The sequence below is a fragment of the Phascolarctos cinereus genome, unplaced genomic scaffold (assembly GCF_003287225.1).
Source record: "Phascolarctos cinereus isolate Bilbo 61053 unplaced genomic scaffold, phaCin_HiC Scaffold_7;HRSCAF=346, whole genome shotgun sequence".
NCBI classification, from domain to species: Eukaryota; Metazoa; Chordata; class Mammalia; order Diprotodontia; family Phascolarctidae; genus Phascolarctos; species Phascolarctos cinereus.
Window position 1 is genome coordinate 152,331,562 of NW_027556180.1, and position 72,089 is coordinate 152,403,650.

The 72,089-nt window shown below is 41.0% G+C and overlaps 2 protein-coding genes and 1 long non-coding RNA gene across 3 annotated transcripts; 1 reads left to right on the forward strand and 2 right to left on the reverse strand.

Annotated features, from left to right (window-relative positions):
- Positions 1–2,757: 2,757 nt before the first annotated feature.
- On the reverse strand, positions 2,758–12,150 carry ZIC5 (Zic family zinc finger 5). Its single transcript, XM_020964061.2, is given in 6 exon segments — positions 2,758–4,959; positions 10,405–10,714; positions 10,717–11,055; positions 11,058–11,477; positions 11,479–11,835; positions 11,837–12,150. Coding segments are annotated over 6 exon segments (2,100 nt in total). The 5' UTR covers positions 12,068–12,150; the 3' UTR covers positions 2,758–4,516.
- A 5,405-nt stretch (positions 12,151–17,555) lies between these two features.
- On the reverse strand, positions 17,556–22,166 carry LOC144454771 (uncharacterized). Its single transcript, XR_013483296.1, has 2 exons — positions 20,077–22,166; positions 17,556–19,968 (listed from the first exon to the last, which is right to left on the reverse strand). It is a non-coding gene; the product is annotated as an uncharacterized LOC144454771 (long non-coding RNA).
- An 803-nt stretch (positions 22,167–22,969) lies between these two features.
- ZIC2 (Zic family zinc finger 2) lies at positions 22,970–28,324 on the forward strand. Its single transcript, XM_020963961.2, has 3 exons — positions 22,970–24,461; positions 26,343–26,506; positions 26,814–28,324. The coding sequence occupies exons 1-3, from the start codon at positions 23,393–23,395 to the stop codon at positions 27,180–27,182; spliced, it is 1,602 nt and encodes a 533-aa protein (XP_020819620.1). The 5' UTR covers positions 22,970–23,392; the 3' UTR covers positions 27,183–28,324.
- The last annotated feature ends 43,765 nt before the right edge of the window (positions 28,325–72,089 follow it).

Consider the following 72,089-nt stretch of genomic DNA (forward strand, 5'->3'; position numbering starts at 1 on the left):
TGCTCATTGCCATAGCAATCCTAACGCTCCATGTTGATGTACCATAAAAGCAGTAGTTTGAATTTCAAAGAACGTGCCTTTGAACTTCTCCCTGCCTGATTAGGCACTGGCATAGTGTGTGAATGTGTGGATGAGAGTGTTTTTGTGTGTCTATGTGTGTGCATGTGGGTATGTGTGTTTATGTAAGTGGGGTACGTGTGTGTTAGATCCCTGGTGGGTGAAGAGGTGACTTTTCTTATAGATCCATAGAAGTGGGGGTGGAATGATTTCTTTGATGTGTGTGTTGTTGCGGGGCGGGGGGGGGTGCATGAGGTATAGATCTATCTATATTTATCTATCTGGATAGGAGAATTGTGTAAGGGTGTGGGACATCGTATCTATATTTATGTATGTCTCTCTGTTTCCCTCCAAGATACAGTCATTGCTCTAGCCTGGTTATTCAACCTTTAGTTGAGAAGAGCATTAACCTTTCCCATAGGTAAGGAACATTTAAAAAAATCATAAACTGGGACAGAAAACCTCTTCTTATAGACATCCCAGTTTGTATTTTTTAAAGGAAATAAAAAGTATTCCCCTCCACTAGCTTCTATATGCATAGGATACAAAAGATGTGTCTGCAGCGTAACTATAATGACTACCAATAGATGTGCCTGAATATTGCTGAAGTGTGTGGTAAGTGCTTGTATGTGAGTCAACATTGCCTGCTGCCAATAAAACCATAGTGTGTTTGGAGCCTTCCTTTCTCCTTAAGAGTACACAATTCCCACACTCAAGCTTTTTGAAAGTATGCTAAAGTTTAGAAATACTGGCTTAAACCACCTTGAACTAAAAAAAAAACTATAAATAATCATGTTTTGAGATGTCTCTTAGCCGGATGGAGTACAAAGGTAGATGATTTAAACAGTGTTTGTGAGAGGCACGTTTGCCTAGGAAAGATGAAGTCTTTGATGATGGCCAACGCAGTGTCAATAAGTGGCTTTCTTTGAGACATATTCAGATGGGAACGTCTTGGTTGCCAATTGCCATAGAAATCTTAACACACCATGAAGATTGTCCGAGCGCCAAGCCTTCCGTTCTGGACTAAATTACTTTGAAGTGGCGCAGGATGTGTAGTGGTCAATTTTAACTCTATAGACTGGACAGAGAACACTGGGAGAGGGAGATTGTGCGTTTTAAAGCAGAAAATAAGAAGGGGAAACTTGTTTTATACACTCTATACAAGGTTCTGCTCATTGTCAGATATCTTTTATATTTGCCATGAATGATTCATGTCTTGATGGCTTTGTGTCGCTCTCCTTTTCAAAAGAAACTTCATTAGAGAGCTATAAGTTTTCCCATTGATTGGAGCCCTCATTTATGAGTGTTTTTTTCCTTCCTATGTTGGTTATTGTCATTTTGCTAGCAACAACTCTTTACAATCTGTTTCGCCTTTTCTACATTTAGCAAAACTGACTTTTAAAAATACTATAACCTTTTTGAAGAAACTGTTGACATCTCCTGTTGTTTTAAAATTTTATGCCATTTTCACACTTGACATTTTGTGACTGAATTTTCAACTTTGTAATTATTAGTTTAATATTTTACCATTACAGAGGAACCTAATTTAGCCTTAGAATTTACAAACCAAAATGGCCATCTTTTGATCTACTATGACACCCACACGCTCCCCTCCCCAAGTAATCAGCTGTAAGAGAAATCTGAAGCTAGCTATTTTGTTGCTTTCATGGTATCTTGGATTCAGTATCTTTAACTCAACCGCTCTTGGTTTTGCTCTAGATATTCTGTCTCTTTTGGGAGGCTCTCCCTCTTTTTTATTTCTTCTTTTATTTTTCTTACTTTAAAAAAAAGATGAACTCTAAATAAATGCTATACATTTAGTTTTCATCTTCCTACTCAGTTACTAAGGATATTGTTCAAGTTATTCTTAAAAGCAAGCTTAATACATAATACATATATATATATACACACACACCATGAATTCAACATATTTAACCTTCAGATAGCATTCAGGGTTTCTGCAACACCTATATCTTCAGATAAATAGCAAATTAAATAAAACCGAATTATAAATATTTTCTGATTATGAGCCTATATGGTATTGTAGGCCAGAAAACCTGCCAATGAACTGTATTAGTTAACAGAAGTATTGCTAGACACAGATATGCAGCTATGTAAAACATAGGCAATACATAATACTCTTTTATTTAGGTTTCTTTTTTAACCTTGTAATCACTCTTGCTTGGTTTCTATTGGAGGTACAGACTCTTTATTTGGGGATGTCTCATGGACTGATAAATCTGTGGGAAAATGAGTACTCCTATGTGTGAAAAAGTACATAAAACAATAACACAGTCCTTCATTTCATAATAAATAACTCTGTAGAATAATATAGTGCAAACTATTGTTAAAAATTATAAATAAAACATAAATAAAAAATATTTTTATCCTATTAAGTTTTATGAAACATAAATTAACCTCCAAAAATCCATACCTTACTCTTATTTTATTTGGAAGGGATGTGAGAATATGCAAATCAAATAAACTTTGCAAGTGTTAAATTATTTTGTATTCAAGTCTTCTTTTTTCTTCCAAAAGCAGGGATTATATCTTTTATATTCACCATAACAATCTGAAGACAATGTTTAAAGGCTTCCAAAGTAACAGCACCATGCACTGTACTAGTAATATAATATATCTATAAACTATATATATTATTTCATAACAAACACAATGCAAAGGAAACATGCAGGAAGAGTCTTGTTTTTCACATTATGCTATTCATTCAAGTAAGCTTAAAAATATATTTTCACTTTCTTTTCTTTTTTCATACAAACCATGGAATCATAAACGACAATCTTTCACCAAAATTTATAATATAATTCTTTGGTGTGCTTTGTACTCTTCCAGGATAAGGGTAGGGATAAGGATGGAGGGGGGAGGGGGGAGATGGTGTCTGAAAATAAATTAATTCAACTGTACAAAATAATAGTGTTCACATACAAGTTATTAACAACGACGACTACATCAACCACTCACAGCACACAAAACAAATTTTTATAAACCCTGGGGAGGGGGTGTCTTCAGGGTCTCTGAGGATAAATTAGTGCTCTTTAGTGTATCTGTATGATGTTTATGATGGACTAACATTTTGCACATGAGATGTGTTGTACCAACTGAAAATAAATTGACTAAGAGTTATTGTCCTAGGTCCTTGACCTTTTATTTCCTAGCTTGACAGCTATGGCAAAGGCCACACATTCATCACTGTTTGGCTGTAACTATAAACCTTTTAAATTTTTTAATATTTATAACAACCCCCCCTTTAATGTAAATCACACACTACACACTGTCATTTTCAAATGGCATGAGTTTTGTGTGCTCAGTGTTCAGGTGGAAAAAAATACAAACAGGGATTTAGACATTGGAAAAATAAAGCATTTTAAATGGTTGATACACAACAGTATAAAAGAGGAGTTGGTCTGTTTAAAAATAACTTTCAGGAGGAAAAAAAAGGCATAACACCAGCATCACAGCTTCTTAGATTTGACTGTTACCTTGGCATCTCCAAGAACTGATGACATGATAACATATTCTATTTATTACACAAGTGGTTTGGACACATTAAAGAGGCAGCATCTGATTTTCCAGGTTTAAAAAAAAAGACTTAGCAAAATGAAAAGAAAGCACTTGAATTTCTTAAATTTTATAAAATATCACAGTATCACAGTTGTCAAATAGCAGCAGCTTTCTCTCCAGATTTGCTTGAATGATCACAGTAGTATAAAATATGGAGATAGATTAAGATTGCTGCATTTTTTAAAAAATCATACAACTTAGGGAACAAGGAAATAATCCCATATAAAAATACCATGTTATGGAGAGGCCAGTGACATAAAAGTAGAAAGCAAAAAATTACAAAATCTCAGAACTGAAAGAAGGGTTTTACAAATTTTTTTGGACTCATTATGCAGTCCAAGCTCTGTTGGCAATGCAGCAGTTGGTAGTTTACAATCAAGAGGCCACTGCAGAATCAGGGCCCAGCTAGGCTAAAAAGCAGCCCACAGAATGGTGTCAAAGGTTTTTGAGAGGCACTCCAGGAAATGCAGAGGGCCTTCTTAGCTTGTAGTCTCAGTCCTTCCTTAATACTCTTTTCCTCCCTTATAAGGACTAGTGCATTGACACTGGCAGTGTGTATCTCCACAAACTGATCTGTCTGTCCATTCATTTCCCTGGGCATATTAGCCCCCTTCCCCTATCCCCCTGCAACGTACAACTTAGTTCACTGAGTTAGTCCAGCTTGGTAAATTTTTTTTTAAAAGAAAAAAAGTTCCAAGTATCTTAATTAAATTAAGTATACAAACACCATAGGGTTTCATACAGAATAAATATGACTAGGTAAACCAGTGGCATGTCTGAGCCATCGGTTTGTTTCAGGCTCTACATTGTCTCAGTTCAGGAAATAGTCCAAAGACTTCCATATTGAAAACCTTTATTATTTTAACTAGTATTATTATTTCTAGTGAATAGTTCTTGCAGCATCAGAGTTCCCATAAATTTCTTCATCTTCTGATTCTGAAGTGGTTCCATTGCTGGAAGGTGTATGAAGGTGGTTTGGGGCTCCACTGGCCTGACAAACATACCACTCATTGAGATTGGTGACCTGAGGGGAAAGAGTGGCAGAACGGCTCCTGGCTGGGTCCAGGACAGGAGACAAGGGGGCTCCTATTGGGGTCCCCATTGATGGGTAACCAAGGGCACCTGGAGAAGGTGGAGGAGACTTGCAGTGGATCTTCATATGCTTCCTCAAGGAGCTAGGGTGTGTGTAGGATTTGTCACAGCCTCGAATCTTACAGTAGTAGGGCTTATCACTGGTATGGACGTGGGAATGTTTCTTTCGGTCACTGCTATTGGCAAACTTTCTGTCGCATCCGTCGAATTCACATTTAAAGGGCTTCTCCCCTGAAACAAAGAATAGACAAGGTTAGCAGTTGCTTTCCAGAAGTCTCCAGCTTGATTGTGAAATCCTGAAGAATAAATGAAGATTCACTTCCCTTTACAACTCACAGCCAGGCCAAGAAATTGGTCTGATCCTTTTTTGCAGGTTGCAAACTACAGTGAGGGCATAGAGTTTATTGGCATAAGAGTTTTCCCTAGAGCACAAGAAAATAGAAATAATGATGTAGGGTCCAAAATAATGTAGTCAGATTGTGGCAAGAGAAGCACCACAGCAATAAGATATTGTAAAGCCTCATATAAATATGAATTATAATTACATATTAAAATGTTATGTATATACCTTAATGTGTATATATACATATATGTGAACCAAGAGGCATATTCATGAAATATACATTGCTCACATTCTTGCACCCTTTCCACACATAATATTTCAACTGCAGACACACAAGAAAACAAAAACATTTGCAGAAGGCTGGAGATCCCTCCCGTAAGAACACCAGTGAATGACACCACACTTTCAAAGCCACAGTAGGAAAAGAAACACATTAAAATTCAAATGGAGCTATAGAAGAACTATAAGGAAAATGGCTGTGTTTTTTGGTCCCAAATAGTGCCCTTCCCCTTCCCCTGTCCCCCAATTTCATTGGTGGAAGGAAATCAAAGATGTTGAATGGTGGAAGGAAGAGGGAAATAAAACAATCTCTCCTCTTAGAAAAAAAAACAACACAGCACCTGTAAAACACACAATCTCACCACTGAGTTTTTACAAGCCTAACTGGGCCATCCTTGCACTGCTGGTCTCTGCAATCTACCAGCTTTCTTCACAATTTGCAGTGTGATACAGAGCATGACACAATAGAATGGCAACAAACACCAATATAAAGAAAGCAGAAGCTGTATACAGCTTCATCCATTTACCTTGAGGCAATGTGCCACTGAAAAGTATATAAGCAGGCCTAATTTAATAGCTTTCTACATAGCTTCAAAGTTAAAAGACACAGAGAATGTTCGCCAGATTTGGGGTACAAATTTCCTTTTGGCTGTTCTCACTACTCTAGGAATATAATTGTGCAGCTTCTTCATGTATGAATTGTACATAAGATTCCACTCCAGAAAAATCTATTCTACTCCTTAATATTAGAAAATGAGAGATCTAGTCACACCTTCGTGTTAAAAGAAGATGGTAAAATCTTTAACAACTTAATTTTTCTTTTTCTCCACACTTCCTAGGTAACTTTAAATCCATAGCTAGAAAAGTGATATTTTTGAAAATCAGAAATTGTATTCCATAGTCTCAAATACATATTTCCCAACACCCTCTCTCCAACAAGTTACAGAAATTTAAAGAGGGCTAGGAGTGGGAGTTGAAGTGGGGCTAGGGTCCCTGACATGGGAGTTCAACTATTCTCCATGACAGAAAGCCACTGCTGTGTCTGGATCTTTTTTTGTACCACTTCATTCTTAAGAAATCTCCTCTCCACAATGGACCTTTTCCAATGTTGAAATATCAGTATCTTGTCTTAATCAAGTTAAGATGTTTTCTATTTTTCATGAGGTTTTGATTTTTTTTGTTGTTGTTTTTAAGGTCGAAAAATGTCCAAATTCCTGAGTGCTCAAGTGTGTTCAGATATTCAGAAAATAAATTACTCTACCTGAAAATATTAAGAAAATGTAAGTAGACATTTCAAATATACTATACCTATGCATACAGAAATACACACAGGGGAAAAAACCCACCAGTATTTATAACTAGAATTACATCCTTTAAAACCCTTCAGAGATTAGATACCAAAAAAAAAGTTCTCAGTTCTTTTCCAAAGCCTCTGTCAGGATTTTGAAACATTCATATCAGATTTCACAGACGCTAAGCTTATATAGTTTTCCACAAATTATAATTAAGATAAGCAGAGAAGAAAAACTGGTTCCTGTAATGCACAGGGGAAACAGGAATTGGTACTGGAGAAAAGTATAGGTTGAATGGTGGAAAAGTGGGATGAGAGCGATTATTGGTAAGAGTGAAGAAAAATGAACAGGACAGTTACCGAAGAAACCTAAGACAGAAAACTGGCTATTTCTTTCAGATTTCCAGAGAGTCACCCCAAAAGATGCTTGTGTCGATATTATACTCTAGATGGATGTCTAGAGTCATAATTTAACTTGCTTCAACTATGTTCCAAGAGGTACTGATTCTGAGGCAGGCACCATGCCTCTCCTAAAGGCCCTCAAGTCCATCCGGGACTCTACAGAAGCTTTCTCGACTGCCCAGATGCAGATATCAAGCCAATCCATCTTTCAACAGAAGCATGCTATTCATGCCATTCATGTTCTAAAATTGGTCTTTTTGAGGGGAACCGTGAATTACTTGCTTTAGAAGAAAGGAGAAAAATTCTAAGTAGAACAGAAAAAGAACTTCTCCCAAGGAGCCCAAATCAGCCCTACAAATGGAAGAAGTTGAGGGGTGGGGGAGGGGTAAAAGTGGGGCTGGGTAGTGAAATGCTGCAAACACCGGATAAACAGAGGTAGCTCCCCTGGGAAAGCGGCTGTAGGCGAAGAACACACAAAGCCACAGTTAAGCGTACCAAAGACGACAAATAAAAGCCCTGAGTAAGAGAGTTTGAATTTGAAATGGCTGGTTTCCTCTCTCACATTGTGTGCTAGGGTTCAGTTACCCAGGGGGAAGTACAACCACAGGTCCAGGCAATTAGAAGTATTTGCATGCAAAGGTTTGTTTCTTTTTAACTGTAAATAAGTTTCTTTCTCCCCCCACCCACCCTCCACCCCCTACCCCCAGCTATCCCACCCACTGTCCTCTCACTTCAGCCAGTAGGGTAGAATCTTGGTGAGAACTCTGGGATGCTTCCCAAAGTTTCAAGGCCCTCTCTGGCTTGGGAGAAAGGAGACCATAGCAGTTCTGTGGTGGACAATTTGCTGCCTTCCTCTTCTTCCCAGGTCACAGTGGCCTTTCTAGGAAAAGGCCATAAGTTCCCTTATGCCCAAGATAAGAGAAGTATAAAAAATACTCTACTGTCTCTTCTGGGGGGTGTATATTCTTAAGATGTTCTCCTTCAGTTATTGGGGGTGGGGGAGAGGAGAGAATGGGAAAGAAATAAAATAAATTATTTACGCAAGAATACGAAAGGAAAAAAAAGGCCAGAACACTTGTCAGCATAGGAATCTGATCTTTGGGCCTGGTCCTTGGAGGTTCTCGGCTTATATGTATCTACAAGGCCTCACCTTGGTCTGTAATGTACCCTAGGTGGATTTGCCTTACCTGGGCTTCTGTCTTTCAGAAAGGAGGTCAATGTGGTCCCACAGCCCCTCAGAACTTTTGTAAGCTCCTAGGTAGGTTCTTCTAATTGCTGGAGTTAGCAGCTGGGCTTGGGCCTTTCCAGGCCTGTAAGCTCTGCACCGGAGCACCCCAGCACGAAAATTAAATCTTAAAATGTTCCAAACCCTACATTGTACCCTTGAAGCCTAGATGGGACTAAAAACTGAAAGAGGAATCCCTGGAAAGTAGGAGCTCCCAAAGCAATGACCAACAGCAAGAAAGGACAGACACCTAAGACTTCTATTTCAGAGATGTGGCAAGTAATAAGTTTGGGAGCATTACTCAGAAACAGTCAGATTTCAAGAGCTGTAAATCAGAAGTCTCCATGCTTTGCAAAGAGTGGAAAGTAATCCAGACCTTTGGTTGGAAAACTCAGCAGTTTGCTGTCCCTAGGGTCTTCCCAGGGAAGGGGTTAACTTCCCTTCCACAGGGCTCAAAAGGCAGAAGGCTTCCAAGCTTCAAATAGTATTCCATCTTTTTTTTTTTAAGGGAGTGAGATAGGAGAATGGATAGAAAGGAAGGTTGAAGTAGTTGCAGGAGAAATACTTCTCCCAGTCATGGGCCCTCTCTGCTACTCAGGAGTAGGATGATTGTGAGGAAGGAACAAGGAACAAGGGATTTTTGTTTTCCAAAATTATTAAGGCCGATGCATTTAGATTTGAAAAGAATTTGGAAACCAGACTTGTTCAAGAATCCCCTCTCCCCCTCCAAGTAGTGACCAACTGTGTTCACAACACTAAGGAGAATGGGGCTTTAAATGTGTCAGTTAAGAGGAGAAATGACCGCTTGTTCTAAGAGTCGGAGCTGAAAGGGGGCTGGATTACTTCACTTCTTCCCAGAAACAATCGGTGACTCCTAAAACAAATTCTGCAGATAAAAATCTATAATCCCTTCAACCACCGGGCCATTTGCTCTAACATTTGGACTACAGTCCTACGTAATCGGCCTGCCCCTCCACCGAAACACCCGATAAATCAGGAAAGTAATTATGTAAACTCCAGTTCCTTAAGTATCCTCCGAGGGCTAATATTTGTCTGTCACTATAAATCCCAGCTCAGTTCAATCTTATCAGAGCTTCTAACCTCACGCATCTGTCCTCTAAGGAGGGGGGTTGGGGGAAGAGACCTCCGATACAACCATCACAATTTAGCAACAGCCTTTTAAATAACCCCCAAAGATTCCAGTCTGAGGGTTTCCCGTAGGCTTCCCTACTGAAGCACGTCCCCTCTCCATTCCATCTCTTGCCCAAAGATTCGGATGACCAAGATAAGACATGAGTCTGCAGTTTATTTCTTCTCTATTACTTCCTCCAGAGTCTAGAAACATTCTGAAACAGGACAGAAACCAATTTCTCCGTCCAGTCCCCTGGGTACAGGAGGGACTTCACACTTTAAAAAAGTTTCCTCACCTCCCCCATAATTATTATGGGAGGGGGGGGAAGAGAGGTTCTTGGGTCCTCCCCTTCATCGAAGGTCCTTTCCATCAATCTGGAATTTCAGACGAAAACATCCCCCCTCCCCCAACAACAACAAAATTCTAGAATGGTGTACTCTGGGGGTAGAGGGTTAGGGGAAGTGGGTGAAAACAAGTGAGTCACCCTTGCTAACATCCCCCCCCCTTTTACACCCTCCCCGCCTCCCGCCAATTCCAGGAGGAAAAAAGAGAAGGAAGGGGGTGTGGGGCGGGGGTGGGGGACTGCAGACCGTCCTCGTAGCTCCTTCCACTTCTCCTCCTCCTTCCTGGGCTGCTGCTGCTTGTAGTGTTGTGATGGTTTGGTGTTGGTGGAGCTGTTTGCCTGTCCCGGGCAGTGGGGCTGGAGGGTAGACTGGAGACTTTTCGCCGTGTTGAAAACACAGCGCTGTGAGTCCTGAGTATGCTACCGAATTACTTATTCATGGAAAAAAAAAGGGGAAAAAAAAGAAAAAAAAGAAGTCACATGTCCGGGTTACACGTATGCGAAGAAAAACAGCAGAAGGAGTGGGGGGAAATCGGGACAGAAGAAGGAAAAGCAGCAGCAGCAGAAGCGGCGGCGGTGGCGGAGGAGGGAGGCGGGAGACTGCAGTGGCGGCGGCGGCGGCGGTTGCTATTGCAGCAACAGCCTAGGGAGAGATACCCACCTGTATGAGTGCGCTTGTGAATCTTGAGGTTCTCTGAGCGGGCGAAGACTTTCCCGCAGCCGGGAAAGGGGCAGGGGAAAGGCTTCTCTCCGGTGTGCACACGGATATGATTAATGAGCTTGTACTTGGCCTTGAAGGGTTTGCCTTCCCGGGGACAGTCCTCCCAGTAGCAGACGTGGCTGCTTTGCTCGGGGCCCCCCACGTGCTCCACCGTGACATGGTTCACCAGCTCGTGCATGGTGCTGAAAGTTTTGGAGCAAGGCTTCGAGGCGGGAGGCGGCGGGTGCTGCTGCTGCTGCTGCTGCTGCTGCTCTGCAGCTCTTCCTGGTCGATCCACTTGCAGATCAGCTCCTGCTTGATTGGCTGCCGCATGTACCGGAGGAAGGCCCCTGCAGCCGCGGCTGCAGCCGCAGCCGCTGACCCGGGGTGGTGGGGGTGGTGATGGTGGGGGTGGTGAGCAGGAGGAGGCGGAGGAGGCGGAGGTGGTGGAGGAGCGGGAGGTGGAGGATGGTGGTGGTGATGGTGATGTCCATGCCCGGCTGCCGCCGCTGCCGCCGCCGCTGCCAGGTTCAGGTTTAAGTTCAAGGAGCCGTAGCTGTGCAGGGAAGCTGCTGCCGCGGCAGCAGCAGCGGCGGCGGCCGCTGCTGCCCCCCGTAGTGCGAGTCTCCTGAGCGAGGTCCAAAGTGCGGCTCGGCACGACCATACAGTTCCGCAGCCGCCGCGGCCGCTGCAGCCAAACCCAGGCGCATCTGGCCGTTCAGCGGGTGGGGGTGGCTCCCGGGGCCCCCAGACGGCTCATGCAGCCCAGGGAACAGCGCGGGACCACTGCCGCCACCTCCTCCAGACCCATCCGGGGCCGCATAGGCTCCAGTCGAGGAGATGAACATGCTGCCAGAGTGGGGAGGCTGGGGTGGATGCTGGGGGGAGCCTGCCCGGGAATGCTGCTCCCCTCCAAGCGCCCCGTGCATGGCAGCAGCGGGGGCCGTGATGGAAAGGTCTCTCCTGAGGATGAAGTCCCTGCTGTTGATCTTGCTGCTGCCGCTAATGCTGCCACTGCCGCCGCAGCCGCCACCCACCACTGTTGGTGGCGGTGTAGCCCGCGAGGGCAGAAGGAGGAGGGGGAGGGGGAGAGGGAGGGGGAGGGGGAGGGGGAGAAGAGGAGGAGGAAAGGGGAGGGGCTGGGGGAGGAGGTGCAGACTGCGCTGCACTGCCCCCACCACTGGGGTAGTTGACCGCGCCGGACTTCAAGGCGAACGCGGCAGTAGCAGCGGCAGCTGCCGGGGCTTCAGGGTGCGCTGGAAGCGGCTGGGAGGGAGGACTGAGTTTGAGCGCGTTCGCCTGAGCCATGTGCTCGGGTCCGAACGAAGTGTGGGCCACTCCAGGGTCACTCCCCAGATCCCGGGGGTGGAGGTGAGCTGCAGCTGCAGCGGCGGGCGGCTGCTGCGGCTGCTGCAGCGTGGTGGTGGGAGTGAGCGGGTTGACTCCCCAGTCCGGGGAAGCCTGTCATACTCTGATGAGGATGGGGCTGAGTCGCTGCCAAATCTGCTAATCTCAGCGCCGGCGGATTCCTCTTGCTCAAAGGGGGCTCCATCAATACTACACAATCAGAACCATATACCCTCACTGTTGTTATTTTTTCCCCTCTGCCTGCCTTCAAAAACATGTATATATTAAGCGCTCTTTAACTTCTTTTGTCCTTGTCTGCTAACTCCGCTTATTCCTTTCCCCACTCTGTCCTCCAGCGATTGGCAGAACGAACACCACATTTGAGCTGCACAGTGGGACCGAGATTTTGGAAATGGCACGGGTGGGATTGGAGGATGTCGTCTGATTGGCAGCAGTCGGGGCTGCCCGATTGGCTCCCTTTCAGGCCCCCGGCTCAGCGGGCATCCGCCCTCATGCTAGCCTCAATCTTTGGTTTCTCTTCTAGCCCCACTTGCCTCCCGCCCCCTTCTCCCTACGTGCCCCCAGTCCCCCCTTCCTTTCTGTGGAAAAGTTGTACTTGTAGAAAGTTTGCGGCGCCCGAGTGCGGAGCTGAGTGACTCAGCCACTGATGGCCAATGATGTTGGTGCACCTTGCAAACGCCCAGCTCAGGGACCTAGCACATCCTCTCTTATCAGGCCGAAATTTAGTTAGCCGGTCCTTCTGCTGGGAATTGAAGACAGATGTTCACAACCGTGACTAGGAAGATTTCACAGCTTCTAACGCAACCACTATCCCACTATCGGTCAAAGCAAAGTTCGCTCTCCTGAACTCCTCCGCCCTTCCGCCTTCCTTTTTTCTTCTGTACTCTTTTCGACCCTCAAGAGCTGTCCTTGGGAGATGGATACACTTATTCACTTAACCTCACCTGAATTAATGCCTCTTGAAACTTTATTTGAGAGAAGAAACGGAATGTGCCCCAGTAGAAAGACCAAGGTTACAGTTAAATGGCAATAGAAGTGGGTATTTTTGGAGGTTATAGTACCTACTAGTTGATTTCTGGATATCCTGAGTGATTTGATGGTGTAAATAGAGTCATTCGGAACAAGTAAAAATTTTACCTCAACTTTTTAGTTCATGGACTCCTTTTCAAGACGGTTTCAAGACGATAAAGTGTGATCTCTGCTACTTTGCAGTTCCAAATCTGCTACTTCCAATTAGATGTGCAAAAACAAAACCTAAAAAAATCTAACTCTTACCATTTGAAGATAAAGTCTCAGAACTGGCTTCATGGCATCTCACTGAGCTAATGAATATAATACAGCTAGAATCATTTTTAGCAGAATTTCTCCTTCTGGTCAAAGCCACCCAACATATTTGTACATGATTCCTCAAATTTACTCTATATTAGAAATGTTCTAACATTATGAAAAAATATACTATCAATTTAGCATCTATTATGTCATCTTTTACCTATCTCTGATAGATGCCTTGCATGAGAACCTTAAGGACCATGAACATCTGCAATGTACCTCAACTACTTTCAAAGGGGAATTTCCCATTATTTTCTTTCACTTCATTCTTGGTAGAGAACAGGTGTGCACCAGGTTTTGTGTTTCTGTTTAGCAAAGTAAGATTGGGTAAGGTTACTTTTTTTTAGGTGTCTGACTTTCAAATTCTGGGCAAGAAGGCTTTCCCTTACCTATTATGTACAAGGAAGCTCAGAAATCAAGCCCACCTTTTTTGGGGGGGGATTGTTTTAAATCAGTGCAGCCAATTTTCCCCCAACAATTGTGACAGAGGGTGACAGAAGCTAAATATCCATTTTCTGTTTAGAAATATAGACAAGGCCTCACCAAGTCAAAATGGATTATCTTACCGAAAATAGCAAGGAAACCTTCCTAGACAAAGCAACTGTGGTACAGTATTATATAAAGAGCAAAAGAGGGGGAGACATGAAAATTGGCATAAATCACAGCAATTTGAAAACCCACTCCTTACCCTACTATGACCTTAGAAATGAGATGTCTCTTCCAAATCTGGTATCTAAGCAAAGAATATAATAGCAAATTTCAATATCTTAAAACCTTTGAAAAAGTTTGAATAGGGAAAATAAATAAACTGAGGTGAAGTCAAATGAAAATTATATTAGGAAATATCACTGGGAGGTAAAGTGGAAAGGGAGAGATGCTTACCTTTATTACCTCAATATAGGTCTGAGTTTCACAGTCTTTTCACAAAGAAGGCCAAGTATGACAGACTATCCTTCCATTTCTTTATCTACACTTAGTCATGAGGACTAATCTTAAATTCAAAGCTATACTACCTTAACTGGCCTTGTTTAGTTCATCCTGAAGTTCTATGGATGAAATTATCTCATTTGAATTTATTCAGCAATGAACTTTAGTGCTTGGACTGGCATGGCTTTAAATTCAGTCCTTCACGTTATAGGTAAAGAACCAGAATAAATACATGCTGCCCTTTAAAATGGGCTGTTGAGTATTTTTATTGTGCTATAAAATGAGGACTTCCCTCTCCCCTTCAAAATAGCTTTTCCTCAAAATTATAACTGCTCTATTTATTGAATTACTGAAATTTAATGGTTAATGGGCAAATGCATGAAGGAAAAGTTGTAAATGGGAGTAATAGTGCTGTAGTGCTGTGTGGAATCTTGTACATGCCTTCTTGTACAGCTCTTGTTAAACATACCATGATATGTATCTGTCATCTATTTAATATGTCTTAATTCAAACATACCTCACTGATCAATTTCTTTGTGGAAATCCTGAAAAAGAAAAAAGAAAAAAATCTCAGAGAAAGTAAGATGCATTTTTGTTCTGATTGGCAAGAGAAGTGTTTATATGTTGGTTTATGAATATTCCACAATTTGTGATTTAATATACATAGTGAAAAGATTATTGACTCAGGCAAGTACACTTGGATGCCAGTTTCTGAGTTCTATCCCTCAGAGGATATTTAAACACACACATACATACACACACACCAAAAACTCTGGATCAACACCAATAATAGGACCTAACCACGAACCAAATAACTCTAAGATAGGCCTAGATTTTGTGCAAAAAGGATAGATAATCAACTTTCTGGAGCTGTCAGCTCAAAAAAGCATTTTCATTTTGTTTACTTCTTCTTGCTATTGTTATGACCATCCTGACTCCTGGACTAAAGTCTTTTTTTAACCATGTCTAAAATCAAATAAAAATTCTCTAAAATCTAAGGAGCCTATGAAAAAGTCAATTGCATCATGCATTATTAAATAAGTATAAAATAATCGCTAAGAGTTAAAAACTGTTCAGTTAATCCCTGATCTAGTTATTGCATTTCCAAATACGACTATGGGCATAGAATATAGGTGCTATCTTTAGTGTCCCATAAAGTAATAATGGGAGGAATGTATTGCATTGGATTTGAGAACTGCAATGACTGCCCCCTCAAAGAAATTTTAAGCTATGTGAGTTTCTGGAAGAGGAATAAAATGTTGGGGAGTCAGGAAAGATTCATTTTGAGGGTTATCTGATTCACAAAGCTGTCCTCACCCTGAACTGCACCAGACAAAAGAAAGAGGAGGGGGGAAGGGGAGGGGAGAACAAAAAAGAAAGTGCAATGCACTACATAGCTGTCTGGCAACCGAACCTCCAAGCTGCTGCAAGTTGCTACAGGTTCTGAAGGGGAAATCATGGGCTCGTGCTAGCTAGCGCAGCCCACCTTGGCTAGCTGGGCCCTTGGAAGAGATCCGCTGCTCCATTACCTCACGCCTTGTAAGGCTGCATTCATACAGCCTCCAGCGCACGCTTGATTGCCCTGGCTTAATTATTGAACAGATACAAGTTTCTTTTCGATGGGGGTGTGTAATTAATAAACTATAAGAGGAGTGAATTGGACATTTCCTTGCTTTTGAGCCTTTGTCTATGGTTTTGACCCCGGGGGGTGGAAGGGAGGGAGGGAGGAAAGAAGGGAAGGAGGATGGTGAAGAAACATTGGTAGTGGGGGAGAAAAGAAAGGGAGTGGAGGAGGGCTTATAGATTGAAAATCCACCTTTTATTGTATCCTAAATTGCTTTGTGCTCAGTCCTGAATGTTTTCTGCCAGGTTTTCTTACGAGTTGGGATAGTTGTTGTGTTCTGGATAGGACCAGAAACCCAGTAGAACTGAGTTCCAGTTGCAGTGCGCATTATTTGTTATCCTCCTCTGTGTGGATGTGAAAGTGAAATCCTCGAATATCTTTTTGGTTACTCCAATAGATGCAAAATTCTTGCCTGCGGGACAGCTTAGAGAGAATACTTTCATGTGAAGTTCTTGATATCCTTATTACTTTGCAAACACAGAACAAGGTGGAACAGAGAATGAAGAAAGGTGCCATTTAATTTAGCTATTTTACTAAAGTAAGGAGAAACTCTAGGTTCAAGGGTTTGCCACAATTCTTTCAAAAATTGCAAGTCATTTTTAAAATGAAGTATAGTCACCTATGGCTGAGAGAGATGCTCCACTGCTCCTTGGCAACTAGTCTGGGCTCTCTGACACATCCTGCGTATCCTGTTCTCATTTTAGGCTGCAAAGGTTTGCCTCTTTGTCTGCTAGAATAAAGCTATCGTGCTTCCCCCCTTCACCCCAAGCCCCAATACAGACAGACACATACTCCTTTCTTGAATGGTTCTGCAGGTTGATCAAGGTGTGAATATTCTGGTTGATTTGCTCTAAACTGTTCAGTTTTGTTTTTAATTCAAGAAGTATGTCTTACAAATATCTGAATGGAGGAAATACCCTTTTCATACCTTAGGCAAAACTCTCATATACAGATGTAGGAGTGATTGTTTAAGGCTAATATTAGCTGAGTGAGTTGTGTGTAAAACAATCTTCTTAATCAAAGTGTGGGGGTAGGTGTGGAAAAAGAAAATAGACATTTCCTGATCATGACCATGTTGGGGAGAGTGTTGATTTTCTGCTTATTATTTCTGCTGACATTCTGACAGTCTTGGATTGTATCTCTTCAACAATGATGCTCCAACATCAGCAGTTAACAATAAGACACATTTCCTCTATCTTCAATTTTCCTTATTTAAAGGATGGCGGGAGTTGAATACAACTAGCCAATTATTTTTCTACTTAGAGTTGATTATGGACTATTTTCACTACTAGCTATTGGGAGTTTGTAGACAACAGGACACTGATAAATCTTTTAACCATTAAGATGTGTAATTTCTTAGAAACACCTTGAGGAGAGATAAATATGATTGGAAAAAAACAGGAATATAAAAACTGAAAACAAAGTATTTCCTAATAAATACAGTTATTAAATCACATACTGTTTGTAATGCTTACAAGATGTACTCCTCTTTTTTCTTTAAATTTCCCCCTAGTTCTTTTCCATTTGGACAGCAGTTGTGTAATTTAAAAAAAAAAACCCTCAAATTTGCTGTATTGTTACCCCCTGCTCCCACCCCCCTCCCCAGATCTATACTTCAATATTTGAAGAAGCTGTTGAGATAAATCAAATAGTGACACATTGACGGGTTTACTTGTGTAAGCAATATGGTTAACATATGGCATTGTTATTTATGAATGACAGCATAACTTGTATTACAAAGTCTATTGCTATAATGCTGCAGTTTATTGGAAAGCTGCTCCGCTGTCACTAGTATTCAACCTCCCTGTTTGTATTTCACCTAGGACCCCAAAGGAAAATATTGGAATAATGAAACATTCTCATGTAAGCTAATGCCTCGGGCTTTGTTTTTATTGTTTGCCAGAGTAAAAATACTCCCCTAAGGAAATAGGGGACGCAGTAAGACAATAAAATCCTCCTTCCTTATGTAAGAGCACAATCCCAGTTCCACAGTCCCAACAGACAGTGACTAGTGGTCTGCTTGCATTTCTCCCATTCTTCCTCTTCTAGACAAACGAACAGTGTGACTGCCGCATCCCCAAATCGCTGGTGAGCACATTTTTATATAGCAACATTTTTTTTATAAACACAGCTACAGAACAATAAATGTTAATGGTGTGAAGGAGAAAAAGTAAAAGATTTTAGTAAATTTCTCGAATATTGTAGCAGGCAGCTGCCCACCCTATCCGTTCTTTTAAAAAAAGGAGGGGGGGCATTTAAAAGTTACTACTTTGGCTGAGATTTTCATTATTTCCCTTTTCTTTTACATTACACTTCTGTTAAACTGACAAAGAACTTTTGTTTCGAAGTGTGTTTTACAGAGGGAGGCTACACTGCCACACATGTGGTCTTTCACGGGTCAGAGGTCGAACGGCCTAGAAGTGGCTAAGATCGGCAGAATCAAAGGTAACCTGCAACTTAATATCCTGTTGATGATCTTGTTGAATTTATGAGTGTCTGTGATACAGACAACGGTGCAAGTGATTCTGTTAAATCGGTCTGTTCTTTTCAGGTTAAATAGACAGCATCATCTCTCCACCATTCCCACCCCCATTCCCTTTCCTTAAGGGGAAAAGAAAAAAAAGTTTGAACGGCATAGTGACAGACGCATCTTATCTCCAATTTAAACAGGTCAGGTTTCCTTTCTGTTTTCCTCTCCTTCCAGATATGAATATACCTATATATCTATTCTATTCAGGAAAGTCGAAATAAACTTTTCACCCAGAAATGCACAATGAGAAACAGATTTACCATTTGAAGTACATTGGGTCTTTGGGGTATACTTTATACTTCTTGAGCATTGGTTATCATTGTTCTCCTACCCGCCCCACCCCCTACACACAACATACCCCCCCCAAAAGAGGGAAACAAAAAACACAATGCAGCCTAATGCACTCTCCAGCCCTCGCCAACCCCACCATCCCCATGCTCAAGGAACCAGTAGCAAGCTCCAGTGCGATTTGAAAATAACAAGGTTGGAAAACTTACAAAGAGGGAAATGTTTGCCCAGTTGAGGCAGTTGTTTGTTGTGCTGCAAAACGGGCACTTCCAGAAACCTGTTGAAAAACTTATTTCAGTGCAACAGTTTACTGCGAAGTTTGGCCGCTTTCTTTCTTCAGAGAACAAGTTAAAGTCTATATTTGTAGCAACAGTTCTCAAAACATTTGCAGTTTCTCTTTCTCAACTCCCTTTCGATCCATCTTGCTCTTTCCCTCTCTCTCTCCCCTTCCCTTCCTTTTTCACCCAGTGACAGGAGGGAAAGAGGTTTGCGGTTTGTAGAGAAATAAAGCACTTCTTAGAGGGGACGGCGACGTGACTTTGAACTTGGATCAGCTCCTCTGTTTCCTGCAGAGAGAGTAGAACTGGAGCCCTGAAAGAATAGCAAAGAGAGTCCAGCCTGCGGGGTCTCCGACTGGAATTAACGAATTCCCTACAAACTACCCCAATGCAGTCTCCTGAAGCCACAGAGCCAGAATTCAGCAGGGTGATCTTAGTATGAGAATGGTAATGAGAAAAGGAAGAATCAAAGAAAAATTAGAGAATAGGAGAAAGGGCAAGGGAAACAGAGAGAAATCAAGAGAGAAAAGAAAAGAGATAGATGGAAGGTAAGAAAGAGGGAAGGGAGAGAAGAGAAGAGAAGGGATCATAATAGATTTGGCTTTCCAGTGTATAAATAATTCTTACAATCAAATGTAAACAATTTTTACAATCAAAATAGAAGAAAATATTTTCTTTCGGGAATTGTTACTAAGATATTTCAGTTATTCTCTCTTCATCCTAAAGACCAACATGAATGAGTAAATAATAGTGTGTATAGTTGTTATATCTGAATATTTTGGACCAAGGTGAAGTAATGGGATAGACTCTCTCTCTCTCTCTCTCTCTCTCTCTCTCTCTCTCTCTCTCTCTCTCTCTCTCTCTCTCTCTCTCTCTCTCTCTCTCCCCTTTTTTTCTTTAAGGAGTAGGGGACCAGCCGTGGTTGCCCACTTTCTTAAACGCTTAGGCAGATAAGTGAAAGGGGAAACCCCCTTGATTTCAGGGAGAAAAGCTCAGACTTCTAAGAACTCCGCGGAAACAACTCGGCTTTTGGAGGAGGTGTCACTGCCCAGAAGAACAACGACCGTGAGTGGCAGCTGGGTTGCAGGTTTAAGAGCTGGGGCAAGCCAGAAGAGGCGAGTTGGGGCAAGCCTAGAGGGTGGCTGGGGAGCACAGTTGATTTTCTGGGATCTTCTTGAAACCTAGAGAAACAAACAAACAAAAACGGCTTTTGAAGGAGAGAGTAAGACAAACCAATATTCCCCAGCTCTAACTGGTTTTGAGGCAGACGTGTTTGATTTCCTTTTTACCTGAACTCAAACTCACAAAAACCTGTAAACAAAACTCCTGATTTCCGTGAATCAGGCGAAGAAAGTCGGTGACAGTGTCTTTAATTCACACCTCAGCAGACCCCGGATTCTTCCTTCTTCTTTATCTGTTTAGTTCTATCATTTTGTTGTTGAACAGGAAATTACTAAAACCTCTCAGACTTTTCAAGTTATCCCAAGAGTGTCAGGTCCTTCTTCTGGTCTTCGATGTGGGGACTTGTGCCGTGCATTAAGACAGCTAAGACAAAAAGGCACGCTGGTCTTATGACAGTGAAAATGTTTTACTCCACGCACATGATGATGGTGATGGTGACGATGATGATGATTAATAATAACGACAACAACGTGTTTAGACCTTGGAAATAAAACCAAAAGCCGTGTATGTCTGGCTTGGTCTCTTGGGGGGGGGCATGATGCTGACTCACATACAAATTTGGGGAGAGGGCTAGCTTTAAAACACCCACAAAGGTAACACCAACCACTCCCAAACGATCCTGATTTGGACGTTGACCCCAAATAATTACACTGTATTTAAGCAACTTCAAAACAAGCCCCAAATTGGGGTCGGGGCCTTGTAAATATTTAAATAAGAAGGTTTCGGCTGAAGAGAATAGCAGAAGGAGAAGGTGATTTTGCTGTTTGGGGGCCCCCAGTGAGGGTGGGGGTGGTGTTTATGTGTGTGTGCTGGGGAAAGAGCTGTTTCTCTTCCTTTCTCTCCTCCCTTCGTTCTTTCTCTTCCTTCCACCCCAGGAGCAGTTTTTTAAAATGTAAAATTAAAAGAGGGAAGGAGACACACAAAAAAACCCTGAAAAGGAAGCACTTCTCCTTGCATCCCATTTCCCCATTCTCCCTTTTCCCCATTCCTCAAGCCCAACCCAGGAGGCTCTTAGCACAGACTTGTAGTCTCTAGTGTGTTTATCAGAATTCTTCCCCTGTTCACTCGCAACTTCTCAGGGTCCCTTTTGCCAAACCGTTCTTCTTGTTGTTTTTTAAAAAACCGTAATGGCAGCAGGAACTAAATTCTTTTTGTGTCTGTCTTTGTGGCACTTGTAATGCTGGTGGCCGTAGCTGCTGCTGTATTTGCCAGAAGCCAATGACCTTTTCCAAAAATCCCAGGATATGAAGGCTGTCCTTCCTTACCTTTCTAGCCCCCTACCCATTCTAACACTGCACTAACAAACCTGTGACCCTGATACACACTCGCCCTGAGCCAAGTGCAGTGGCGCCCATCGCCTTGTGCCTCTGGCGCCCACCACCACCGCCACCCCAGCTCTCTCCAGAGCCTCTTCCAGTGGTGGCGGTGGGCCCTGGCGCTGGGGGCGCAAGGTTCCTGGATGTAGCTGCTTCTGCTGCTTCAGCCTCTTGGACCCAGCTAGGCGAAAGGGTTGGGGGGGGCAGGGGAGGGAACAGGGTAGAGAGAAAGAGGAATGGAAGCTAGAAGAGAAGCTATGGGGAGGCGCGAAGGACTTGGGGCCCAGATAGCGGCGATTAGCCGACAGGGAGGTAGAGTTGGCAGAGGGGAGGGGGAGGAGGAGGGGCCGGGGAAGGGGAAAGTGTGGATTGACTGTGCTTCTGTGACCAATGAGCTGGCGCGGTTAGAGTGACCGTACGGTTGTTAAAGGGGGCGGTGGAAGAGGAGCTGCCAGTCCAGACAGAGAGGGGAGGGAGGGAGGGAGGGAGAGAGACTAGAAAAGGGGAGGAGGAGAAGAAGAAAGGGGGTGGGGGGAGGGGAGAGAAAAAAGAGAAAGCAAAAAATAAAAAATAAAAAACGGAGACCATAGCAGCGCCCCCCGATATAAAGCGGGGGGAGGAGAAAGAGGGAGAGGTGGTGGTGGCAGCGGCAAATAAACCCCAACGCCAGGAGAAAGGGAAAAGAGATTTCAGCTTTGGATTCCCCGCACTTGCTAGCTCCAGAGAAAATACTCCATCCTCATGAGCTGCTGCTGTTGCTGTTGCTACTACTGGCACCGCTGCTGCTGCTGCTGATCTCCGGCTCCCTGCCTGGGCACTGAGAGAGACAGAAACACCGAAAGAGAGAGAGAGAGAGAAAGAAATCACTTTTTTTAATTGTTGTTATTGTTTTTAATTCTCCTCCCTCTCCCCCTCACCCTTCTCCTTTTCCCCTCCCCCTTCCCTTCTTTCCCCTCCCACTGCCATCTCCATCACTGTCGCCACAACCTCCTCCTCCAACACAACTTAAAGAAAGACAGAAGCGTCTGATTCCTTCATCTGTGGGAATTCGTTGCTGCTGCAAGTTTACTACGTGAGATACATCCAATGCCAAGCACGAAAGAAGAAGAGGAGGGATAAAAAACAAACCTCAAACCCTGAATCATAACAATACCCATAGCTGAGAGGAGAGGAGTGGGGAAGGGGGAAAGAAAATCCCAAAGCCGGCAGCTAGAGGAGCAGGAAGGGGAGTGGATTGCGCCGTCCTCCTCCAGGGCCACCCCTGCTTCCCACTCCCTGTTCCCCACCAAGATCAGGTGGAGAAGAGGGAACTAGAAGAGGGGGTAGTGCGGCTCTTTGCGCATCTTCACTCAATCTGCTTCTCTGCCTCTGCTGTGCAGTTTGAATTTTTTATTTGACTTAATTTTAATCTAATTTTGGGGGGGAGTGGTGATTTCTGTGATAGTGACACAGATCTCAGCGGCGGGGTGTGTGTGTGTGTGTGTGTGTGTGTGTGTGTGTGTGTGTGTGTGTGTGTGTGTGTGTGTGTGTGTGTGTGTGCGCGCGCGCGGGCGCGTGTGCGTGTGTTGGGGTGGGGGGGCTGTGTGTGCTGGAAAAGGCACAGCGCTCGCCCCCCTGCAACCCCCCTCTCATCTCGTCTCCCCCCTCCCTCTCTCCCTCCCTCCCTTTCCCTCCCCTGCCCGCCCGCCCCCGCCACAGCTCCTTTAATACACTTTGGTTCTCCGCCTGGCTTTGGACTCTTCTTCTTCTTCTCCTCCTCCTCCTCCTCTTCCTCCTCCTCCTCTCTCCGGCTTTGCTCCACAACCTAAGTACCTCGAAGCTGCAGCTCCGGGCTGCGGGAGCAGCGGCGGCAACGGCGCGGCGGCGGAGGCTAGCAGAGTAGCTGGGCTCGAAGGAGCCCGGGGCTGCGGAGGCTGAAGCTGCCGCTGCCGCCCCTGCGGCTGCTGCAATTCGCGGAGCCACCACCGCCTGAAGCAGCCAGGACCCGAGCGAGGAGGAGGAGCCACCCGGGAGTTGCGCGAGCAGCCGGGGCAGACTCCAGCGCCTCCTCCGGGGATAGCAGCCCGAAGCCGAGCGGGAGCGGCAGTGGGAGCAGAGCGGACTGATCATGCTGCTGGACGCGGGGCCGCAGTTCCCGGCCATCGGGGTGGGCAGCTTCGCCCGACACCACCACCACTCGGCGGCCGCAGCGGCAGCGGCCGCGGAGATGCAAGACCGCGAGCTAAGCCTGGCGGCGGCTCAGAACGGCTTCGTGGACTCGGCCGCCGCGCACATGGGCGCCTTCAAGCTCAACCCCGGGGCCCACGATCTGTCCCCTGGCCAGAGCTCGGCTTTTACTTCGCAAGGGCCCGGGGGCTACCCGGGTTCTGCCGCAGCCGCCGCAGCCGCCGCAGCCCTGGGGCCCCATGCAGCCCATGTAGGCTCTTATTCGGGAGCACCCTTTAACTCCACCCGGGACTTTCTGTTCCGCAGCCGGGGTTTTGGGGACTCGGCCCCAGCCGGTGGGCAGCACGGGCTATTCGGGCCAGGGGCTGGAAGCTTGCACCACCCGCACACGGATGCGCAAAGCCACCTTCTGTTCCCAGGGATCCATGAGCAGCACGGTCCCCACGGCTCTCAGAATGTGCTGAACGGGCAGATGCGGCTCGGGCTGCCCGGGGAGGTGTTCGGTCGATCGGACCAGTACCGCCAAGTGTCCAGCCCCCGGACTGACCCTTACTCGGCGGCCCAGCTCCATAACCAATACGGCCCCATGAATATGAACATGGGCATGAACATGGCAGCGGCCGCCGCCCACCACCACCACCACCACCACCACCCAGGTGCCTTTTTCCGCTACATGAGGCAGCAGTGCATCAAACAGGAGCTCATCTGCAAGTGGATCGACCCGGAACAACTGAGCAATCCCAAGAAGAGTTGCAACAAAACTTTCAGCACCATGCACGAGCTAGTCACCCACGTCTCCGTGGAGCACGTCGGGGGCCCTGAGCAGAGTAACCACATCTGTTTCTGGGAGGAGTGTCCTCGGGAGGGCAAGCCCTTCAAGGCCAAATACAAACTGGTCAACCACATCCGTGTTCACACCGGAGAGAAGCCGTTTCCTTGCCCCTTTCCCGGCTGCGGGAAAGTTTTCGCCCGTTCGGAAAATCTGAAGATACATAAAAGGACCCACACAGGTAATTGCTGACTCCTCCGTCTCGAGGGTAGTAGAGAATGGGCCGAAATGTGGTGTTTCCCCTCGAAGGTTGAAGGGGAAAAGAAAAAGTATCTCATTTTATTCGAAAAGGGCCTTGATTCTCGGACCCTATCGACTCGGTGTGTGTGTGTGTGTGTGTGTGTGTGTGTGTGTGTGTGTGTGTGTGTGTGTGTGTGTGTGTGTGTGTGTGTGTGTGTGTGTAGAAAGAGAAGACTACTTTGTTATTGTTTAAGTGTTATCTGTGGCATCCTTTTAGGAAAATGTATTTTAAATGACAAAAACACATCCAGCCCTTTCACAGTGAGAATATTAAATTTTGCAAGACCTCTAAAAATATTGGTGTGAATTGATGGCGCACACACACACGCACAAATAACGCCTACTAACTTGGTGAACATGAGTAGAGCTTGGAGATTATTTTACCAGTTTGAGTTTACTCAATCTCATATGTGTGTGTTTTCATGTGCCTTGTTTAAGGGTCGAAAAGTCCCTTTTGGAGACTGCTTCCTATTAAATTTAACTGGTGTGAGCATGGGCAATAAAACATTTTTCATTTTAAAAGTGTTTTTAAAGTCATACTCGAAGTTATTTGAGGGGGTTTACGGTGGTTTTTGCAACAATTTGTTAAAGTATGTAATGGGCAACGGAGGATTTGAGATTACCAAAACTTAAGCTAAAAACCAGGTAAGCTAAGAGCAGGGCAGCGCAGCTCCTGGTGGGGGAATCGCGTGAGAAGAGAGAGTCGCAAAATAAACACGTCTCCCAGCTTCATATATTATTCATCTATTACTAGGTCCCAGCCAAAATTGTGCCAGACTATTTCATAATAGAAAGCCAAATATTTTAGCAACTTCCACATCAATATTTACTCGAAAACCGGACGAACGGTAGGCCTATTGTTCTCTTCTGTTTTAGGAAGGATACTAGGTGCTAGACAAGCTTTTAACAAGGTTTAAAATTTGAGAAATTTATTTGCATGAAATGCCCGCATTAAAGTCACTGTGTCTGAACGGATGTCTTTAAAAAACAATTTAGGTGCTAATGGAATTTAATGTTAAATGGTTCCCTTTCCAACTAGGGGGATGTTTGAGTTATCACACCTCTAAATTACTCCAAGCATTTGGAATTCTGGCAATAGGGCGTAAAAACCATATGAAAATGAAATGGGGGTGGGGGGGAGAAATTGTAAGGCGTTTGGTTTCTACCGGATCTGTGCCTCCCTGGAACGTCTAGATAGTACCTCTTCCCTAAGCTTTACTTAGAAGAAAAAAAAGGAAAGGAAAAGGAATGGGTGTGATGGCAGAAATCATAGTAATTCTTTTTGCAGGTTGTTAGCTGAAAAATAATGATGTAGTCACCCATCTGTGCCCTCTTCCCAAAACACACACAACAACCCTAAATTTAATAGCCTACTGGCCTCAGATAGAAATAAACTAAGCCCAATAGCCTGTGTGATTTTTTTTAAAATGCTACAAATATTTTGTCATAATAGCAGCTTATTAATGTTGAGACAAACTTATTAGAAGCTACAGATCAATCTATCACTGTTTTAAAAAAAAAGCCCTCCACAGCCAGGGCCACGCCAAATAATATTCATTGAGCTTCCCACTCCCCCCTCCCTCAGCAAACGGACAACAGACTGGAATGATTTTTTTAAAAAATAAAGCATAATTGCCATGTTCCTCCTTGCTTGAAAAAGAAAAATGCAGAATCTTAAAGTGGCTCATAGTCCCTACGGAAGACCACAGCAGCAGCCCTATGCTTCCCCGTCCTACCCGAAATAGGCATCCGCTGTGGAGTGGATTACAAGTCCAAGTTATTTGTTTACTATCATCAAGCCCTGCTTGTTTATGCTTTCCAGGAGAGAAGCCGTTCCAGTGTGAATTCGAAGGCTGTGACAGACGCTTTGCCAACAGCAGCGATCGGAAGAAGCACATGCATGTCCATACTTCGGATAAGCCCTATCTTTGTAAGATGTGTGACAAATCTTACACTCATCCCAGCTCCTTGAGGAAGCACATGAAGGTACTTGGGCAAGCTAGGGCATCCTGGAGAGACGAGGGTCTCGTTTTCTTTCCTTTTTATTTTTGGAATCTTGCCTATGGGTTAGAGTCTGGAAATGGGGTAGTGTTGGTGGAGAAATTCCTACACTAATTGGAAAGGGGAGGAGGGGCGGGATTGCAGCTTCGGCCTAGGCCTCCAGTCTTCTGTGATCCGAGGAGCTCTTAGAAGCCGGGTCTTCTGAGGGACCCTGCTCCCCTGGTTCGGCCCCACAGCAGCTGCACTCACACCTAGTCCCCTCTTGTCCTCCCTCCTTCCTTTTGTCTTTCAGGTCCATGAGTCGTCTCCACAGGGCTCGGAATCTTCTCCAGCCGCCAGCTCGGGCTACGAGTCCTCCACCCCACCCGGGCTAGTGTCCCCTAGCTCCGAGCCCCAGAGTACCACTAATCTGTCTCCGGCTGCTGCGGCAGCTGCGGCGGCAGCGGCGGCGGCGGCGGCAGCAGCCGCTGCGGTGTCCGCGGTGCACAGGAGCAGCGGGGCTGGAGGTGGCGGCGGAGGCGGTGGCAGCGGCGGGGGAGGCAGCGGGGGTGCCGGTGGCGGTGGTGGAGGGGGCGGTGGCAGCAACAGCACCGGCGGGGGCGGTGGGACCGGCGGGGGTCACAGTGGCCTCTCCTCCAACTTCAACGAATGGTACGTCTAAAGGAGGGGCCAATCTCCTTCTCCTAACCCCCCCCTTCCAGTTTTCCCCAATCCAACCAGCCCTCATCCTCCACCCTTCTGCAGAGAAGGGGAAGAGAACAGTTAGTGATTGTGGATGTTTCTATCATTTTTATTCATACCAGCAAAAGGATTTAAAAAGTTAAAACAAAGGATCTAATCTCGAAGAGCAAAAACTTCCCTTCCAAAGTCTCTGAAACGAAAAAAACAAAAAACAAACAAAAAAAACCCAGCGAGGACACCCAACAACATCAAAAAAACAAAAACCCCAAACCAAACTCTCTTGCTTCTCCCTTCTTGCTCTTCCTCCACTCCCTCTTCCCGGTCTAGTTACTCGTCTCCTGACAAACTGTGTACATAGTGGACTCCTCCTTCCTTCTCTGAGGTGGTAACGAAGTTTTAATGGATTCTTGGTGTATAGAAGTTTGTCCATTTGTAAAACGACGGTTGAGTTTCCTCCCCTCCCCCCTTCCTTGCCCAAAGTGATGGACTTTTCTTTTCTTTTTTATTTTTTAGTTCCTCGGTTTATTTTTAAGTAATGTGGAAGAAAATGGTTTATTTTGTATTGTGGTATTGAATATTGTGTTCCTTTTTATGAGGCAACTTGATTGTAATCTTCATGCAACTATAGACTGGAAGAAAAAACCGTGCCAAAGTCTCCATTCTGTTTTTCCAACACAATTCTATACAGCACACATACACACACACACTCACACAAACACACCACCACACACCACCAACGCTTGTGAATGTATTTTTCTGTTAGCTGGGTTTACATGTGATGTTTTAGTGCTTTTGCAAGTTCAATTTGTTAGTTCCTGTACGGAAGATTGTGGGGAAAAATAAACGTTGTGCCGTTAGCTTTTTCCGTAATAACACCCTTCCTTCTGTAAATATCCATTACCATATTTATCCATTTGTAATTAAATTATGGTATTAACTTGCTACAGAGGAAACAATATTTATAAAGAATGTTTCTTAACTATAAATATGTACAATTGTGGGCATAAACTGTTTCAGAATTTTTATTTGAAGGTTTAAGTGGTTTCATCATTTCTTGTGATATGTTTTAAGAGTAATGCATACAGAAATATAATAAAAATGTGTTGAAACTGCATGAACATACTCTTCTTTTATCAAGAGTTTTCCTGAAACAAGAAAGGCATCTAGGGTGTGAAATATATATTTCTCAATGTGTAAAATGACCGAGTTCATGTGGAGGAAGATATTTGTAGACTTAGGCAACATTTTCTTAGGGAGATACTTTCTAAATTATCTTCTATACACACAGTTAGTGGCTGAGAGTGAACTAATATTTTGGAAACTTCTGAGATGCCTAAAGTAAGAAACCTTCAGAACCTTAATGGATTATAAGGGAGCATTTTTCAGCTATTTGGAATGAATTTAGAATATAACAAGCCCTTTTTTCTTTTTTCCCTTTTCTCTTCTTCTCTCTGAAAAGTGAAATTAGATAACTTATTTGTAAACTTACAGCCAAGTGGTAGCACTTTGATTTTGAACTTGGCTAAATGATTATTATTTAATAGTCTGGGTTTACCAATAGGCATTCTTTTTTTTTCCTTGATGTCTTAAGCAAAGATCTGGCTACATAAATCATTTACAATAATTTTCATAGTTTTAATTAGCATAATGCCCCAAAGAAGAAATAATAAATGCAAGATATTTAAATTTAATTTAGAAAATTAAATCATCAACTGTTGCTGTTGGGTGGGGGCACAACCCCCCCAAAAAAAACCAACCAAAAAACATCCCCCATGCAGAGAAAACTGTATCAAGCAAACTAAAATAAAAACAAAATTAAAAACAAATAATTGGAATGGGGGAACCTATTTGTGACATCAGTAACTGGTTGGACTTTTATGGTGAAGATGCAAGATTGTAGAAATAGTTTTAAAGAGCTGTCAAACCGTAAGAACTAGCAAGAAGACAGAAGGCAATTAAAAATAGAGAAGGGCAAAGAAATGGGATAGCGAAAACATTGAGAGTCCAGAAATAATCAAGACGTCTCTATCTTCTTGTACAACTTGGAGATTTAAGACTCAGCTTAGCCTCATTTCCAGTCTTCTGTAGGTAGTAGAGACAGACTGAAGGGACTGGACTGTGCCAACTACAGGGGCAGTAACAAGCAAAGCCTGATTTGCACAGAACCCCCTAGCTCCCTGTGGGGGCTAAGCTGCTTTCCACTGAAACCTGTGCAAAGCCACTGGCTTCTTTAAATCTCAGCCAAAGACCAGAGCTATTTGTGGTGATGGTACTTGCTTCTTCCAGGTCTCCAATCTACACCCCACCCTCTCACTTATTATACCCTTGATGGCTGGAAAAATAGGCAAAGGTAGGTAACTCAGCTCCAAAACTGCCACTCTTGTTTGCTTGAACACTGTAACTGCTACCTGTTTAGTAGGCAACCTTGGACAAACATAAACCAATCGTGAAGGGGGGAGGAGAGAAGATGGAGTGAGAGGAAAGTAAAAAGTCTAAGGGGCGCTATATCTCCAGGGACAAAGTTTGAGTCCATTTCAGTGTGTGTGTGTGTGTGTGTGTGTGTGTGTGTGTGTGTGTATCCCAAACGATGGAATCTCTTCACTCTCAGCTGCCTTGTAGCTGTGAAACACCAATTCCTAAAGTAATTAGGCCACTATTAAAATCCAATTCATAATCCATAATAATATTAAGCAAAATTATTAAAAATAATTGGCATATGTTACTAAATCTTAGGAGACCTCGCCAGAAATTATAACTATGGGGAGGAAGAGTCTCAGGTTTTCACCATCCTCCTTTCTCTCCCTCTTCCTCCCTCTCTGTATTGTTAGTGGTGGGGAGAAGGAAGGAGGTGATGCAATTAAGCAATATTTATTACAGGTTTGTTTTTTTTTAAAAGACTAATTTCAGACATAGGTTTTAAAATGTCAGCAGTTTTGAAACCTTAGGTCATTCTTAGTGGAAAAAAAGAACTGTGAGCAGACAACTTTAGTCACCTCAAGGGTCTTACAGACATTTTCTTCCAATGAGCTGCTAGCAGTGTTGTGGGGGGGGGTGTTTTAGAATACATTGTGTATTTATAAGAATACAAGTCACCGATTTACTCTACTATCTTCAAGGTCTAAACTTAAAAGGAACGACTGTGTTGAGTCCCCTTCTGAACTCAGGATAGTTGGGCCCCAGTGTGGAAGTGGGAAATAAACTTTGGGGGTGGGAAAGGATTCTGTGGGTAGAGGAAGGATGTGGGAGAAAGAGAATGGAGTGGAGAGAAGGGAAGAACTCAGCCTTTGCAGTTCATCTAAACGTATGCCCCAGAATTAGGTGGGCCAACAGTGTTGAGGGCAGCAGAAACAGGGAGAATTCTATAGGAGAGGAGCCTTGGGCCTCTTTGTACAGACCACTGTTCCCTCTTGGCCAAAGCTTCTCAAGTACAAAGGCTTCCAGCTTCGCCTCAGTTTTGCCTCTCGTTCTTAAACAAAACAACACAGAGAATTTAGCGTTGATTTTCGAAAGGCTATTCCTAGTCCTTCCTATTTTCCCTCTTACGATGAAGATTCTTAGGGGGTAAGGAAACTTGTTATTTCTTTTAAAACGTATATTTTAATTTCAAGTCCTTTAAAATAACCATATACACAGGAGATGGTTCCAAACAGGAATGAACAAGATTGGCTGGGGAGGGCGTTTTGGGGGAGAACCCAACCTTGCCCCTGCGGAACTAAATTCTTACTCGCCATTATTTTAGCTCCTCAGATACAGCAAAGTGAAACAGGTCGTCCCAGGCTGGCTAACAAAGCTGCTTTTTCATTCCTGGCCTGGGGGAAAGGGGAGACAACAGTGGACTAGAGAGTGGCTTTTCCCGCCCCCGCCCCCCCATCCCCAGGCTGACTGACAATGAACTTGAACTTCAATTTGACTTCGCTAGCCCACAACCTAACATAAAGCATCCTCTTTGCATTCTTCGTTCTCCTCGCCAAAATAAAACCCCATAAACCTATCTTTCCTCCTATCTTTACTAACAAACAGATGGAGCGCAGCTTGGGATATGCTTTATTATTATCAATACTATTACCGTTAATAAAAAGAATAATAAGAAAAATGATAACTGAAATCTATTTCAGATATCTTCTTAACGATTTCCTCCAAACCACTGGACTCACATTATATACCCTTACGGGCATATAATACATGTTTGTATTTTGTGAGTGTTGAAGGGGATAAGAGGAAAGGTAGAGGGAGGGGAGGAGGGGGAGGAGGTGGAAGCGAAAGGAAACAGGTCAGAGGAATTGGCTGAATCTCTGCTTGGAAGCTCAGAAGCCCCTACAGTCCCTCTCCTTTTCTATTATTTTCCGTCAATCGCCTCCCCATCCCCTACCCCCTTTTGTCTACCTTTCAGGCTGCTGTTTTCAGACTTCACGTTTTTATTGCCTGCAACAAACCAGGGGCAGATTCTGGGCAAAACCAGAAATGCCCCTGGCTATCCTGAGCTCGCTGCCTTTCTTACGTACTGGAGGAGTTAGGAGAAAGAGCCCTATTCTCTTTCTGCCAAGCCAACAGAACTCAGGGCTGCCAGAAGGCTGCGGAAAATGCGGCGAGCTTCCGCAATAATGCCTCTTGAACTCACATACTCATACTCTTCCTCACTCGGAGACCCACGGGAGCGTGCAGAAACGTAGGCGCATGCAAGTATACAGTCACAGTTGTGGAAATGGAGTCACGAGGGTGAATTTCACACAAAAGAAAGGGGAGAAAGTCTCGTTTATAATTACCCCACCACCTCAAATATTTGGACCTTTTCATGTGTTGCTACCTAAACTGAGACAATCACTGGGTAAATTCCATTGAAAATCTGGTGCCCGGGCGCAGGATAGACACGCAATAAATACTTGTTAATGAATTGCTTATAATTTTTGATATCGCTTTGACTCCAGCCTAAGCTGGATCCCATTTTCCCACTTGATAAGAGATTAACTTCTGCAGACCATAGCGAACGGGTTTCTCTTTTTAACTATATCCTATCATAACATTATCCTGTAGCGTGCCATCCTCTCCACCGACAAAAGACAAGGCAAACACATTGTTTAATAGGGAAAAAGGAACCCCCAAATATTCAAGTACTGAGCTACTCCCTCCGTTCCACTCCACCCCCACCATGACCGCTGCGCTGGTGTGTAGTCATTTCAGACTGGGACTGTGCATAAAATATGCTGCCCTTACTCTGTCTTTCCGTAGTGCTACAATTACTGGGGGGTGGGTTGGAAGAAAAGAGAAGGAAAGAAAACACTTGGCCATTTAAACGGAGTTTTATGAGAAGTTCCATAAAAAAATAAGTAGGGCAGCTAGAGGCCGATATAACTCTTCCTAGTGTCACGGCCAAGGTTTCGAGGATTCTAAGAACCCTGCTTATCTTTATTCTTCCCGAGTCCCCAGCTGCCCTTTCTCCCCAGGTTCCCCAGCCTCTCCAGGCAAGGCTTGGCTGGGTTCGCTCACAACAATGTGGTTGAAGAAGACAACGGAAGGAATTGCTGCAGTGTTTAACCGCACATCGGCATTGTGCATCCCTGGAACTCAACACTTTCTTCTTCTCTAAATCGAGCTAAATACAATACTACCCTTTGAAGTTTCTTTCTTTTTTCCTTCTGGGGGGCCTGAAGCCCTTTTCCTCCGAAATATGAAAATATGAGTAGTCAGCTCCCTTCAGTTCTTCTGCCTTGCTACTACTCCCCAGTCTGTTTGTGCACAAGCCCTTTGTATTCTTCTGCATCCCCTCCATCTTATCTCCGCATTCCCATCTACAGATGAGTGAGGAAAGCTCAATCTTAGATCTCAAAAGCTGAGACCCTAAGCAGAAAAGGGAAATTAATAAATCTATCAGCATCTCCATCCCTACTTCACCATGGGTGCCCAAATCCCTCAGGGTTTTAGATACTGATTTAGAGACTCCCCCCCCAAAAAAAGTCCTTCATTGCCAGAGAAATGGGGGAACGGGGATGGTGGGGCAATATAAGCATTTGCATGCTTATGAAAGGCAATGTGCAAGTGAGCAAAAGTGCATGTGTCAGGCCAGCATCTGCAGTGGCAGCAGCTCAGGTTCCCTATGGCACTTTCACTTTAGTGCCTAGAGCTAGTTTGGGAATGAGACCCCCAGAAGTACAAGCCTATTTCAGTCCCTCTCAGTAACCTTTGAATTGGACAAGAGCCTTCTCAAAGCAGTAGAGACTGACAGTAAACAGTCCTGAACCTCTCCAAGGCTTAATTCTCCCCCAGACCCTGCCTGGCCCATAACTCATCCAACTTTTAGGAGGGAGGGGCAGGTATTCTTCCTAGAATTGAAGCCTACCTTGCTTTTTTTTCTTTTTTTAAGCAGAGACCCAGAACTTTTAAAAATATGTGGGGATTCCTTTCTCATAACAATGACAACAATCAGAACATTCCATTCTCTCCTCTAACTCCTTTCGGTCAGGGTTTAGGCTCCACAGGTTTGGAAGCTGGACTGTTCCATTCTGCTCACTTCTCCAGGTCCTTCCTTAATCTTATTTAACAACAGTAACAACCTAGTATTACTGCTACTCTACTACTGAGATCTTCACCTTACATTTACACAACATTTTAAGGTTCATGAAGTGCTTTCCTTAGAAGATCCTGGATATCTATTATCCTCATTTGTAAAATGAAACTGAGGCAGCATGGTATAGTGGAAAGAACATGGCTCTAGATGCTGAGGACCTGAATTCAAATTCCTATTCTAATACTTAACTACCAATGTGACTTTAGGCAAATCACTTAACTTCTCTGTGCCTCAGTTTCCTCATCAGAAAAATGAAGGACTAGAGGGTCTCTGAGGTTTCTTCCAGTTATGTATATATAATCATATGATCATGTGAGTCTTGGAGAGGCTAATCAACTTGTCCATAGATAGTAAAGGATAAAACCGGAGCTGGTAACAATGTTTTCTGAACCAGGGCAACTGAGGATGAAAGAAACTTCAACAAGGCACTCACTCTACCTTTCTCTTTCCCACCCCCCCACCCCCTACATATTCCATTTCTAAGTACATTTATTCCAGTTAACTATGTGAGTAAGCCTTTGCTCTATCATTCTCTACGTCCATTTCCATTTTCCCCTTCGTTTTTAGCTAGAGGTTGATAGTAATGACTCCCCAAAAGTTTAGCTTGAGAAGATTATTAGGGAATTATCTTGTATTCGAATCTACTCTATACAACTTAGACCCTTATTTTGGACTCAGGTATAGGTCAGAGGCCTAGAAGCTTTACTCTGCCCCAGCCTGAGTGGTCACTTTGCTCTTTTGTGTATAAGAGGGGTGCTGTCTTCTCTAACCTTCTTTCCTCCTCCCTCCAAACCAATCCTTACTCCTTTGTTTTAAACCCATGTTGGGGGGCTGTCTCTATACTTAGACCCTTTGCTGCCTGGGCTCTGAGTTTGGCTCCCCAAAATCTGGACCCCTCCTTTGGTTCTCTAGAACTCCCTATAGTAAACAGTGGTTTATTTTTTCCCTCACTCTTTAAAAAATATTTATTTACTTTTTCATCTAAGACAGTTGCTGTCTTTAAATGTCTTTTATCTGCTAAAAGTTTTTGAGTATTTTGAAGCTAGTTGGGTAGGATGTCAACATTGCTCCCACTATCTCACATTTCCCTTTATTTCTTTCCTCTTCCCCTTCACCCCCTCAGTCCTGGTTAGCAGTTTCAATAACAGTTTTAATGAGAGTGATTGCTAGCTCTGCATTAGGTGGTGATACTTATGAAGATGATCTGACCTGTAGGGAGAGAGCGAAAGGTCAGCTGCATGCCGTGGCCAGATTTCTGCTCATTCCAGGCCCATGCTGCTCCGATATTGATCCGTGGAGAAAGATAAACATAAAAGCTAGATACTATGTCATGAATACTAATGAAAGTGGGGTTCGGATTTTAATTGGTGTTGACTTCCTTTTCCCAGTAAACATTTACCGCAACTACCGTGGGGTCAACATTTTCTCACCTCCTTTTCTTCCCAAGCCCACCTCTCCATCACCAAGCAATCTCCTACTCCGCCTTATATATTCATTTGAAATACCCTGGCGAAAGAGGTCCGTGTCAACTTGATTTTTTTTCCCCCTTCCCCTCCTAGGGTCTGTGTAACTTCGGAAAGCCCACCATCACCTCAGTACATTTCGCTACCACAGCTCCCAGCATGCCACCTTGGCTGCACACTCATTCTGGCCATGCAGAAGATCCCATAAAATAAATAGTTTCAATGTGGCAGCCCGGATTCAACTTCACCATTTCCTCACATGCATTGTTTAATCGGCTTCTTCTTGTCCTTGGGCTTTAAATATCCTCCAGACGATTGCATCTTTTCTCTCTCTGCCCTGGACTGATGTCCGATCAACTCCAGACTGAAATATAAAGGACTTATTTTTGTTCAAAGGCATTCTAGTGTCTTAGCACTTGGGAGGCTATCGGGGCTTGGTTCGCAGACACCAGTCTATGACTGTTTCAAAATCACAATAAATTCATGCGCTAAGTGATTAACCACTTAAGATCAATTTAGTCTTTACTTCTATGTCTTCTAAGAAACACAGAAATATAAAACAAGAAGGGAAATGAATTTTCATGATGACTTGTGCTTTTTACCCTTCTTTATGCCTAAGACTGTTTGGCTAATAACCAATTATTTTTTAACAAATAAAGTAATCCTAATGTGGAGGTTTCTCTTGAAACTGTATAAATGAACTGTAAATCCGGTAAATCGATTTGAGCCGGAACCAGTGTAAGGGGTGGGGGGGGTGGGGGGGGTGGGGGGGAGGGCGAGGGAAGTATACGTGAGTGAGGCTCTACAGACTGCACAGAAATGTGTTGAAACCACGGCGGGGGGGGATCAGTTGTGTTAGAATAATTTCCAATATTATTCGAATACATAAAAGGTTGGGCAAAATAAGCCCATAATTCACATCACTGCAAACAGATCCAAGCAGATAAATCCCTTAAAAACCCCAGCTTCACTCACACTTTTCAGCCTAAACTTTTTTTTCATTCGCTGGATGATTTATTATGTAAGTAATTTTAGGGGATACAGTTTACAGCGTGAATTATTAGACTGAACACCTCTGGCTGACACTACAACGCCTTTTTTTTTTCCTGCCTGCAGCTGTGAGTCACAACTCCATTTTCATACCCAAACCACTGCACATTCCTTTACAATGTCTACTTCCTTCTAGCAGAGATCAAACATGCTTCAGTCAATGTATTTATTTTAAAATACAGGAAAATTAAAACTAAACACAGACCTACAAGAAAAACAAATGCATCATTTCTTCTCCTCATGAACCTCAGCTCCCCCCATCCCTCTGCTACTAGCTGAACAACTCTCTGAAATGAAATCTTGGAACCCGAAACTTTCCATTACGATATTGAAACACGTAAGCTATGAATTCCTATGTCTTCATGTTTTGGATTCCTGTGATTTACTGTTAGATATTACTCTGAGCTTATAGCGACAAAGGAAGCCAACGAAGCAACTGAGGAAATAGCGGTAGTTAAAGCAATGTCCTCTGCTTCTATGTCCACACTTCTCCATATCCCACCCTAATCCCGTTTCTGTCTATTTAGTTACTCTATTAAGTCCTCCAGAACGTAACTCAAAGGGGGAGGGGGAAAACTTGGAGGAATTTGCCAAATGGAAGGTAAAATGATTCGAGACATATCTCATTATTCAGAAACAAGACACCATTTCCCAACCTTGCGGTTGCTTCCTTTGGGTGTGTATTATACGTGTTTTCTTTCTGCCTCCTGATGAAGGTGAAAAGTTACAAGTTAGAGTCGCTGGTTCCACTTCTGAAACACTTAAAACCTGTGACGTGCAGAGTTTTTTAAAGCATTCCAGGATGACTAACTGCTTAATGTACTAGGAAAGCTTTCTTTCCTCGGTGTATTTCAATCTACTTCTACTTTAAGGGACTGTAGACTATACCTACCTTTCTTCTCTTAGAGGTAATTTACTCTTAGCCTTTCAAACGACATAATTTTTTTTTAAACGGAGGAGAAACTGTTGGGCTGTTTTTAATAAACTTTTGAAGCTTACTCTTTTCCCCCTGATGTCTCTTGCCCGGAGGTGGACTCTGTCCTCACGTCTGGCGCTGCGTGCTCCCGTCTCAGTCACCAGTCCTTCAGACACAACACTAGAGAGTGGCATTTAAATCATTTAGAGTAGTAGAGATGTTTTCAAACTTATTAACCTTTGTTGCTTCACATACTTCTGGACTAAAAGAGAAATCAAAAGGAAAACCAAAAAGATAATCATTTCCCTGTGAAGGCAGACCAAGAAACCGAGTGGGGCTGTATGCTTTTGGGGAAAAAAATGCCTTTTAAGAACATTTTAAATTATATGTTTCTGAGGGTCAGGGGTCAAAAAGATTTTTGTAATTTGGTTGATTAAAACTGTTGATTCTAGATCCTGGAAGTAATGGATGAACAACTTAGGGGTGATTTTACGGAGATAGGGGGTGGGGAAATTGTGTTGTGTCACCTATGATCTATGTGGTTCTTTATTGCTTTTTCTTTAAGGAGAATCCAATCATAGTTGGCACTTTTAAAGGTTTTCTTCTTTTAGAAAAAAATCCTTTGAAACTAATGGAAGTGTGCAGCTTTCAACAAGTTTTCGTGTATTTCTTACGGAAGTTCAGAATCAAGAATTTTCAAACTCAAGTGCAAAACAAGGAATCAGATTACAGTCTGCCACAAAAATAGATTTCTTTTTCTATTGAGTTTTCCAACGATTCCGTTAGAGACTCCTTGTTTATTTGAACAATCTCTACACATGAAAGATCGAACATTTCCTCCTCGGTAAAGTTAATTAACTTCCAACATGGAAACTTGAACTTTTTTTAAGTTTTGGAAGAAAATCAAAGACTTTTATAAAAGCAACAGTAACATAAATTTTATCTATTGACTCTACAGATTTGTTGAGTCCTTCCACTAATCCCCGGTACGTCCTTTTTTACACTGAAAAAATTTCATTGTGATTTGTTTTCTTGAATAAACTCGTACAGTTTTGAGGAAGCAACTTTACTATTTGCAACTTTGGCTTTATATTGACGTTTTGGATATTTTTTAAAGACATAGTGAACCCTTCGGAAACTTAAAAAAGATAGTCAACAAAAATGCTTAAAATTTTTAAATCAGACGCCGACCCATTCTTCCCCAGCATAAAGAAGCCACAAGAGAATATACAATCAACCAGAGTATTCAAATCAATTTTCCTATTCTTGAAATTCTAAAAGGTACACTTTAAGATGGTTACTGCTGCATTTTGTTGGTACAGGCAAAGTGTTATCACTACTCTCCTTAGTTTCCAAGATATTTGTGGCTTCTGGAAATGGTTTACATGTTGTTTGTGTGATAACCCATAAATAAAAAATCCTTGGAAATAATATAAGGCGTCTTTTTTTTTTTTAATGTACTACTTAATCCCGGACACAGACATCTGCTGCCAGGTTTTGCTATAATTTGTTTAACTTCTTTTCCCTAGTCATTTGCATGCACTTGTAGGCGTTCAATCATTTCGCGTGGGAATCTAATAATCTTTCATTTCCAAAGCAAATCCTGCAAAGTGGGAGACCACGAGGGTAGAAACCCAGTCCTGGATCTTTTGCCTGGCATATAAAGAAAGATGCTACACTCTGACAGATGATGCTTTGGGTATCCTTTCTACCCAAGTGGAACTCAGGGTTCAATTAGCCTTATAATTTGCAACTATGTTTTCTCCCAGGTTTGTGATCCAAGTGGCAACTCTTCCCTGCAATATGGTAACTGGCCTCCGAATAGCGAAAAAGTCGCTTGTTGCTTTGCATTGAGCTTAATGCCTGTCCTTTCGAATGCGGGCGAAATTGAATAAAATAAGTTCACGAAATCGTTTTTAAGCAAGTCAATTTAATAAGCGCTTCCATTTCCAGCTTTCAGGCAGCGTCGATCCCTAACGCCTTGGCTCGGACTCTTGCTTTCGATTTGTTTAAGACACTTCCCTGAAGAATAGAGTTGCATGTGATGTTTAATCATGTTTTGGAAAATCTTTTCTTTTGCGGTGAACACTTCACTATAACAAACTACTACCGAAAAATGTACCAGATTCGACCCAAATTCGGGATGCAAATCACTCTTCCTAGAAAAAAAAAGCTTTAAAAAAATGTACTATGTTTCCTAGCAGTCCCCTGTTTCCGCAGAATATTTTATTCAGCAATCGACTGCTTGAGCCCCTCACTGACAAACAAACAAGAAGTAACTATTCCCGTCTGCTTTCCCCTTCATTTATTATTATTTTTAACTCGGAGATCATTACCTATCTGGTATATGTTCTGCCCAGCTCTTGATGATCTAGTTGGATTTCGGACATTGTGCCAAGAAGTGTATTTGAAGAAGATAAGTATGTACATACAAATGCGTTTTGTTCGACCTGATGGATGCTATTTTTCTTTTAATAGGTTTGTAGCAAACTAACACAATAACACAATGTATTCCTTTTCAAGGTGCATTGTTGAAATAGGTCTATTAAGAGCGCGTTGAGCTATTTCTCGCTTCTATTGAACAGTCTGTTGCTCAAACACAACGGCCAACAAACGCCAGCTGCCTCAACAAAAGTAGAAACCTAACCCTTTTATGTAATGTTTTAACAGGAAGGGTAGCTCTGTTTAATTAAAAACATTGATGATTCAGTGAAACAATGGAAACTCAAGTTCAAGTGGTGCTCTATTGATTTAAGGTGATTTTACTAGCAATGGGTATGATTCTCCTCGTCTCCCCCCCACACACCTCCCTCTTTCTCTTGTGCTCAGGGGTTCCTTCTTGGGGCATTATTTGGGTGAATGGGAAAAGACAGAGATGGCTATTGCCTTAGAAACCTGATTAACGCAATTTTGCTGGAGGATAAGGTGTTTAATTTATAAGTGCACCCCATATTTTTTGTCAGTTTACTCGCTGTGGGGAAGCTTTGAAAGTGAAATCTGCGTCCTGGCATTTAAATGTCTTTGTTATTGTGTCAAGCAAGTTGTTGAAAACTGCATGCGCGGAATACTAAGGTTTGGCAGCTATGGGAGGAAAGTTGAGTGTGTGTGTGTGTGTGTGTGTGTGTGTGTGTGTGTGTGTGTGTCCTGCTTTCCCACTCGCGCCCGACAGCTCCTCCTTGACTGCAGACGTCGGATTCCTTGTGAGGTTTCAACTCTGGAAACGAGGAAGAAAGGAAGATTAGTCCTTTCTAGCTATTCCTAAATAAATCTTGTCCCCCTTTCCCTTCTCTCGGGGCAACTTCTGATGTACCTTTACCTGGAGTTTCTAAGGAGCCCTCAGACGTGCTCTGGCCGGGTTGCATCTCCCGCAGCTCACCGGGCCAGACTTTACCCCCCCTTGGGGACCACACGGGTGAGAGCGTCCCGCTGCGCCTCTGGACTAGAGATCAGGCTCAAAGGGGCGGTGGCGGCGTCATGACCGACCGCTTTGGGGTCAGAGTGGACTTAGAGCAGGTGTTTGTCTTCTCCCTCCGAGGCTCATTTCGGCCTCTCGCTTTTAAGACCTCTATCTCTTCACATCTCACTTTCTCACAAGACCTCTGTTCCTGAAACAACAACACAGGTTCCAGAAGAGCTTGGATAGACTTTGACCCTACATCCTCTCTCTGCAGACTGACACCCTGGTTTCTGCCCCTGCGGAGCCCAGAGTCACAAAGTATCTCCTCAGCTTTCAGGGAAAGGAACGGAAGACTGACTTGAAACAAGGCTGCAAGTCTTCGGACCTAGAGTTTGGGGCTATTGAAAGATTCCGAGAGCAACAGCCACCGACCCCCCAAAGAGCCCTGGACTTGGCCTCAATCACCGCCACAAGTCCGCCACACCTCAGCGTACCCCCAGCTTTATTCTTTAAACGTCAGCACCATGCACCAGCAACGCGCCCACGCGTCCACTGGGGCACGCACACACACACACCTTCTGAACGCATGTTCTGTGTGTCTCTGTAAGAAAGAAGCGGTGAACTGTGCCCACTCCATTTGGTAGAAGAGGACAGGTGAAGGGTATACTCTTTCCCACCTCTCCAGTACCCTCCTAGGGGTTAGCAATTTCATTTGAGGGAAAGAAATGCTCCTCTTGTAGAAAACTAGGGATGAGGAAAGACAGGGAATGGCTTCAGCTAGCAGGTTCCCCACCCCTGGTCTAGAACTACACCTTCTCTTCGCTTCAAAGGGGAGTTGCCAAGAATAGAGGTTGCCACCTGTGCTGTCCCTTTCTTCTCTATCCTACCTCCTGCTCCAACCAGTACCCCCTCACCTTTTGCCTCTACTTCCACTTTCAGCTACTGCCTAGCCTCTCAAATACAACAGGCCTCGTTCTCCTAATTTGCCTCTCTAACCTCACCTACCTTTTAATTGGGGGCGGGGGGGGGAGGATTCCCTTTCATCCCAGGCCCTAAATAAGTTCTTAACCCTAAATGCGCACACTGAGGAGAACCAGCAAGGTTTTTCTTCCTGCTCCCCAGAGGCAACTAGAGCTTCACTCAGTGACCTTGAGCGGGGGATCGTTGTCCAGGAACCTTGCTGGGGCAATAAACTTACTGTTTCCCAAACACTTCCCTTAGGACGTTAGTCTGTGGCTTGCCACTATTCGCTCAGTTCAAGTCTTAACTCCCAGGGGATAATGTTACAGACTCCAGGTGGTGATAAAGCTGCTGGTTTTCAAGAAAGTGCTGGATTTGGAGAGAGACACTCTAGGTTCAAATCCCAGATCTCCCTCTACCTGTGTGACCTTTTAATCAAGGCAGATCCTCTCTGGGTTTCAGTTTCCTTAACTGTAAAATGAAGGGATTGGACTAGAATCTAGTCACTAGATGAACGCTACAGAACCTTTCTCTCCCAGTCTATTATCTTTACTTACAATGAAGACTCCATCTCAGCTTCCAACTTCTTGTTCATTACTCCTTTGGAGATCGGTTATACGTGGAGGCAGGGAAAGGGGAAGTGACTCGAGCTTTGTGCCTACAGGTGTAAAGGGGAATTATTTAAACTGTTCTGGGTATTTGAAGAAATTTTTCAGTTTTTAAAGAATGTTGTAAAAATATCAACGTTTGTTAACTCCCTTACTATATGTTTTTTTCTTGAAACAAACAGCTAATATTTCCTAAGACTGAGAAGCTATGTAAGAATTTAAACGAAGAAAGATGTCTGAGAAGTGATACAAATGCAAAAAGGAGAGGATGAAATACGTCTTGCACCTAATGGGTTGGTATTCTTAGGTTTGATGGAAGATGGGGTTTTAGGTTGCTTTTTGTTAAATGGCAACAGAGAAACTGCTAATTTAAAAACGATAGATAAGATACAATGCTAATGCTACTGTTGCTACTTCTACTAGGAAAGTAAGTCTTTTGGAGGAAAAATTACCTCAGGGAATACTTTCCATTGCTTTTCATTTCTTTTTTTTCCATTAACCTCTTTTTCATTAACCTATTCTTATCCCATCCTAAAATACCAAGTCCAAGGTTGTTCACTAATTCATGAAGTTCAAGTGGTCAACAGTGTGACTCTAGGATTAAAAGGATATTTCCTTTTCATAGATTTCCTTTTTTCTCTTTTCTCTTTTCCCCTTCCTCTCACCTCTAGTGCTCACTCAGCACTTTCTGCTTTCTCTAAGACTTCTCACCTCTAAGACCTTGAGATAATGGTCTGTCAATTGAGAAGGGTCTTAAAAGTCTCAAATTTTGGATTTTGTTTTGAAATCCAGACAGGCAAGTCTTAAAAGACTATTTTTTATTCTCTTATCCATGGCATGTAAATTTGTTGTTGTTGTTGAGTGTTTTGCAGAACTTTTTTGGAATGTGGCAAAAGTGCAAAGTGTTACTTTAATATACAATATAATAGAACTGAGAAATAAGGTAGTATTTTGGTTCCAGGATCTTACTTTGTAGCTTCCCCACTTAAAAATAGACTCTTTGGATGAATTTTTTCATGTTGCTTGGCAGCCAAAAAAAAAGATGGATGTGTGTGTGTGTGTGTGTGTGTGTGTGTGTGTGTGTGTGTGTGAGAGAGAGAGAGAGAGAGAGAGAGAGAGAGAGAGAGAGAGAGAGAGAGAGTGTGTTATTTTTAGCTTTTTAGAAACGTTGCCTGGACAGAAAGAGAATGTTAAAAGTGGGTTCAAGTTTTTAGTTCTTTAATCAAAAATTTTCAGAATATAGATGAACATATATGCACAGAATTCAGATGTTGGGGAAACAATTAATTTTTTAAAGTTTAATAGCATTTGATATTTTCCCTAGTTACATGTCAAGAAAATTTTTAGCATTCAGTTTTACAAGATTTTGAGTTCCAATTTTTTTCTCCCTTACTCCCTCCCCTCCCCTCTTCTGAAAATGGTAGGCAGTTTAATATAGTTTATACATGTGCTATCATGTAAAAAATATTTCCATATTAATCATAGCTGTGAAAGAAGAAACAGATCAAAAGAAAAAAAACCTCAAGAAAGAATGAAGTAAGTGAAAAAAAATATGCTTTGCACTATATTCAGAGTCCATCAGTTCTTTTTCTGGATGTGGATAGCATTTTCCTTCATGAGTTCTTTGTATTTGTCTTGGATCATTGTATTGCTGAAAACAACTGAGTCATTCATAATTGATCATTACACAATATTACTGATACTGTGTACAATGTTTTCCTGGTTCTGCTCATTTCACTTTGAATCAGTTTTTACAAGTCTTTCCAGGTGTTTCTGAAATCTACCTGTTTGTCATTTCTTATTGCACAATAGTACTCCATTACATTCATATACCACAGCTTGTTCAGCCATTCCCCAGTTGATGGGCATCCCCTCAATTTCCAATATTTTGCCACCATGAAAATGGCTGCTATAAACATTTTTGCACATATAGGTCCTTTTCCCTTTTTATGATCTCTTTGGGATACAGACCTAGTAGTGGTATTGCTGGGTCACAGGATATGCACAGTTTGGTTGCCCATTGGGTATAGTTCCAAATTGCTTTATAGAATAGTTGGATCAGTTCACAACTCCACCAACAGAGCACCAGTGTCCCAGTTTTCCCACATCCTCTCCAACATTTATCATTTTCCATTTTTGTCATATTAAGATATGAGGTGGTATTTCAGAATTGTTTTAATTTGCATTTCTCTAATCAAAGGTGACTTAGAGCACTTCTTCACATGCCTATAGATAACTTTCATTTCTTTATCTGAAAACTTCCTGTTCATATCCTTTGACCATTTTTCAATGGGAGAATGGCTTGTACTCTTATAAATTTGACTCAGTTCTCTACATATTTGAGAAATGAGGCCTTCATCAGATTCACTTGCTGTAAAGATTGTTTCCCAGCTTTCTGCTTTCTTTCTAATCTTGGTTGCATCAGTTTTGTTTGCATAAAAGACTTTTAACTTAATATAATCAAACTTACCTAGTTAATATTTTGTAATGCTCTATCTGTTGTTTGGTCATGTATTCTTCCCTCCCCATGGATCTGACAGGTAGACTCTTCCTTGCTCTTCTAATTTGCTTGTGGTATCACCCTTTATGTCTAAATCATGCACCCATTTTTGACCTTATCTTGATATATGGTATGAGATGTTGGCCTGTTTGTGTCCTATTGCTTTCCAGTTTTTCCAGCAGTTTTTGTCAAATAGTTCATTCTTATCCCCAAAACTGGAGGAAATAATGAATTTAGTCATAAATTCATTCTACTTAATAAAAGATAGCAAACTTGGGAATTCACTGAAACCATTTTGTCCCTGTCAACTTGTCTGTACTGTAATTTCACTATGGTCTGATGAACACTTTGCTGGGCTCAATAAAAATCATTTTGCAATCTTTGTAGTAAATTAGCCAGTCAACAAGCATTTATTAAGTACCTTTTGTCAGGCACTGTCTAAAGTTCTGGGGTTTTAAATGAAGGTAATATATATATAGTCCCTACCCTCAAAGAACTCATATTCTAATGGGGAAGATAATATGTAAATAATTAGGCAGAAAGTAGATGGGAAGTAATCTCAGAAGAGAAGGTGGTGGCAGCATCTGTGGACTCTGGGGAAGGTCTCCTACAAAGGGTGTGACCTAAGCTGAGACTTGAAGGAAGCCAGAGAGACTTGAAGGAAGCCAGAGAAACCAAGAGTTGGGTATAAAGAGAAGAGTGTTCCACTGCTAACATGAAAGGGGTAGGAGGAATGGCAAGGGAAATATCTGAATAATGTGATGAAAATTGAGAGAACAGAGGGAGCTCTCTAGAAATGGCCTCAGTTTTTTTTTAATTAAAAAAATTTTCTTTTGCTAATGTATGAGATGGAGTCCTAAGCAGAGCAAGTAGGAGAAGGGAATGCTGTAGGAAGCTTGAGGAAAACTGAAGTTTGGAACAGCTGACATGAAGAGTAACATAGTGAATGGATTTGTGACAGGTAGAATGATTTCCTTATTGTAGAAAAGACCTAGTTAAGATTAGCTGACATAAATTTGTAGAAGACAACATTACCATGGTTTTGTGATTTCTTTCAACTCTGCTCACCAGGACATAAATAGAAATGAATGAGGTTTCAGGTTTACTGTGCATGATTGGTGGAAAGGAGAATAAGGCAAGGGATTTTAGAGTAGGAGATAGCACAGAGTTGAATTGGGTTTGAGATAGGGAAGGAAGGTGACTATACCAAGTGGAGGGATGATAGGTTGGGGGAAAAAAACTTCAGGGTAGAAGGATTGGAGGTCATAGTAAGAACAGAAACAGGATTGCGGATTGTAAAGCATAGGGAAAGGTGGAATGATAATAGATTATGATTAGGTAATGGAATTTCAAAGTTCAAGAACATATTCCTAATAAATAATATGTAATACATATATATAATAAAAAATAAATAAAAACACCAACCATCAAGTCAAGTGGCATTTATTCAATGCCTACTATGTGCTAGGCACTGTTAGATAAGCAAATCAAATTCTGTTAGAAATAGAACAGTGATAACATAGCTTATTAATTTTTACATGTTGTTATTAATCAACCCACAATATTTCCAAGCAAAAATTAAGACAAATTTTCTTTTTTAAATGAAGTATAGACATTTAGACTCCAGCTTTAAAATAATAGCTCTTACCATTCCCCAATAGATAAATGGTCAAAAGATATGAATAGTGAGGTTTGGTGTTTTTGTTTGTTTGTTTTTTAGGCAATTGGGGTTAAGTTACTTGCCCAGGGTCACACAGCTAGTAAGTATCAAGTGTTTGCTCTAATGCTGGATTTGAACTCAGAGCCTCCTGACTTCAGGGCCAGTGCTCTTTCCACGAATAGTCAGTTTTCAAAGGAAAAAAATAAAAACTATAAATAACTGTATAAAAACGATCTAAAGCACTAATAATCAGAGAAATGCAAATTAAAACTATTTTGAGATTCTATTTTGCACTCATCAGAGGAAAATGACAATTGTTGGAGAGACTTCAGGAAAATAGGCACACTTGTGCACTTTTGAAGTTTGAATTTGTCTAGTCTTTCTGGAAAACAAAAAACCCAAAGTTACTAAACTATTGGTAAACCCTTTGACCAAATTATACCAATATTTGGCCAAAGTAGCTCAAAGTAGATCTCTTCCCAAAAAAGTAAAAGAAAGAAGAAAAGGATCTATCTATCTATCTATCTATCTATCTATCTATCTATCTATCTACATTTCTATCAGTTCTCTTTATAGTAGCCAAAAATTGGAAATTAAAGGGGTACCTGCTTATTGGGGAACAGCTAAACAAATAGTGGTATATGGATGTAGCTGAATATTATTGTGCCAAAAGAAATGATAAAATTAACAATTTCAGGGGAAACTGAGAAGACTTCTAAACCATGATAAATTATGCCACCTACTTCTTGCCAGGAGTGTGATAGACTTAAAATCCAGACTGACATACATATTTGGATGTGCCCAATGTTGGAATTTGTTTTTCTGGACTATTAAGAGGGTTTTGCTTTGTTTTGATTTAGTTTTGTTCTCCGTTGGGGAACGGAGAAACAGTAGGAAGGAAAGATAATAAATGCTTGTAAAAAAATAAGAAAAATATAATAATCAAGCTTGACCCTAAAGAGCTATGAGAAGGTGCCTTCCTAACTTCTTTGCAGAAGTGGCAGACTATGGATGTGGACCACTGCAGATACTGTCAGATTTTTTAATGTATTGGTTAGTCTTGTTTTATGTTTTTTGTTTTTTAATTCTTGGTTGTAGGGAATGACTCTTTGGGGAAAATAGGATACAATAAAAATTGTATTAAAAATTATAAGAGATAACTGCTTCTTGATAATTAAAATCACCCATTACTACTATATCATACTAAAAGTGGCAGGCTTGTGATATGTTTTCCCAAATGCCTCACGTATTCTGTCTTTCAGTCTAGGTATCTAATATATTCCAGTGACAAAGTCACTTCTTTTTCTCCTTCCATTGACCTTCATTCAAATGCCACTTAAATGCCTCCTCTGGTTCCCTGGATTTTCTCATATTAATGAACTTTCTTAAATATACAAAACTACATATTACAGTGCGCCCTCCTTTTTTACCCACCCTGTTTCTTTAGATTAATGTATACCTATCCATAGCCATATTCTAGTCACGGATTTACCACATCACTAAGTCTCAGTGATACCTATGAAAAATAAATTTGCCTCCTTGATGTCAGAACCCCTATTTCCTCTTGCTTATTGTCTAAATTTTGGCCACAGGCATTTGAGTCCAGGGTTTGTTTTATAACATGCTTCTAAAATCCTGAGAAAACAAATTTCAAAGTGTTGAAAAAGTGTAGGTAGATTTCCAAGGGTTTAGATAAAGTATAGTAAGTATGACATAGACTAAAATTCTATGGAGAAGTCTGCCCAAGAAGGATGGGAAATTATCAAGAACAAAATTCCAAAGACCCAAATTAAAACAATTGGAGTTGGAAGTGTGAGAATGGAGGTTAGCAGAAAGGTTGGAGTAGTATAAATGATAATGAAATCCATTGGAGCTGATGAGAGCACCAGGTTAAGGTATAAAGAGAAAAGAGATGGCTCAGGACCAAGCCCTGTGGGACACCTATGGTTAGAGAGTGTGACCTGGATAAAGATACAACAAATAAGGCTAAGGAGCAGTCAGATAGATATGGGGCCAACAAGGAGAGAGCGGTGGCCCAAAAACCTAGCAAAACGAGAATATGCAAAGGAGAGTGATCAACAATGTCAAAGGCTGCAGAAGGGTCAAGAAGAATGAGTGCTGACAAAAGGCTATTGGATTTGGCAACTAACAGACCACTGGTCACTTTGGAGAGAGCAGTTTTGGTGGAATGATGAGGTTGGAAGTTGGGTTGTAGGGGTTTCAGAAGAGAGAAAGTGAGGGCAACTATTTCAGATGGCTAATATAAAGCAGTTCAGCCACAAAAGGCGAGAGAAATATAGGATGATAGTTGGCAGGGACAGAATGATCTCGTGAGGGTTTTTTGAGAATGAGAGGGTTATGAGTATACTTGCAGGCAGCAGAGAAGGACCCAGTAGACAGGGAAAGATTAAAGATAGAAAGAGAGAGGATGACAAAAAGGTAAATCTGTTGAAGGAGATGGGATGGAATGGGATTAATTGTGCATACACAGGGTTTACCTTGGCAAGAAGGACTACCAAGAAGGAATGAAGTAGATAGTGCTAGAAGGCCTCTGAGTGATACAAGGTGAAGAAGAAGGCAGAAGAGAGAGTTCACAGCATATGGCTTCATTTTTTTTCTATAAAATATAAGGCAAGATTCTCAGCTGAGAGGGTGGAAGTTTAAAGAGGGATGTAAAGATTTAAAAGAGCTGCTATGGAGAGTAGGAGAGTAAGCTGATAAGGAAGGTGTAGAAGGATTATCCAGCAGGACTGAAGGCCCAGTTGAGGTTGTGTAGTATTAATTTTAGATGTCAGACAGATGCTACTGTTTTCCCAAGGTGTATGGGATGTTCAGAGAGGACTAGCACCTCTGTTGTGAGGGCTTGCCAAGTCCTTTTCAGGACTGCTCATCTGGCTTTGGTGTCTACCTGTCACCCAACTCTCACCTGTGGCTCCAAGAGGCTGTAGCATACCCTGCTAGAACCAACTCAGCAAAGGGTAACTGAGGGTAACTGACAGGCCTCAAATCCATTGATGAGTTAGGGGGATGTTTACCCCAAGCACGTGAAGACTGTCCCTGGTAGAATGGGTGGATGAGAACAATTTGAAGGTGGATGAAGCAGACACTGTGGAGCACTTAGAGCTTGGCCAGACATTGAAGATGCCAAGGTCATCCACTGCATTCTAGGTCACTGCCAGTCATCCTGACTTTTGTCTTGCCACTGGACTTCGATGACTGAGAAAGAGAGAGTGAGGCTGACGACTTTGTACAACTCTGACTCACTTACATCCAATTCATGTGCAAGTCATCACCCCATGATGTCATCGGTCCTCTTTGAAAAAAGGATGAACAGGCTGAGCCAAGATGGTGGAGTGAAAGCAGTGACTTGCTTGAGCTCTCCCCCAAACCCCTCCAAATAGCTATAAAAAATGGCTCAAATTCTAAAGCAGCAGAACCCACAAAAAGGCGGAGTGAAGGAAATTTCCAGCCCAAGACAATCTGGATGGTTGATCAGAAAGTTATATTTCGCCAGGTGGGGAGAGGAACCCAGTGCAGCATGGGTGCGCAGGCCCTAGTAAACCTGGAGTAGGCCTCAGAGGACTGAATCGCAGGCAGCTGTGGCCACTTCCAGACTTCTCAACCCACAAACGCCAAAGACAATGTAGAAGGTCACTGGGAAAAGTCTGTTTCTGCGGTGCTGAGAGAGAAGAGAAGTGGTCTCAGCTCTATTTCCATGAGCATGGCCCAGGGAGGGGGCTGCCTCCTGAGCTTCTGGCCCACAGACTGAGGGGGAATCCAGTGGCTGATCAGAGGGAGATTGTAGGGATCTCTTTGCCAATGCTGAGGCAGGAATCTCTTGCTTTGCCCGTGCTTGGATCTGGGTCACAGTTCTGGGTGGCAGTCCTGGGGTGAGGAGGAGTGCTGGCATGGTGGAGCTTGTACTGGCTGTACAGAGAAAATCCTCCTCACAGTTGCAGGACAGAAAGGAGTTCTTGTGGTCACTAGTAGACCAGAGCACAGGCCAGGAAAGGAGTAAACACCTCACCCCTTATCATACCTCCTTGCAAGATCTGAAAATTTACAGTTCCGTACAAATATCTCTGAAAACAGCTGTACAAACCTCCAAAGCTTGGGACAATACATTCTCCACATTGGAAACAGACTCTTATCTTAACAAAGAGTTTAAAACTCAAGTAATTGGCTGGGATCATGAGCAAGCAGCAAAAAGAGTCAGACTATATTATCTTACTTTGGTGACAAAGAAGATCAAAACATACAACCAGAAGAAGACAACAAAGTCAAAGCTCCTACATCCAAAGCCTCTAAGAAAAATACGAATCAGTCCCAGGCCTTGGAAGAGCTCAAAAGGGATTTTGAGAAGCAAATAAGAGAAGTAGAGGAAAAACTGGGAAGAGAAATGAGAGTGATGCAAGAAAATCATGAAAAACAACTCAACAGCTTGCTAAAGGAGACCCAAAAATATACTGAAGAAAATAACATCTTAAAAAATAGCCTAACCCAAATGGCAGAAGAGGTCCAAAAAGCAAAACTGGCCAAATGGAAAAGGAAGTCCAAAAGATTACCAAAGAAAACACTTCCTTGAAAGTTAGAATAGAGCAATTGGAAGCTAGTGACTTTACGAGAAATCACGACACTGTAAAACAAATCCAAAAGAATGAAAAATTAGAAACAATGTGAAATATCTCATTGGAAAAACAACTGACCTGGAAAATAGATCCAGGAGAGAGAATTTAAAAATTATTGGACTATCTGAAAGCCATGATCAAAAAAAGAGCCTAGACATCATCTTTCAAAAATTATCAAGGAAAACTGCCCTGATTTTAGAACCAGAGGGCAAAATAGAAATTGAAAGAATCCACAGATCTCCTCCTGAAAGAGATCCCCAAAGGAAAACTCCTAGGAATATTGTAGCCAAATTCCAGAGTTCCCAGGTCAAGGAGAAAATATTACAAGCTGCCAGAAGAAACAATTCAAGTACTGTGGAAACACAATCAGGATAACACAAGATTTAGCAGCTTCTACATTAAAGGACAGCAGGGCATGGAATATAATATTCTGGAGGGCAAAGGAGATAGGATTACAACCAAGAATCACCTACCCAGCAAAACTGAGTATAATCCTTCAGGGGAAAAAATGGTCATTCAGTGAAATAGACAACTTACAAGCATTCTTGATGAAAAGACCAGAGCTGAATAGAAAATTTGACTTTCAAATAAGACTCAAGTGGAACATGAAGAGGTAAACAGGAAAGAGAAATCATAAGAGACTTATTAAGTTGAACTGTTTACATTCCTGCATGGAAAGATGATATTTATAACTCATGAGACCTTTGTCAGTATTAGGTAGTTGGAGGAAAAAATTATATGTATGTATAGATAGATAAGATAGATAGAGGGCACAGGGTGAGTTGAAGATTAAGGGGTCATATCTGGAGAATAAAATTAAGGGATGAGAGAGGATTATACTAGGAGAAGAAGAAAGGGAGAGGTAGAATGGGGTAAATTATCTCACAAAAAAAAACAGAAAAGAAAAGCTCTTACAGTGGAGGGGAAATGGGGAAGGTGAGAGGGACTGAGTGAATCTTATTCTCATAGGATTTGGCTTAAGGAGGATTCAATTGGGTATGGAAATCTGTCTTACCCTACAGGAAAATAGGGGGAGAAGGGGACAAGAGGCAGGGGATGATAGAGAGGAGCAGATTGGGAAAGGGGTAATCAGAAGCAAATACTTCTGAGGAGGACAGGGTCAAAAGAAAGAATAGAATAAATGAGGGGGCAGGATAGAATTAAGGGAAATAGTTTTTCACATGTCTACTATGGAAGTGTTTTGCATAACTGCACATGTTTAACCTATATTGAGTTGCTTGCTTTTTCAATGAGGGTGAGTGGGGAGGGAGGAAGGGAGAAAATTTGGAACTCAAAGTTTTAAAAACACATGTTTAAAAAAATGCTTTGGCATGCAACTGGGAAATAAGAAATATAGGAAATGGGGTACAGAAGTCTATCCTGCCCTACAGGAAAATAGAAGGGGAAAGGGATAAGAGAAGAGGGAGAGATAGAAAAGAGGGCACACTAGGGGAAGGGGTATTCAGAATGCATGCCATCTTGGGGTGGGAGAGGGGTGAGACGGGGTGAAAATTTGGAACTCAAAATCTTGTGGAAGTAAATGTTGAAAACTAAAAATAAATAATTTTATATTAGAAATTTTAAAAAAAGAAAAAAGGATGAACATTAGTTTCCCCCTTTTTCAGATGGGAAACTGAGGCTTAGAGAGATGAAATGATTTGCTCAGAGTCAGAAGTAAATGTCTGAAACTAGATTTGAACCCTGGTCTTGTCTCCAGATCTAGTATTCTATCCACTATACTGCCTAGTGGCCTTTGAGGATGAACATAAGAGCATGGCATGGTCTTGTAAAAATAGAGTAAAGTAATTTTTTTTGTTGTTGTAGCAAAGAACTGAACACAAAGGTGGTAACTGGGGAATGGCTGAAGAAATTATAGCATATGAGTAGAATGAAATATTATTGCACTGCAAGAAAGGATGAAAGAGACAGTTTCATAGAAACCTGAGAAGACTCATATGAAATGATACAGAGGGAAGTAAGCACAACCTTAAGAACGATTTATACAGCTGCAGTATCATTGTAAGTGTAAGGTATTGTCCCTTTAAGGTGCTGCACTTTCAAATGAAGTAGTTTATTGCTGAACTGAAGAGTCACAGTTACTCTAACTCAGAATTTTGAGACAGTTGCTTTTAAAATGTGACAACTGTAATATACTGAAAGATATGGACATCAAGATCTGATTCAAGGGACAAAGGTAATTTAACTAATTATAGATAGAAAATGAGAATCAGATTATTAACCATAAGTTACTGTGAAATACTTTGGGGGGTTTTGTTGCTGTTTGTTTGTTTGGTGGAAGAACTTTGCAAAGAGGAGTGTGAATTCAGAAAAATAAGTAGAAAGAGAGAGGAGAGTACAGATTTCAGAACAGCACCAGCTAAAGCTTGAAAATGTAAGTTGCTGTTGAGTCCAGCTGAGCAGAGAACAGTCAGAGGGAAAACATCTGAGAAGCAACTGAGCAGATCAGCCAGTTTGGCTTAGATGTTGTAGCTAGTGAGGTTTAAGTTAGATACAAGGTGGATCAGATCAGCTTAGCATTAGAAAGATCTGTTCAATACAGAAGCTAAGGTCATTAAGAAATTTTCCTGGACACTTTCTGAAACAGAAACAGGACACTTCAGTTTACAATTCCAGAGGTGTGAGGTACCCTCTTATGGCTCCTTGGAAAGTTTCTATAAATGTATTCCCACTCTCTTCTACAGATACTTGGTGAAAGAATATGTTCTAGGTTTATGTGTGAACTGTGATATATTTATCATTTCTGTGTTTGCTTTCCTGTATTAGTACATGAGATGTCATTCTTTATTTTGCCTTATTGTTAAATAAATGGTTCTGTTTATTATCTAAAAGTGTTGACATTATGAGTGGCTGAACTGTTTAGAAGGAAATATATCAACAAGATCTTGAGAATTAGAGTGGTGGGTAGGGGATATGCATTCCTGTTCAACAAAGTTACTCCTAGGATGTAACTACATGATGGTCCTTGTATGAGAATCTAGACTTGCCAGGGTGAAAGCAGGTAGAGGGAGCAAGCAAACCCAGAGAGGTAGTGTCCACATTCCCTGTGTGAAAGGTGTGAGGCTCTACAGTATGAGTGGTCACCTAACTCACCCAATACATTTTTTTCTAAATTTGAGGGCTATAAAACAGTGCCTACCCTTTGATCTAGCAATACCACTACTAGGTCTGTATCCAAAGAGATAAAAAAGGGGGGAGGGGCAAAATGGGGAGAAGGACCTGTTTGTATTTTTGTGGTAGCAAAGAATTGGAAATTGAGGGGATGTCCATCAATTGAGGAATGGCTGAATAAGTAAATTGTGGTACATGATTGTAATGGAATACTATTGAACTATAAGAAATGACAAGCAGGGTGATTTCAGAAAAACCTGGAAAGACTTACATGAAATGATGCAAAGTAAAGTGAGCAGAACTAGGGGAACATTGTACACAGTAACAGCAATATTGTATGATGATCAACTAACTGTAAATGACTTAGCTATTCTCAACAATGCAATTATCCTAGACCAGGGATGGGGAACCTTTGGCCTTGAGGCTACACATGGCCCTCTAGATTCTCAAGTGCAGCTCTTTGACTGAATCTAAATTCCCAGAATAAATTTGTTTGAATTTATGCAATTAAAGGGCTGCGCTTTGTGGATCTAAACGGCCACATGTGGCCCTGAGGCCAAAGGTTTCCCATCCCTGCACCTAGACAATTCCATCAGACTTAAGAGCTCCAGAGAAAGAATTGATAAAGTCTGAATGCAGATCAAACCATACAATTTTTTCATGTGTTTTTGTGATAGATTTTTTTGGGGTAGTCTGTGTTTTCTTTCACAACATGACTAACATAGAAATATGTTTTACATGATTGTACACGTATAACATATCAAATTGCTTACCATCTCAAGAAGGAGGAAGAGAATTTGGAATTCAAAATTTAAAAAAAATTAATGTTAAAAACGGCTTTTATGTGTATTTGGGGGGAAATAAAATATTATTTTAAAAAAGCACTTTGAAAGATTTAAGAATTCTGACCAGTCAGTGACTGACCACAACTCCACAGGACTGACAGTGAAACATGATATCCACTTCCTCAGAGTATAGAATGAAACATATAGTTTCAGACATGCCTAATGTGTAGATTTGTTTTGCTTGACTATAAATACTGGTTTACAAGGATTTTGTTTTTCTTTTTCACTTGAAAGCAGAGCAGGGAAATAATGTTGCCAAAGAAAAATTGAAAAGAATCTTGCTTTCAAAAAAAAAAAAAGGACAAATGAAAACCAAAGTCCAGAACAAATCACAGACAATCAGCTCAGTGTTGAAAATAAAAGTTGAATTTATTATAGACCATTAAAAATAAGCCATAATATAATAGAGGTTTACTGTTTGGCAAATAATTTCTCCTTATTCTATTCTACTTGCTCTATGGGAATGTTGGCGTTTGGCAAGCTTAGAATAAAACAATAAAATAAAGTATTTCTTTAAAAAGACATCTAAAGTAATTTAAGAAATGTTAAGGCTCATAATGAACTGAGCAGGTAAAGGAAGTTAAGGACATCCAAAGGAGTTGTGGGGTTTTTTTTTTAGTTAAATTAGGATAATCGAGAAGGGATGGGACAATGACAGACAACAGCAAGCAGGCAAAACTGCTCACTTCTTATTCTGTTTCAGTTTTTTGTTTGTTTGTTTTTGCAAAGGAGAATGACTTTTGTACTGGAAATCTCAGAACCAAAAATGGCTAACTTGGAGCTGATATCTAGAAGAAGTAGGTGTTAGTGAGGAAGCCCTTACCTGACCTTGATGAATGCAATCACCTGGCCCAGATGAAAGACTTGGCAGTAATTCCTGAAGCACCATCAGTAATAGTCGAAAAATCTTGGAAAGTGGGCAAGATACTACAAGATGGGAGAAAGTCAAACGTCCTGATTTTTAAAAAAAAGAAAAGAAAAGGTAAAAGAGCAGAATCTGTAAATTATAGTCCAGTGATCTTTACTTTGATTCCCACTAAAATTGCAAAACAGATCATTAGTGAAATGGTTAGTGAATATCTAGAAAGGGAAGTTGTGCTTAGAAAAAGCATGATTTCATCAAGAACAGGAAACATTTCCTTTTTTTTTTTTTGATAGGATAAGTAAACTCGTATAGATCAGGGAAATGCTATAGATACAGCCTACCTACTTTTTAGGCATGTCATTTATCTGGATTTCAGCAAAGCATTGGATAAAGTAACTCATACCATTCTTTTAGAGGAAATAGAGAGATGTGGGTGAGCTGATAGTAAAATTAAGCCAATTATATAGATTCCCAATTGGTTGGATGGCTGGACTCGGAGTAGATCACCATCAAAATGGCAAGGAGATCTAAGTGGAGCACCTCAGAGACCTATATTTGGTGCTGTGCTGTATAACACTTACGTCAGTGACTTGGATAAAGGCATAGATGACATGCTTATAAAATTTGCAGATAATACAAAGCTGAATATCAGTCAGGATTCCAAAAGATCTTGACAGGCTAGAAGATTGGGCTGACTCTAATAAAATGAAATTCCGTAAGGATAAATATAACATCTTACACTTGGATTTAAAAAAAATCAACTTCAGGGTCAGTTAGGTGGCACAGTGGATAGAGCTCCAGCCTTGGAGTCAGGAGGACCTGAGTTCAAATTTAGCCTCAGACACTTGACACTTACTAGCTGTGTGACTCTGGGCAAGTCACTTAACCCCGACTGCCTCACCAAAAAAGAAAAAAAAAATCAAATTCTCAAGTACAGGATTGGGAAGGCATGGCTACATTCTAGTTTACCTAGAAAAAGATCTTGGGTTTTGTTGCATGATCAATATGAGTTATAAATAGTGTGATGTGACAGCCAGAAAAGCTACTGTGATGTTGGGTGCATTAGGGGCTTAATTAGCTTCCAGAACAGTAAGATTATAGTATGTCTATACTATACCCTAGTCAGGCTATATGTGGAATACTGGATTCAGTTCTAGTAGCACAGTTTAGGAGGGATATCTAGATGATGCAGTGGATAGCACACTGGGTCTAGATTCAATCCTGAGTTCAAATATAGGCTCAGAAACTTAATAGCTATGTGACCCTGGACAAGTCACTTAACTTCTGCCTACTTCAGTTTCTTTATTTGTAAAATACGGAACAAGTTGGGACAGGAACACATTATATTTCAGAGGCAAAGCAAAAAAGCATCAAGAAAGGGAAGAGATGAGGGAGTATAGCACCTTTATGACAATCCATTTACACGATCATCAAGAATGAGTAAAGAACTGAGCTGAATAGAAAAAGTAAGAACCATTTCAGCTATAACAACAATAACTGACATTTATTCAGCTCCAGAAATTTTGCAAAGTGCTTTACATAAATTATCCTCACAAGACCATTAGCTAAGAACAACAAATATCATCTCCAATTTACAGATGAGGGAATAGGCTCAGAAAGGTTGCCTATTATCACATAGCTAGTATGCATAAGAGGTAGAATATGAAACTAGGTCTTCCTGATTTCATATCTGAAAGTTGCACAATCTAAAGGGATGTCTGGTCCCTTATAGGTTATTATGTGGTAAGAGGTACTAAAGATATCAAGTATTAGCTTTTCTCACAAAATTCCCATATAGACAGCAGCAATTAACTTTCCCACTGATTTTTAAGTTTTTTAATTTAAAAAGATTTTCCTTTTTCCCCCCACTGACTTTTTAAAGAATGTCATGCTGATTTTTTTTTTAAAAAGTGACTATCTTTGATTTATAGTAAAAACAAAATATTTAATAATAATTGGGTTTTGTTAGAATAAAACACCAAGAAACTGAATAAAACTCCAAGAACTAGAAAGCCAAGGTAACTCATTTTTCTGTTGTTAAGAGACCAATTCAATTGAAATTTCTAAAAATTGAACATTTCAATGTCAAAATATTTGAGATGGGAGGAACATGTAGAAATAATTGCCTTTGACTTTTAGATAGTTAAAAAAATATGGCCACAAAATGTGTACTAAATGCAGTAAAACTAACTTACTTTACTTAGCTTTAATAATACCTTTTGTTAATAGTCATGAGGTCATTATTTTCAGAGTGTTAAGATAAAAAGAAAATAATATATGAGCATATGTATTGAACGACCTAAACAATATTGAAAATATCTTTAAAATATTAGCTTATTTTTATATGATATAGTATAGTTTACAAAGTAATTTATATACGTTATCTCTTTAGAAGAATCCTTTGAGTTCAGCAGTGAAATTATTATTGGCATCTTTTTATAGGTGAAGAAATTGAGGTCTAGGGGCAGCTAGGTGGAGCAGTGGATAGAGTACCAGCCCTGAAATCAGGACGACCTGAGTTCAAATCCGGCTTCAGACCAAACACTTGACACTTACTAGCTGTATGACCCTGGGTAAGTCACTTAACCCCAATTGCCTAAAAAAAAAAGATATTGAGGTCTAGAAAAATTAAGTGATTTTCCTAAGATCATAGAGCTTGTAAATGGCAGAACAAGGACTGGAACTCAAGTCTTCTGAATCAGAATATAGTCTTATTTTTAAAAATATCTTTTTACATATATGTATGTGTATATATATATATATATATATATATATTTATACACACACATATATATATGTCACAGTCATTTCTGGATATGAAGCTCACTCTCACCTTTCTCCACATCTCCCCAAATTGAACCTTCCCTTAAAACAAAGAAAGACAAGCAAAAGCTCCTGATACAATAACAGTATCTTGACAATTCTGCCCTCATAGATGCTTGTCTTTGCCAAGAGAAAGGACACAAGCTTTTTAATCTGCTGTCTGGGATTCAAGTTGATTATTGCACTTATTCAGAGTTTGGCTTTAAAAAAAAATTATATTAGGAGCAGCTAAATGGCACAGTGGATAGAGCTCTGGCCTTGGAGTCAGGAGGACCTGAGTTCAAATTTAGCCTCAGACACTTGACACTTACTAGCTGTGTGACCCTGGGCAAGTCACTTTAACCCCAATTGCCTCACCAAAAAAAAATAAATTATACGATTACAGTTGTAGCACATAGGTCTGGGCTCACTCCCAGTTTCTACTGTACAGCAGGAGAGGTCCCCAGAGCTCGACTACTTCTCCCCTCAGGGTTACCTCTAGGACTTGGTTGGGAGTAGTTTTTTAGTACTATCTCTTATAAGCCTCTGACTGCTGTCTTCCCCAATATCAAGCACCTGTTATTGTCTTCCTATCCTATTCCTTCCTTCCCAATTTGACCAGTTGCTCTCTCTTCAATATCAATTAATCGATGAACATAAACCAGCTTACCAAGGACAGAAGTACAAATACGTTCCACCCCCACTCCCAAACTAGGGGCTTACTCTTTCTTCTATACATCTTTCAGCCCCTGGTAGGGCGGGCTCAAACTGAAAGTGGTTGCTATGAAGCACTCTTTCCACCAAGTTTCCTTCTGCTTGTGGCATGACCAATGCTTGCTGGACCCGGTGCCCTGATGGTAGGTGTGATCCATGGTGGGGCTGTGTCAAGTAGGTTATTCCTCAGAGCTGACTTCTCACTAGTATAGTTGTTATGGCTACCAATAGATTCTGCTATCGACTCTAATCACTGCCTTCTTTCCCTCTCAGATTATCTTTCAACTGTTCTGTACGTATCTTAAATGTGCCTTGTTATTTACACGCTGTCCCTTCCACATCAGAATGTATGTTTCTTGAATGCAAGGATTGTTTTAAAATTTCTTCTTAGGAGCAGCTAGGTAGTGCAGTGGATAGAGCACCAGCCCTGGATTCAGGAGGACTTGAGTTCAAATCTTGCCTCAGACACATAACACTTACTAGCCCTGGGCAAGTCACTTAACCCCATTGCCTAGCCCCCACCCCCAAAAAAATTCCTCATTTACCCAGCACTTAGCACAGGCCGTGGGACATAGTAAGTGCCTAATAAATGTTAGTTGAATGATTAACTGACAGTTTCTGGATTTCTGGTCCTTCTTATCTTTTGAAATTTACCAGGTCAAAACTTGGCCCAATCTATCTCCAATCCACATTCATTTAAGTATAACATAGGCGCAAGGAGACAAAAAGAAACAGTGGTATAATATGTTTACAGTCATGTAGTTACCCAAGTAGGGAGATAAGAGAGAGACAGAGACAGAGATACAGAGACACACAGAGACAGAGAGACAGAAAGTCACAGAGAGATAGAGACAGAAAGAGTCACCCTCAAATCCTCATGTCCTAGCTTTTTGTACTGACACCCAGTTCTAGTTTAGCTGCCAGTTAAAAGGTTTTTCATCACCACCTAGTAAACTGACAGGAAACAGTTAGAATGCCCATGCCCACTCTGAAGTGGAAAAAGCATCTGTCTCTGATGCATGTCTTGAAGCAAACTTCCCTGTGGATCAGCAACTGGCAGAGCCTGTTGAGCATGCTCTAAGGACAGGACCCTCGTTGTACATATTATTTGCCAGGTTCTGCTTATTTCCTTCTGCATCAGTTCCTAGAAATCTTTCCATGTTTTTGTGGACTCCTCATATGCAACATTTCTTCTAGCACAATAAGACTCCATTATATTCACATAGTACAGTTTGTTACGGCACTCCTCAATCTGTGAACACCCACTTTGTTTCTAGTTCTTTGCTATTGCAGAAAGTTCTGCTGTGACTCTTTTGGTTCATATGGGGACTTTATTTCTTTCTCTGATCTCCTTAGAATATACTCTCAGTAGTGGGGTCACTGAATTAAAAATTAGGAGTGGTTTAGTGACATTTCTTTCATAATTTAAAAAGGTTTGGGGGAATAGTTTGATTAATTCACAGCTCCTCCAACAGTGTATTAGTGTTCCTGACTTCCCACAGTACTTTCAACATTTACGGTTCCTGTTTCTTATTACCTTTTCCAATTAACCATGTATATAGTGAAACCTCAAAGTTTTTGAAAATTTTTATTTATTTATTATTCCTATTTTAAAGTCTTTTCATATGACTGTTTCTTTGAAAATTGTTCATGCTCTTTGAATAGTTAGTTCTCTTTTAACTATGCCACACTGCTTTTCTAGAAGTAATTATCAAAACAAATACGTAAAACAATTTAGCGTCTCAAAATGCTAAATATAAAGCTTCCTAAAATTCTTTTTTAACCTCTTTCATGAAAATAATTGTATTTCTGACTTTCCTAAAATACTCTGGAATATATTGTTAGTCCTTAGATATTTGTCCCAGTATGGTCAACTATCAAACAATGAGTACAATTCTCTTGTATTTAAGGGGAAAGAACTGTTGTCTTTTATTGCCCTGCTTATATGAGTCTATAGAGGAGGCTAGAGATTACCATACTGAGAAGCAAAGAAACAAAACATTATGACAAGGGAGGTAGCAGAACTTGGGGATCTGGGTCTAAGAGCTACTATGACACAAAGTGTTGTGTAATAGAAAGTACATTATTTTAAAATCATTTTTTCTGTTTCTATTCTAATTCTATCTAATATTTCTCTTCTCTATTCAAATCTCTATTCTACTCCTTCTCATCAACTTCAGCCCTAAAATGAGGTGGTTGAACTGGATAACTCTAATGTCTCTTCTAAAAATTAAAAAAATTTTCAGCTCTTAATTCTCTCCTTCCCTCTTGCCCCTCCCTTACCCGTTGAAGAGGCAAGAAATATGATCTTCATTATACAATGAAGTCATGCATTGTTTATATGTCAGTGGGTTTAGATGTCTACATTAGCCATGTTGCAAAAGAAAACAAAATAAAGAAAGTGAAAGAAAATATACTACAGTCTGCACTGGGAGTTTTTAGTTCTCTCTCTGAAGGTAAACATCATTTTTTTTTCATGAATCCTGTGGAACTATTTGGATCATTGTATTCATCAGAGTAGCTAAGTCTTTCACAGTTGATTTTTGTTACAATAGCGCTATTACTATGTTCTCCTGGTTCTGCTCACTTCACTTTGCATCAGCTCATATGAGTCTTCCCAAGTTTTTCTGAAATCATCCACTTCGTCATTTCTTACAAGACAATAGTATTCCATCACAATCATAGGTCATATGTTCAGCCATTCTCCAACTGATGGGCACCCCCTCAGTTTCCAATTCTTTGCCACCACAAAAAAGCTGCTACAAATATTTTGGAAAGTCTCTTATAACTTTAAATCTCATGAGACTATGTGGTAGATGAAATATTTTCAACTTCATAATTGAAATTAATTTGATCTGACCTTAAAGTCAGGAAAACACTAGCTTAAATCTTGTCACGAACACTTACTAGATGTATGGCTAAGCAAATCACTTAATGTCTCTGAGCCTCAGTTTAATCTATGAAATGGGATAGCAATAGTCCCTACTTCATGAATTATTGTTAGAATTAAGTAAAATAATGTATAAAAAGTACTTTGTAAACTTTAAATTGTTTATTATTATTATTCATTTCATGACCACATAATTAAGTTTGCTTTGACAATTATGTAACCTGAACATGAATATAGCTTCTCCTATCCCCACCCCTCCCAATTTGAACTGGTAGGTTTAGGTCCTCAGAGGGGTAGATGCTAACTCAGGTGCTAGGAGTAAGCCTGTGGGTGACTATTTTCTTAACATTACAGCTCAAGAATCTCACCCATGTCCTTCCTCTTAACAATCAACCAGAAGACTTAACATTTTTTAAAACTTAAATACCAAAAAGAACTTTCCATACACAAATAGATAGATGGATGGATAGATAGATAAGTAGATAGGTAAACAGGTAAATAGGGAAGTAGGTAGAACATTTATTAAGTAAGTACTATATGTCAGACAGGGGCAGCTAGGTGGTGCAGTGGATAGAGAGCCAGGCCTAGAGTCAGGAAGACTCATCTTCCTGAGTTCAAATCGGACCTCAGACACTTACTATCTGTGTGAGCCTAGGAAAGTCACTTAACCTTGTTTCTCTCGGTTTCCTCATCTATAAAATAAGCTAGAGAGGGAAATAGCAAACTACTCTAGTTAATCTTTGCCAAGAAAAACCCAAGTGGGGTCTCGAAGAGTTGGACACAACTGAAAACAACAACTGAATGGGGCAGCTAGATGGTGCAATCAATAGAGCACCGGCCCTGGAATCAAGAGGACCTGATTTTAAATCTGTCCTCAGACACTTACCAGCTAGCTGTATGACCCTGGGCAAGTCGCTTAACCCCCATTGCCTCCAAAATTTAAAAAAAAATTTAAAAAAAAGACTGAACAAAATATGTTGGGCATTGTACTCAATGCTGATAATATGAAAACAAACTAGTCTTTATATTCTCAAGTGGCTTACATTCTCATAGGAGAAGGCAAAACTTAAAGGGAATTAATGGGAAAGTAAGAAGAAAGTAAGTGATTGGGGAGGAAGACAAGAAGAAAGATGGAAAGCTCCTTGAGGGTAGGGACTGTCTTGTGCCTCTTTTTGCATTCCTAGGATTGATAAGTTTCTGAGTGGGGGCAAGGAAGGCAGCTGGTATAGAGGTAAAACAGTATGGAGAGTTTGTTGGAAGTGGAGTGACCAATATGGTTTCAGGCATGGACTCGCCTCCCAGCAAATTGGCCCCAAGGTAGTCATCCTTAGGGGAGTAAAACAGTTAGTGGGAAGAGAGGCAGACTGAAAGTTAACTTGAAGTGACAGAAAAAGAGGATTTTATATGAAACTGTGAATCTCTATTTCATGCCACTTGTTCTTTTTTAAAATACATAATGAATTCCATACATTACTTTAAAAACTTTTTTCTGTTCTTCTGCACTTTTGTTCTCTGTGCATTTGAAAAAAGTGTCAATGGCCCTTTTGTGTGTGTGGTTTTTTTTTGACACTACCATTGCTAACTTCTCTATCCCTCTCCCTTGGCATTTTCTAACAATTGAAAAACCAAGAGAAAAGAAAGATAACCTTTTAACAAATAATCATAGTCAAACAAAATCAATCCACTTAGTAACATGTCCAAAAATGAATGTTTCTTTCTATACTTAATGAGTCCGTCATTTCTGTGATAGGATGTGTATAACATCCTTCATTGGTCATTGCATTTATCAGAGTTTTTAGGGTTTTTTCCTAAAGTTCTTTTCCTTTATAATGTTTTTGTCTTTGTATAAATTATTCTTTTAGTTCTGCTCACTTCACTCTGCATTAATTCATACAATTCATCTCAAGTTTCTCTGCAATTAATTCTCTTGTCATTTTTTATGGAGCAATATTATTTCATTACATTTGTGTATCACAATTTGTTCAGATACTCCATTACCCCATTATATGCTAGTTCTTTTTCCCCCCATTTTTAATCTCCTTTTTAGGATTAGGAAATTTGTTTTGCTTGCAGCTATTCCCCCCCTGGTCTTATGCTCCCTCAACACAATCCCCAACCCTAGTCCCTTCTGGTTGACCTATCAGGTTTCATTTCTACACCAAACTGTGTGTGGAATTCTCCTCTGAACATTTCAGATAAGAGCAAGGCTCTTCTGATGCACTTTTCTCCCACCCCTTCCTCCACTTTTGTATATATACTCTTCGTACTCACCCCAACTTTGAGAAATGGAAAATTATACCTCTTCTTCCTTCTTTCTATACTACTTTATTCCTTTTTACCTTTTCTCATCTTTACCCTTTTCAAACTCTCAGCACAGAATCAATCCACCCCCCAGGTACTCAATTTTTCTTATTTAAGTCCCTTCTTTTCTCATTTTTCCTCTCTGAAGAAATTAAGGTTCTGAAGGGACAATTGTTTCTTCTCCCTTATTAGAATATTAGTGCTAGATCATCACACAGTTCTTTCAACTGGTCAGATAAATTTACCTTTCTGGCAAAGTAAGATAAATACTTTACTCTAGTGTTTGCCTTTCAACGTTCCTATTCAACTCTGATCTTTTCATCAGAAATTCTCAAAAGTCCTCTATTCCATTAAAAATCATTTTTCCCCCCATTAGGATTATACTCAGCTAGTTTCAGGGTAAACTATTCTTGGTTATAAGCCTATCCCCTTTACCTTTTGGAATACTGTATTCAAAGATCTCTGCCTTGTAGCAGAACCTTCCAAGTTTCATGTGATTCTGGCTAAGGTTTCTTAGCGCATGAACGGCTTCTTTCTGGATGCTTGTTAAATTATTTTTTCTCTCATGTGACAAAATGTTCTTGATATTGACTTTGACATTATTAGAATGAAAATTTCTTTTGGGGTTTTCTTTCTGGAGATGCTAAGTGGACTCTTTCTCTTCCCTTTATGCTCTGGTTCTAGTAGATATGTGAAGTTTTCATTTATGATTTATTAAAATACAGTGTATATCTTTTTTTAAAATTATGGTTTTCAGGCAATCCAATGATTCTTCTCTTCTTGACCTGTTTTCAAGGTCAGCAGTTTTTTTTATATCAGACAGTTTATATTTTCTTCTATTTTTCCCATACTTTTCATTTCATTCTATTATTTCTTGCTGTCTCATGGAATCATTTTCTTCTTTTTGGTCTTTTGATTTTGTTCTTGAGGGAGCTAATTTTACTAATCCTAGCCTAAGGATTGTTGCCCTTGATGAAAAAAATACTGTAATACTCCACCTGAAAAGAGCAAGGGCAACACCCAGTCCAGACAGAGGCTGGATCTGGTAAAGACTTTAGCTGCTCATCAAAGACAAAGCCATCTAGAAGAAACATCACACCTTGCAAAGAGCCCAATGGTTTCAGTGTGGGCAGCCATAACTCTGGCTAAAATTGGTAGCTCAGTGGCAGGTCCCAGTAACCAAGGGACCTGCCTGGCCCAGCTCAGAAGCTGCTGGACCCATTGAAGTACCAAATTGACCAGGCCAACCCTCCTAGCAGCTTCCTAGCCCAGTGATGACCCAATCTAGCAACAGATAAACCCTGCCTACCAGAGATGCCGGATGCTTCATTAATCAAGCCCTGGTTCTTTTGGGAAAAATAACAAGCTACATTAAACAGAGGCTGGCTGTGCAATAGTCCCACACCTATTCCAGCAAGAACCTAAAATTCATACCAGACCAAACGGTGATCAAGAAATCCAATGAGAAAGTACAGTAAGGGCCTTATTCCACCCCAGAACTGGACAAAAAGTCAGCCAGCAGCTGATAGGAAATAGGAAATGGGTCCATAAGAAAAAAAAATTATCAGTACAGGTAAACAAGTTCATAGCCTCCCACCATGACCAGAGAAGGGACAAAGACACATCTATGTCACCTCAAGGAAGGAAGTAGGAGAGATCTAGCTTTCTCAAGTTTAACAATTCTTCCTGGATCAACGTTATCTATCTTCAGTGGGGAATCCTTGCTTATGGTTTTGAGCCAGTTAGCTTCTCAAATTCCTGTTTAGTTCTTATGCAGATAAATAGCTGGGGACAAAAGTTAGAAAACATTTTGTGCCCCAGGGGCAAGTTCATTGTCTCCATGAGTCTTTAAATATGCAATTGAGGTATTCAAGGCTCAGACACTTGACTAGGTGTTGAATGCCATAGGTAGAGCGCTTCCTTTACATCTGAAAGAACTTCCCCTTTACCTTTTAATGCCTCTGTTTTTTGCTCCTTCCAACCTTGGATTTTAGCTAAAATCCAAGTGGCCACTTCCTTCCATCAAGAATGCTTTAATTCAGTCATAACACTTGACCTTTAACCCTTTTGATTTGGGACATCACCTCCAATCTGGCCCATAATTTGTCTCTTTCATCTTAGTTTCTTTGCTCACTTCTAGTCCTTGATGGGAAGACCAGTGTAAGTCAACTTGTCCCTGGTCATCAGCCTGGTCTTCTATTTTTGTCTTTGTGATGATATGGACAATTTTATCAACTTCTGTTGCCTTTTGGGTCTTTTTGAGGGCAAGGACTTTTTCTTACTTTTTGCTCTCTCCTTCACTGCCTTGGATACAGTAGGTAAAACATTGCTATTTTTAAGACTTTCTAGTTTTTTCGGATTAAACATGACAATTAAGTACTCAAGGAGGTACTCATTTTCTTCTGTTTGGGTGGAAATTATGGAAACAGGTTACAAATTAGAAGCTGTAGCTATTTGGTGACATTTCATTCATTATATCAAACTTTAAAATAGATGTTGAAACCATTCCTCAAATTTTAGGCCATAATCTTTTTTAGCTTCCCAACCCCATGTAGGGTCTAACATAGTAAATAAAAAGTGATGTTCTACATAATTGTTTATGTGTACTTTTGCATATTTTTAGATATTACTCTAGAGTACTGATCTTCAAAGTAGGGTGAACATAATAGACCACTAAAATGTGGAAAGAAAATGTTAAGACTTCTATTTCTATTTACTATATATGTAAAAAAAAGAAATTAAAATTTGATAATGTAATGGAATTCTGGTGCATGTGTAGGCCACATCAGTTTGCTAGGATATGGGAGGAGAACACAGTTGGTAGGGGCTCAAGCTGATGGCAGAGATACTTCCACAAACTTCTCAGGGTACGTTGGAGACCCAAGGAGTTGATAGAGTCAGCCTAGCTTTTGGGAGAAAGAACTAAAATAACCACGTTACACTAAATTTTCATATACATATTAACACTAGTCCAACATGGTGGTCTTCTGTTGCTGGGGATACTGAGGCTGGTGGATCATTTGAATTCTATGGTTCTGGGCTGCAGTAGGCCTAAAGCCAATCATGGATTGGGCCCATGACTGGCTTACTGCATTTCCAGCCTGAAGGAGATAAGGAGAACCAGTCTCCAAATTATTAACACTGACATGAAGGAGTTCTACAACACGGAAGGATTAACTATGACACCCTCATTTGTTCTTTTGCTTTCAGCATATAGTAATGTATTACAATTTTTGTAATGGTTGTGTTACCAATAACACATTTCTTCTTTTGTCGATGTTGTTCAGTTGTTTCCCACTCTTTCTGACCCCATTTGAGATTTTCTCAAAGGAGATATTGGAGTGGTGTGCCATTTCTCTCTCCAGCTCATTTTACAGAAGATGAAACAGAGGCAAACAAAGTTAAGCGACTTACCCAGGGTCACACAGCTAGTATGTGTCTGAGGCTGGATTTGAACTCAGGTCTTCCTAATTCCAGGCCCAGTGCTCTATCCACAGTGTCACCTAGCTGCCCCAAATTCTTCCCTATGGATAGACATATCTTGGTGAGGTATCTTTTCCAGCTGTCATTGCCATTAGAATAAAGCATGAAATAAACTAAATTTAGAACTAGAGCTTTGAAAGGCTAAATCACAAAGTGTTAGATTAAGATTTCCAAAAGTGATGAAACATGTTCAATCACATTATGATTGATTAAAAAGGATTAAAATCACATTGTGATGATTATAACATTAAATTATCAATAATAATATTTTAGTGAGATCAAAATGCTTTTTGTAGCATGAATAAATAAAATAAAAATAATTTAAAATATTGTTATTCTCATCTTTTAAAATTTTCTGTTTTATGTATATATAATATACATAATATATTAATGCAGTAATGTGATATATAATTTATAAATAAATAAATGTGCACATAGTGGGGTTGCATGCTCAAACATTTTACTAATAGGGATACATGATGAAAAAGTTTGGAGACCTCTGGTGTAGTAGACAGACCATTGGATGTATAGTCAAGAGAGATTTGAATTCAGAATACTACCTTGCTGCGTTTCAGTTTTGATATTTTTTTAAAAATAGAGATAATAATATCTACTATATTTAGATGCTTGCTCCTTGGAAGGAAAGTTATGGCAGATCTGGACAGAATACTAAAAAGCAGAGACATCACCTTACTGACAAAGGTCCATATAGTCAAAGCTACAGTTTTTCCAGTAGCAATGTATAGCTGTGAGAGTTGGATTATAAGGAAAGCTGAACCCTGCAGAATCGATGCTTTTGAATTGCATTCCTGGAGAAGACTTTTGAAAGCCCCTTGGACAGCAAGATCAAATCAGCCAATACTTAAAGAAATTAATTCAGACTCTTCACTGGAAGGTCAAATACCGATGATGAAGCTTAAATACTTTGGCCACATGATAAGAAGTCAGGACTGATTGGAAAAAACTCTGATGTTGGGAAAGATTCAAAGCAAAAAGAAAAGGGGACGGCAGAGAATGAAATGGATAGATAACATCATGGAAACAACAAACATGAAGTTGAAAAGACTTTGAGAGATAGTGGAGGATAGAAGGGCCTGCTGTGCTATATGGTCGATAGGGTCATGAAGAGTTGTACATAACTGAAGGATTGAACAACAGCAATATTTACCCCACAGAGTTGTTGTAAGGATAGAATGAGATATGTATAAGATGCTGAAAGTAAATGTCAGTGACTAATCAATAAGCAAGTATTTATTAAGCATCTACTATATTCTAGCACTGTGGGATACAATATAAAAGCAAGATGGTGTCTGTCCTTAAAGATAGGTTACCTCTTACTAGAGGAATATTAAAGGAAGAACTATGTAGTGTAGAAATATGTTGTTTACCTAGACATTGTGGAAAAACCCTAGGAAACAGGGAAAATAGATATAATGACCATCCTTCAATTTCTCTTTTCTGAATCAGCTCTAGGCTGATTTACAACCCAAGCCTGGTGCCATAGCCTGAGCAGAGCCCCTGGGTTTCATGAGCTGTTGCTGTCTTTCAGAAGACAAGTACAAGCAAGTTTTCTTTAAATGGTCATAGTCACAAAAGGTTTCCAAAGTATTTTTCTAAGGAGTAGTAGTAATAATAAGAACAACAACAAAAATAACACCAACTGTTCACATTTCTGTAATGCTCCAAGGTTTACAAAGCACTCTTCTCACAAGAACTGTGGGAGGTCCATAAGGTATTTCTATCTCCACTTTATATATGAAGAAACTGAGGACTGTAAAAGTGAAGCGATTTTCCCATGATCACACAATTATGATATGAGCTTGCTTGGTGTTTGTGCATATCAAATTCCCAATTTAGATGAATTTGGCTGTCCTCTATGCCTGGAGTGCTCTGTTCCCTCATGAGTGAGTTTCCCTGGTTTTCTCTAAGATTCAGCTCCAAGCTCATAATCTGCAGGAAGCCTTTCCCCATCCCCCAGCTGCTAATACCTTCTTTTTAAATTACCTATATAGATTGTATATGTATTTAGCTATTTGTACATTGTCTTCTCCATTAGAATATGAACACCTTGAGGACAGGGACCATTTTGGCCTTTCCTTATTTCATCAATGCCTGGCACGTGGCAAATGTTTATAAATGCTTGTTGTTGTTTGCCTGATATAACTTTGATGGAGGGAGAAATCAGTCTTTGTCCATGGAAGGAATCCTTTGCATCTCTGACCACACCAGCACAGTACTTTAAACACAGTAGGTTGCTTAAGCATTAGTAGGTTGCTCACAATCTTATTGACTTTCTAGTCAGGAGACCTGAGTTAGAATCCTGGCTCTAACACCTCCTGGCTATGTGATCATGGACAAATCTCACAATCCCTAATGATAGACTAATGATGGATGAAGTATACTATCTGCCTCCAGAGAAAGAACTGATATTGTTTGAATGCAGACTAGAGCATGCTATTTTTCACTTTCTTTCATTTTTTTATTTGAGTCTTCTAGTACAGCTAGACTACACATGACTAATGTGTAAATGTTTTACATAATTGCAAAAAATGCAATTGGAAAATATTTTTAAAATAAAGAGTAATACAAAAACATAAAAAAGAAGTATTTGTCCTTACACAGAGGTTTGTTTGTTATTTTAAAGATCCAGAAGACACCAATACACAAACCTTGGATAAATGCTTCTCCCTCTTAATCTAATTAACTATTAAAATAAATACCGAAGCCTCAGGTCCACCTTTAAATCTTCAGTGAATAGTTTCAGTCCTTGCAAATAAACAGATGTTATAGTCGATCAGAATTTTCCTATCTTCCAAAACAGGCAGCTTTTTACTACCCACCTGTTCTGCCTTTCTGTTTCCTTTCTAGAGATCTTTCTAAGGAGAGATAAGTAGATTACTTCTGCCTCCTCCACCCTCTTAAGCACACACACACACACACACACACACACACACACACACACACACACACACACACACATACACGCACACACACACATTCTCAAGAGAGAACATGACTGATGTCTGCTTTTGTGTCTCCTAGGAGGGTTTGGAATGTCATCTCAGACTCTCAAGAATAAGAGCAGGGAGAAGGGAGAAGGAAAAATAAGGGTAAGAAGTTTTGTCTTCTCTTTTAACCAAGAATGCATCATTACAAAAGTGGCCCAGAGAGAGTAACCCGAGTTCATGAAGGAGCAAGGGAGTTCAGAGGGCAGCTCGCCCCTCACACCTGTAAGTTATTAATGACCTTTGAAGTGAGTGTTGATGGGAGTACTTGTACATTTGAGCTGCCTCATATGTATGTGTACTCAGTACAGTCAGAGAACTGCTTGACTTCTGGAGCCTTCAAATATCTTCAAGCTGAATCAGAGATCAAACAGCAAAATCCATAACTTGGGGATATCATATGGCTCTGTAACATCCGGAAGGACCTGGAGTGTAGGAACCAATGCACAAATAATGGGGTTTTACTAACTTGAGAGCTATAACACTGCTTTCATACTCTCCATTTTCTTAAGGCTTTGAAACAGAACAAAATGAAAAATTCTTACAGATGAAATAGAGCATACTTATTTTTGACTAAAAGGGTTCTAGTCAGTAGATAAGAGCACAAACTAAACTTACTTTCTTTTCAATAGTCGCTAGATAATCGTGTGATGAAAGTTTTTACCTAACTTAGTCAGTGAACCCATGAGTAAAAGACCTTGTCTTTCCCTGTTTTGGTGTGTGTACATATGCTGTTTTTACTTAACAGATACTAAGTTATTATGAGGCCAATTTTCCCTCTTGCTTAAGGGTGAGAGGGTTCACATAAAAGACTACACTTCTTCTATCCCCTCCTCTCCTCGTGTTAGCATTTATAGTCATATAACTTTGAATTACTTTTCATAGTTAATCACTTGAAATGGTAAATCTCATTATCAGGATAATCTAAGTTGTAATATAATAGTATCAAGAGATGATCCTAAAGAATTTGGTGGAAAATTATTGATAATCTTGGTTTCTTTCCAAAGACCTACTTTGGATAGGGTTGTCCACTGAATACTTTAGTTGAAGACCATTTATTTGAACTTTAGAGTTAAATTCAGTTGATCATTATCCGAATTCTGATAAAT

Bases quoted from the DNA above. Each gene is read 5' to 3' on its own strand.
- ZIC2 (XM_020963961.2), top strand. From the start codon at position 23,393: ATGCTGCTGGACGCGGGGCCGCAGTTCCCGGCCATCGGGGTGGGCAGC. The intron at 24,462-26,342 runs GTAATTGCTGAC...TATGCTTTCCAG, and splicing joins ACATAAAAGGACCCACACAG to GAGAGAAGCCGTTCCAGTGT. The intron at 26,507-26,813 runs GTACTTGGGCAA...TTTGTCTTTCAG, and splicing joins CCTTGAGGAAGCACATGAAG to GTCCATGAGTCGTCTCCACA.